Raw genomic sequence first — 72089 nt, 5'->3', positions numbered from 1 at the left:
ATTATTGGAACGTATGCCTTGTCCACACGTAGGGCACAATCTCAGGAGCTGACAAGCACATTTCTGCTGTGAACCTTGCGTCTTTAGATGTTGTTGGTAACAGGCAGGGCTGAAAAAATGCGCTGACAAGCTGGACAATGTACTCGTTCTTGTCCTTCGTCCAGACAGGGTTGAGAGGCCAAACATCATGAGCATTTCGATCCACAATGTTTGTGTTGCTCTCGATTGTTATAGCCATAATCACATTTCTCACAGTAATATTTGTATCCCAGGAATCCAATGATGGTGGTAATGGCATCGAAATGTTCATGGTGATGATAAACGTGAATGTATTGTCCATCCTTAAAATCTTGACCTCGAAACAACAGAGGCCCGCGCACTTGTTGAGTGTGCACTTTTAAGGTGTAGCGTGGAGGTAGGACATCTTGCAATTTTTGCATTTCTGGAATGAGTCTTTGGACAGGCCCGCTTGTTGTAACAGGAGTTCTGCTTCACTTCGTTGTTTGGCTCGGTCCGATTGTTGAATAGTTTTCCAGGCTCTTTTCCATTCTACCGTGTCGTTCTTGTTGGCATAGGTTCGTTCCACCACGAGCTAAACACATCTGGTCTTGAGGGTTATTATTTCGGACAAGGCTTGTTTTGGTGTGACTAAGGTCGTCTACCAATAAGACCTTTTTTGCGTCCAGTCCCTTGAGGAGGAGAAACGTGGGTCATGGACAGTGTGGTTTACCATCGGTGATGTGAAACTGGTCATTGGATTGTTGTACTTTTTTTTTATCTTGTCCATGACTTTGGAAGGTGTCAATTCTGCGGGGCTGCTAAACTCAATCCAAACAGGGGATTTCAAGCTGTCGTGATGTATGGAAAGTCGTGATGTATGGAAAGTCTCAAGCAATCGTCTTCTTTGGCTTGACATTGTCGCTTTAGTGTGGTTAACACAGAATCCCACACCTCGGTGATGAACCCTTCTGCTTTCTCCAATGGTACGTCGGACTTGAAATCTTTAAAATTTGCCCTGTAAGTGTAAGCCGTGGTTCTAAATTTTCTAGACGAATTGATGAAATCGTTTCATCTTGACTGCAAAAAGTCAAATGACCACATGTTAAACACCATGGGTCACTTTATGTCTATGGCATACCGGCGTATATAAAGGGTGTGTGTCTTACCCTTCCACTATTCATTTCACTCTCATTGGATCGGAATAGACCTAGCATAAAACGTAAGTGTCTCTTAGTTCTAGAATAAGAACATACACTCACGCACTCATACATTCACACATACCATAGGAGTAAAAAGGGTTTCTGAGTTTTAATTGATGTTGGCAATTGAAATACTATCTCTTTTCGAGAAAAATGGGTGGCCCTGAAAAGGGCCTTTGGGACTTTTTTGGTTTAAATCAACTTTAACTGTCTTAAGCCTTTGCCACGGCCAAGGCCTACTTCTGGTTTGCATCCTGTCGATGATGGTTGGGTAGAAATCACTAAGGGTGGTACGACAGGCGTAGTCACAGGGTTGGGTTGTTTAGCTCGCGAAGGTCTTATTCTCTTCGGTCGTAATACAGAAGTCTGATACATTTGTTTCAGACTTCTTAACTCTGCTAAAATGTCTAAAAGTACCGTGACTGATTGACTTTCACAGCCTTGTTTCTTCGCTGCTTCTTCTTCCTGTCGTTTTCTTCTTATTCTTCTTCTTGCTGTTGTTGAAGAAGAAAAGCTTGTTCTGCTTCCTTTTGCTGCTGTATAAATTTCTCCAATTCTTCTTTCTGTCTCTGTTTAAAATGATCAGCGAATGGTAAAGAAAGAGAAAGTACTGGCAAAGGTACTTGTACCTGAACAAATTCTTGCGAGGTAAGAAAATCCACAAAATCCCAATTAAAAGTAGCCTCTTCTGGAAGTAGGTCCGTGTTCACTTGGGTAGTGGCTGCTATTTCATCGCTTCTCGTCTCCACGACCGGTGTACCCCCAATTCATTGTCTTCTGAGTTTCCTTCATGATTGAAAACGGTGTCGCATGGACAGACTTCAAACAAACGCTAGAGAGTCTATATAGGGAATGTGACGTTACAGACTGCTCTCTTCGGATTGGACGTGGGGTGACTGAATTTTGTAACGCGTGTTTGGATTGGTCAACCAACTCAATCCGTTTCGATCCTCCCTTCCCCTATAAATAACCGCAGTTCGCTGCATTCCTTCACCTGTTCTCGTCACCAACATGTGGACCGACGTAGAATCCTCTATTCTCGTATTGTCAATGCTGTTCCGTACGGACTTACCCATGTATATGTATGTCAGATCATCGTGGGTCATTGTCAGGAGGACGGATACAAGCGTTTGGAAAAGAAGAATTTATGTGGAGAGACAAGATTGTTTAAAGATTGTTATGATCATTGGACCAGAAGTCAGACAAAGTTTAAGGAAGAGAAGAAGACCAATGCCATGCACTCTTTGTTAACGAAAGGATGTTAACATAAACCCAAAGGCCCTTTTCAGGGCCCCTCATTGGTTTCGAAAAGACATGACTTTCTTGCCTCATTTTTAAAAAAAATGTGGTATCAGTGTTTGTGTCTTGTCTGTGTTATATTCATCTTCCATGTTCAATTTCCCTTGACGCTATACAGGCCCACGATATCTTCCCATGTTCAATTCCCATTGTCCCTAGACAGTTCCATCCATGTTCAGTTCCCCTTGAGGCTAGACAGTCCCATCCATGTTCAATTCCCCTTGAGGCTAGATAGTCCCATCCATGTTAAAATTCCCATGTTAAATTCCCCTTGACGCCAGAGTGGATAGACCGTTTTTGCATGGTAAGTCCCTCGACGCTAGGGTGTCCCAGTACACTACTATGGATATTAATAGCGTTAGTTTGCTATTAATCAGACAAAAGCTATTTTTCCAACTTAGGAAGGAAGGAAGAAATCTGGCTTTTAAATAGTGTCAGACACATCTCCTGAAACAATACATCGTTGGCCTCTAATACGATTCTGGTAAACAGTAGAACATAAGCGGCATATTCAGAAATACCGAGGTATATCCCGGTACAAAATTGCTCGTATTACCCAGCTCCAATTGCAACCACGGATTCTTAAAATCGAAAAAGACTACACTATCTGTACGTGAAGCTAGGCTAATCATTGCAAAGCGCACTCTTTGGTCAATCAACCAATCAATTAATGGATTTAAGTCGCCTACGTAACTGGTGCTTTCGCGACCGGTTGTCTCAAAGGTCGAGATTTTCAATTGATCGGGACTGTATGAATGGAGCCACTACAGTCCCGCTTTTATGTGGGAATGTCGCACTTTTTAATTCGTGAACATGTCCGGCCGAGGAAAGGAAGCAAGGGGTCCGCGGGACGCGAAACGCCACAGGAAAGCTGTACGCCCAGAAACTACAAAGCGCGTAAGACCAAATCAAGTCCAGTTGTACTAGTGGACAGAAATCTATTCCAATGGTGTGTAAGTCACTCGTGTAATTTTCCTAATCCTTTGAGCTGTGTAATTTCATTACTATTTTTAATTAAAGCTGGAATTTGGTGTACATGGTGTACTTTTGATTTTCCGAAATGTTGTCAATCAGCTGGGTGTCAGGCACCCTTTACATGTTTGGGTCACGCTGTGTTTATTTTCGGTTTTCACTTTTGATGGTGGTATACAAAGGATCGAGTTAGGGTTGTGGGGATAGAGCTTTTATCGAAAGAGGTCTTCAATAGTCGAAGGAAGAACCTCATATAAATTGGCAATTTGAAAGTCGATGTCCGCTTTCTTCTTTACTCCTTCTTCATTCTGTGATACCCTCTTTCTTTCTTCGTGCTGTTGTAGTGTTTTGCTGCTTTGCTAGAGTTTGCTGTTCTGCTTCGACTCGACTTCCATTGCCTTAGATCATGATGTTTGCAACTGGCGTTTTATCGCCACGATTCTTTGTTTAATAGCTATATTGAATTTGGAAGGTATATTGTGCACCATTTTGTTGTATAAATTAGTATGTTTGGTCTGAGTATCAGTGTTGGATTTACATGTCGCGTTAATAATTGGGGATTGTGTTGTTGTTGTTTATTTAGTTCGCCTTGTGTGGGGGGCCTGATGACTGGGCTCAGGTCACCTTATAGTTTTAAGATGGTTGAGACCTAAGAATTTTGTGTGTTTATTTATATCATACCACTCTTGTTGTCGTGCGTATCTGGGCCTGATGGCGGGGTTTGCCACATTAATAGTATGTATACATAGTTATGAGAATATATGTGTTGTTTTTCTCAGACCATTATGATTAGTATTGTGTTAGCTGCATGCCTACATGCGGGAAAGAAAAACAAAATCACACACAACAACAACAACCATGGGCGTGCGCTTCAGCTAGCAGTCTTACCTTACTGCTTTAGCCCTTCTATTAATTGTTATTATAATTACTTGTGGTTCTATTTATATGTTACCGTGTTTGTTAATTTGTGTGAGGTATCTTATTATGTTCATGTATGTGGAATCCATGTTTTTGCTGCGTACCTTGTCCAAAAATTCATGGTATGTTTGTTGGTGGTGAAACTAACTTGAATCGCTCTATGTTATTGGATGTATATGTGTCGCAAGCAATGTCCATCTTAGTTATAAGAAAACTTTCTCAAGTGATGACATAATTAGAAACGTTTAGCAAGTTTGTGTGCTCTATGATCACGGTAATGGGCGTGTGATATTAAAATATGTCAGTGATAATTCGAAGAGTGTCTAATACGGAAGTTGTGTCTAGGAAACGTCGAAGGAAATATCCATAGTAGTTCCTGGTCTGTCTCCCTACAATTGACTGTTGTGGTAACTGTGCTTACGTTTCATCTTTGGCTCATTGTCTGGTATATTTGTCTGACCACTGTTGAGTGCACTCTCGTGGAATTTAATATCGCCAGGAAACGTTGGCATTCTGTTGCTCTCAATGTTTCCGTGAACGCTGAAAATTATAAAACTATATGTATGTATTTATATTTCACGATACAAACGTGTTCAATATAGACAAATAAGAGAGAACATCGAGCCAATTGTCAGAAATACCATAACAAAGATGAATTATGTACAGAACGCTTTTGCATATATTTTTTATCAGGCATGGGCTAGTATATACTTTGCTCGGGGACAATTTCCCAAATATGATTAACTATCATGTAGCTTTTGCCAGGTGTGAACTACTAGTGAATTAAAACCATCGTGTGTTATCTTTAACTTTACATTGTACAATAGTTTGCTGATTGTTTTGGGGGTAGAGAAGGAGGGAGTGGACGGAGTGGGTATAATATTGACATATATTGAAATTGTATATTGGTTTCGAGAGTAATCATTTATATATCTATGCGTTTTAAGTCTATTTAGACCGTTGGAGATTCAGAAATTTAAATACATTAATGATTTTGTTTTCTTTTCATATTACTACTCACTTTGTTTCGTATTTGAAGCAGCATTTGAGAATCACGATTGTAATAGCCACCAACATGGTTAAGCCTAATACCGCCGAAACAAGAGATGCTACGATTAGAATCCAGTTGTCAGGTGAACATGGTGGATTCTTTTTTCTGCTGATACATGCTGCAAAGAATATGAAACGTTTATAACTAGGACAGATATATCACCTTGCCTCGCTCAAGCATGAATACTTTTGTATGAAAGAACATCAGAGATTAATTGAAATTAACCTTGATAAAAACACCCACCCCCTAAAAATTAAATTAGTAACAGTCAGCGATTCCTTCTGATGTCTCCGATTTGGTTAGCTACTGCAACAGTTGAAATCAGTCTGTTTCTTGTTTGTTACCGTAACACTGAAAATCAGTTTTGTTGATAAAGCATATGCTACTCTAACAGTAAAAATCAGTCTTCTACTGAAATGTATTCTACTGCAGAGTACAGTTTGTTGATTGGACGTTTGCCTGCAAGAGGTAATTGATTTAGCCAAATATTTTACTTCTGTGACGAATGAAAGAAAGATAACATGGAAACGTAAATTCGCATGTCATGAAAAATAAATATCAACCGTTACTTTCTAAATGTGACTTTGTTGTTCTGCTTTTTATAATGAAGTTATCGTTGCAATATGAAAGAAACAAAATAAACTTTGCTATTTTTTATTTGTTAAATGTAAATATATTGTGGCATGATAGAAATGAAAAACTTTAAAATCATGAATAGATTTTGTCTTGAAACTTAAATAGGTGTTTCCATAATATGAAAGCACGAACATTGATTTTTGACTAGTAAATTGTTTCCACCATTAAAGACAAATAAAACTTGCTTTTGAGGTATGCATTTGCAGCACGATGAAATAAACACATAGTATTGTTAGAAACGTAAAGCTGTTACACGATGAGAAAATTAAAAACTTCTCTTTCCCAGATGCAAACGTTTTTCTTTCGTCATGAAAGACAAAATATGAAATTGATTTATTTTGAACGTAAACATGATGTGCTAGAAAAGAAATTGCTATTCTGAATGTTTCGGTGAACTGTGAATGTTGTTCGCAATGAAATTGAAACAAAATTTGCTGCACAATAAAAGAAAAGCGTAAATGTGATGACTTGTTTAAATTAGAAATCGCTTTAACATTTAGATAACAGGAATGTTGTATGTTTAATAAAAATACATTTTTGTCACAATGAAATAAATAATAAATGAAAGTTGTTTTCTGAAATATAAATGCTTTGTTGCACCATGAAAGAAAAATTATCTTATTTTCATTTATTGTGCTACACATAATGTACATTTACAAATATCAGAAACATAGGTCATGTGTTTTGTACATGTGGAAGAAATATTTGCATGAAGAAATAAAAAACATGTTTTCTTTGATGATCATCTAAATCACATTTAAAATAAATCAAGGTTTATATTTTTCTTTCGTGGAACACAAACTATGACTAAAGCAAAGTTCATAATACAATATATCCACATTTCAAAAAGCAAATTTCATAGCTTTTCTTACATGGTGAATCAAAAAGCATATTTATATTTTTAAAAATCCAAGTTTATCTGTTCGTGTTGATGCAACAAATTCACATTTCAAAATTAACAGTTCTTATTTTAGTGATGGTTAATCAAATTCAAATTCAAATTCATACAGTTCATGCTTATCTTTCATAGTTCAACAAATTTACATTTACGTAATGAAAGTTCATGATTTGTCTTTCATGGTGTAAAAGAATCACATTTACAAAACCAAAGTTAGTATGTTTTACTTTTTATCGCATAATAAAATTACATTTGTAAAACGATAATGAATGGCTTGCATTTCATTTTATAGCATAATTACATTCTAAAGATAAATGCTCTGTCTTTCCTAGTGAAGAAAACTTTACAATTCAGTGCATGTCTACTTCATGTTGTAACAATCCACCCTACGCCCAATAAAGTGCATATCTTTCATTTCATGGTGCCACAAAAGTTACGTTAACTCAATAAGGTTTATATTTTCTTCATGGTGCATTAAACTAAAAATTCAAATGACATTGTTTATGATTCTCTTTTCATGATGTAACAAATTGGCATTCCATATCACAAAGGTCATGTTTCTTTCATCACTAACGCGCATACAAATACACGTCCTTCACATCATGAGTCACGTCCTGTCGCTATGTCTTGAATCCAAGATTATAAATTTTAGCGAAGACTTTTGCTGATGCATTAGCGTATACTCTAAAGACGAAACTAAACTTCATGTTGCGGCTGAATACAAGTCTGTAAACAACTGACCTTTACTGTTGTACACGCGTTAGATAAGAAACTGGCTTTTTACGGTTCCAGATGGATACATTTAGGGGAGAAACTGACTTTTACTCTTCCTGTAACACACATGGCTTGCAAAGCTAAGTCAATTCCTATTATTAAGCGTGATATTGTTCTTTTCACCATCCCGTTTAAATTGTAATGATGACTATGCTTGTATATGCGTGTATGCACTACTCCTATATAATCTGCTTTCCCTCGTTTCTGACAGAATATAAGGAACATAAAGGACTCATGAACGTTGAATCTACGAAGATGGATCTGCCACAGCACATTACACGTCTCCTAAGAGATTTCCAGAAAGTCGTCCGAAAGAATACTTGCAGAATGACCTTTTCTTTCGAGATTGGACACGGGGCTCACTAATGGTTACGGCGTCAAAGAACAGAAACTTCCATGAAAGGAGAAAAGTGAGACAAACTTAAATGTATCTGCTATGATATTCAAGAAATTGAAAAGGTCTCAAGAAAGTTACAGCGATGAAGAAGGACATTTTGGAAGCAGTATCAGTAACAGAAAAACAATCGATTTCATCAAAGTAATTCATAGCAAGACAAGCGCAGGAAACATCACAAGAATAATTTCTAGTAAAGACACTCAGAAGAGAAAGAAAGTGAACAAGTAGAAAAGTGTACTATGTGGTGGTTTTGCAAGGTCATGGTCAGTTTGTTTCTGGTTTCTCCCAGGAGTTCTATGAACCGGCGGTAAGGGGAAACTTGACAAGTCGTAGTAGGAAACGGTTTATCCTGTGGTAACAATTTCAATCATGTGGTTAACAAACCATCAACCCTATTCAACGTCACAGAAATTCTTATAAGACCTAAATTTTGACATTAAAAATGTGTAATCACTGCTTTGGTTTCATGCATTATTACTGTCTATATAGGTTACCTATTTGTGTTTGGTATTGTAAAAGGTAAAATTGTTCCTTTTCCTTCAGTGCATATGTGTTTTTACTGTCTCCATTCTATTCAAGTTTTATGGACAGCTACTTGTTCTCTTTTTTCCAAACTCCTAGTGCTGATATTACTACAATTGTCGGGATTATGAATAAGGTAATCGCTGTGTTATTAAGAAAAGGTATGGATGAAAACGTATTGTCCGAAGAAGCGCCTTAATGTGTTCATAAATGGATAACACTATAGGCATTATCAGTGAACAGGAACAATCCCTTTAATAAGGGATTTTAAATTTATTTTATACCCCTTTATGTGTGGTCTTTAGCATAGTAGGACTTGGTTACTTCAACGGCTGTGATGATAGTGAAGTGTTCAGCATTAAAATATCACTAACTATTAATGGTAGATGTAGTTTTTACATTCCATTTCTAGTTAGACACCGAGCAGCCATTTCCTGGTCAAATTCCCGTCTGACTATAGACAGTCTCATAATGTTAACCCTGTTGACATTTGTATGCATATGCTTTCCCATTTTGTCCTAACACTTTTACAATCCAGTTAGACCTTAGTCGGGGCCCCGAGTGGCCGAGTGGTCTAAAGCGCTCTCCGTTAAGGATCACTGCCATCTCACCTCTGTCTGCCATGGTTCGAGTCTCGGATTCGGCCGATGTGGGTATGTGAGAAAGCTTGCCAGTAGATTCTCGTGAGTCGGTGGTTCTTTCCAGGGTTTTGCCGGGTTTTTCCTCCACCATTAATACTGGCCGCCATGTATAGCCTATCGGGCGCTGAAAAATGGCGTTATACGCTACAACAACAGCAACAACAAGACCTTAGTCAGGCACTACTATAACATAATACCGTTAGACCGCAGACAAGACCACAATGTTACCCTATGAACATTTTTAACATTACATTTGCCACAGGAGGCCAGAGAGGGCCATAATGTTACAATGTTATATTTGCCCTCAAACATACACATATAGAATGTTTTATTTCCCGCCAACAGCATCGCATCATGTTAAACATATTAACAAGTACTTAACATACCATTTGTCATTGTGACCTTATAAACCCACAACATTGCAACATGATTTTACAGTGGGTTTTCCGCTTATGTCCCCCACTATACTATTGGTGACTTTTGAAGATAATATATGTTGATGATGATGAAAAATGTACCATAAGCACAAGGACAAAAATGACAATAATAAGAAAACCAATGATAATATATAAGTATTATGTGTAGGAAAGCTAATTATATAATATGTATGTTCGTACCTAACGCATATTCAATTATGTACATTAAAATTCCTCATGCATGTGAATGCAGTCTAATATTGTTTTATATAGCCTCTTTAGTAGGTACATAGTGGAATCAACAGAACTTTAAATTATTATGCTTGCCTTTCGTTGCTAGATCTTTCAGTATATTCAATACGCTCGCCCAAGTAGTAACCACTGGATCAAATACAGGCTTCACATCAAACAGGGGAGATAACTCTTAAAGTACTAATCTGACAAAACTGTTTTGTAGATAGACCAAAAACCTTGTCATAATGCAAATGCTTATTATGTTTCTTAAGTATATCTCAAATGGCTCTGGAGAAGTTAATCGGATTAGAGTATGAAGGACGGGTCGATACAGTTTACAATAGAAATAAAGATAATGTTTAAAATACTCATAAGACAGAATATGTTCGTATACAGGACAGTGTACAGCTTGCTAATGCATATCCTATTTAATAAATAACAATAAATATAAAGCTAAACAAAGTGTGGCTGAGAAATCTACTATATTTGGTCAAGTGGTTTTTTTTGGGGGGGGGGGTGCGTTAAGGTGGTTTTGGTACGCTGAATGTTGGCTTGTCTCGCAGGCTGCTAACCAGTTTCGAATCACGGCAGCGACATTGTTTGTATTCTTTTGTATAATTTTTTATATTCCCGTTTGCGCCCAACTCTTAATTAGGTCGTTGGGCATAGGGCATGCGATTCGCCCGTTCTGCGCTGTGAATCTTTGGGACATTCAAGAGTAAATGTTATTGTTCATTGTTGTGTTTCATGTCTTTTATCAGCACAATATACAATATGCATGGCGGCCAGTATAATTGGTGGAGAAAGAACCCATGAAATCCCGATAGGAACCATCGACCAACCCGAAAAGCTTTCGCACGTACCCACATTATCCGTGCTCGAAGATCGAACCAACACAGACAGGGTTGAGATGGCGGTGATCTGGAACAGTGAATGGTTTTGACCACTCGGCGATTTGGAGTCCCCAGTTGTATACGAGAGAGAGAGAGAGAGAGAGAGAGCAGTTAGGCACATGATCTCCGTGACACTGCTATGTTCTTTAACACTTTTAAAGTGCACCGATGCCAAATGCTAGATTGTTTGAAACTTCGTTCATATAGCCTGCACCTTCATAGGTGTGGATAAGCTTTTTCAATCAAGTCTTTATTGTGTTCCAACAACAATATTTTGTATCCTTCCAACCGTAATTGTTTTAAATTAATTAGAACAAATAAAACATTTTAATAGTTGAACCATATCATATTTCAACCATGTGCGAAATATTTTAATTCTGATCAAATTGCACTTTCTATTTGTGATACATAAAATATTGGCCAGATGACCACCATTATTTTCAGTAACTGTTTCCTGGGACATTATCAAGGGCAAGCGTTAACCTCCAGATATTTAAGTATGAATATAGAGCTGTTTGGTCTCCCATCTTTCTTGGAAGAAGAGGTTTGTATCTGTTCCAATATGTGAACAATACTATGTTTGTCCAAAGTATCATTAGTCTGTGTTAGGATGAAGACAGGAATGTCTAAACAAATATATTTACCCTGAATATTACTGCCGATACACTGGAAATTTTTGCAGTGTCATCTTTTTCGCAATTCTTTGAATATGTTAGCCAATATTATGATATAGTACCATAGTTAAGTATGTTTTGCCTGCTTATAACTGCTTCCAAGTACAATGCATACTTATATATGACCAGAGGGAGGCGTGCCCGTGAGTGCGTGTGTGTGTGTCTGTGTGTGTGTGTGTGTGTGTGTGTGTGAGAGAGAGAGAGAGAGAGAGAGAAAGAGAGAGATGCGTTAGCTACATTCTCTATATAGCACATGTATCTTTGTAGGACTTTTAAGCTGCATTGATGACACATTTTGGATTGGTTAAAACTTCTCCCTTACTGGCTGTAACTGTGTAAGCTTTTTCCATCAAAGTCGTTATTTGGTCTAACAGTAATAGTTTGTATCCTTTAGTCCATAATTGCTTTAAATTAATGCCTACAAATATCACACAGAGCCACCATAGCAGACTTGATTATTTGATAACCATGTGCAAGATATTTGAAATCTGATCACGTTTTGAATATGTTTGTGACACCAAAAAAAATATTGTCCAAAGGACCACCATTGTTTTCACTAACTCTGTTTCTTGGCACCTTGCCATAGGCCGGCGTTAACTTCCAGATATGGAAATATAAAAATAGAGCTGTTGGTTTCTCATCTTTCTTGGAAGAACGGTCTTTCATCTGTTCTAGTGTGTAAACAATAATGTATTATATGAAGTACTATTATTCTACATTGGTGCAAAGAAGTGCAGATCTAAAGAACTATATTTACCCAACGTCTCATTGCCCATATACCCGAAATATTTGCGCTTATATCAGTGTTATCGTTTCCCCAATTCTTTGAATATTTTAGCCAATATTATGTCGTTGTCATTAGTTAAATACCTAATTTGACTGAAATAATACCGACAGAAATATCGGTCTACTCAAGCCTATGTAAAGTTTTGCAAAAGTGGAGACGATTAGTGGGTCAAATATGGAGGAAGGAGTGTGTATACATATTTTAACAACGAAAAGATCTCGGTACCATATACACTTGACCACAATATAATATTCTATTTTATGTATTATATAATTCTCAATTTTGAAATAGTATCGAATTTGAAGCACATTTCGCCTGCTTCTAAATGCAGCGAAAAATATGCATACTTATTTATGACCAGAAAGAGTGGTGTGTGTGTGTGTGTGTGTGTGTGTGTGTGTGTGTTTGTGTGTGTGTGTGATTTCTTTGTGAGTGATACTGCACAGCAACACATTGAAGTTTAGGACGTGCCAAGGCAAGCAGGCTTAATTACCTTGCCAAAGGGTACATTGCAAATGGGAATCCAACCCGGAACATTGCGGTCACGAGTACAATTCCTTACCCATTAACCACGGGGTTACAACGGCTCTGAGACAGAAAGATAACTTCTGCTGCATGAATTATTTGTGTTATTGTGTTTGGTTGTTTTCTTTTCTTTTTTTTTAATTTAAAAGATACATTCAACACATCAATGGATATATGACTCAAACGATACGGGAGCCTAATATCATTCCAAATGATACACTCTGACAGTCGTGTTGCATTATAGGAAATCTACCATGGTATACTTCATTGTTTATTACAATGAACGGAGTATTGTTAATTCTAATCACATTGACGTTCTCCATTTCAGGTACACATTATTAACGTCCACCAGTGGATCAACTAACCCTCGGCAAAAAGAGTCATTCAATTCCCGAAGGGGAAGAGCTAAATATATAGCTGTCGGCTATTCTTAGAATAGTATGCTTAACTCTCTTTTGTAATCAACGTACTTATTGAGGTATCCTAGTGTGTAATCAATAATATTATTTTTTCCGCAGGTAGCTTTATTATACGTTAGAATTAAAGAGGTCGTGTATTTAGCCTTATCCAGAATGACGAGGAAGATATAATTAGTAACCTATCTTAACACTACTACGCACGGTTCGTACACCCGATACGTGTACAGTTAGTTTATAGCGGTGTTGCCTTTTACGCCTTTCTTCGAATAGTGTAGTCTTAGTCAAATATCGGAGCTCCTGCATATAACACGTAACGAAATATTGATCTAATCAGTGACAACTAAATTAACCACGGGGGTGGGGATCCAATCACGGAGGAAGGAATTGTGCACATATCTCAAAACGCGACGAGATCTCGGTACCCTACATACTACGCAAGACACTAATTACCAATTTACCTTTATGGATCATTATCGATTATTATAGACAACTATTGCCTACAACTCGTACAAATTCGATTGAATATTTGTTGAGAGAGAAAGACGTTGAATGTTAGTACGTGCCTTTTTTTATCTCAATCTGTACGTCGTCCCTTTTACTAATTATATATCTTTAGTTCCTTTGACAGCTTACGACGGACTTGGCGATTTTATGAGTACTAATCATTTGTATAAGTTGTTGGAACTTATTAACATGAAAAATATAAAAACATTTCAGATTTCATATTTCATCGTAGGATTACAATAAATGTCATTTACACTGTGTTAGGCAGCATACACTCATAGATCACGTGTAATGTTAAAGTAATAGTAAATAACAGGAGCGTGCCAAGATATTAAGGATGTTTTAATCCGATTATTGTCAGAGATTTGTCGCAGGTATTTTGAGGTTTGTGTCAAGTTTGTTTATTTACTGCTTCTTTCTGTATACGAATCGTGCTCCCAGTATTGTACTCTATTAATCCCCACTCACTCCATTTCAGTGCTGCATTACACAAGATGGACATTTAAAAAAAAAAAAGACTTTGGTGTGATAATTTCTTAGCTGCAAAAGAAAGGATGAAACAAGTACCCAAGTTTATATTTAGGACCACTTCAGGGTTGAATAGAGGTACATACGCCAAAGGTCATTATCCACGTAATAATCAGATGAACTCTCTCTCTCTCTCTCTCTCTCTCACACACACACACACACACACACACACACACACACTCACACACACACACACACACACACACACCTACCCTCATCCAATGTACATTTGTGGTAACCGACAATTTACAGACTGGTATGGCAAAGTGACGTATTTTTTGCTGGCTAATATTGACTAACACAAGGTACTACAGGATGCGTGATCGGGGTTAGGTTGTATATAATTCAAACGCCTATCTCTCAGGTATTTGGCTCATGTTCCTTTTGAGATAGGCAGATATGGAGGTGGATGAGGCTTGATACGACGAAGCAGAACGAAGAGTTTGCTGATTGAGAATAAAGATTAAACGAGAGAAAACTACATTTTTAAAATATGTATAAATATCATATTTCTTAGGTCTCATGACTCCCAGCTTTACATTACTTAAGCTTGATTTTATTGCACTGATAGACAATGAAAGAAATCTAACAAAACCCCAACATTATTATGAAGACACAAACGCACGTGCATCTGTAATAATTCAGTAACTTATTAAATATAATTAAATGAAATAATTATCACAACATGTCCTGATAAATAAATACATTATAAATTAGAGACGGTTGTATGATCTTGAAACAATACAAATATAAAACATAATGAATAAACAAGATAAAAATTAATATAAATATTTAAATATTTATTAAATTAATGGCCACAACACAACGACTCAAAATCAAATCGTATACAGAAAAGAACAGACAAACACATTATTTCAATAACAAAAAACACAAAGTAAAAAACAGATTGAGAATAAAAGCCTCTGATACATTTAAACTAAGATCGATACGTCAGGATACGTTCAACCGACTAGAACAATCCTAATACACCGGTACAACATACTTTTCTTCATTTACCAGCAACCGTCCGGCCTTGTACCTCGGTCTTTAATAATTTCATATGTAAATACTCTTGATTAAAGTTGAGATTTGTGTCAAAATTAATCACATATGCAAAACAGAAAATATAATTTATATGAATAACATTGATGATGCAATCATACAAAAATATGATGTATGTGTAATATCTTTAGGCTGCGTAATTATGTCCGTAACAAATAAATAAGTCATAAACAGCGCATTGATAACAAGAGCATGTTTTGTTCAACTCGGTGGACTAGTTATATCTCCTATAAATGATGATGACTATATTTAATAGAGCTAACCACTGTAGCGAACACTATCTTTAATAATGTGTGCTTAATCCGAACATGAGAGGAGATTACATGTTTAAAAATGTTCCAAGATTTTCCATTTCACCAACAGCATTCACTTCAGGTAGGCATGAGATATGACAGGACCACTAGATTTCACAGATTGTCGAGTGCCTTCCATCTTTCAAGCAGAGTTCACATTACGTCTAATTACAAAAAGAAACACTAAGCAAATAATGATAATATAAGATATCAGAACGAAGGAACATGTCATAGTACTGAAGCAAGTATTTATTCATAAATGCATATTCCAATTAAGTTATACAAATATGTACTGACCAACATTGCTACAGCAGTCATAAGACATGTATTGTTGAATGCAGCAGCGTATAAATTGTAGTTTTGGTAGAACAAATTAAAGCTAGAAATGACATCTGCTTATTTGTGCAATTTGTAGATTTCTTTATAATATAGACATGCATTTTTCCTCCTTTGAACTACATACTGGGTGGAAAAAATGTTGCAGTCAGCATATAAAATGTGCAATTCATTTCAAAAGACCTTCAGTGGAATCAATGTTTCTATATATAATAATGAGAAGATAAAGAGAATATTAGAAGAAAAAGAAAAAACTATTAAAGCTAGATGTGCGAGGTATTACCGGTATTCCGTTTTACCGCGGTATTGTTTTATGATGAAACGTTCCACGGTACTTATTTACAGTGCAGATACTTCGGTAGTTTCCGTGAGTAAGGAATGTACAGAAATTCCCGAGTAATCTCGCCACGAATTTATTGATATTCGCAGAATAATTAGGCTTTAGATGACAAAATAATTCAATAATTACTATTTTGCTTTAACAAAACAAATGTAATTATCACAAATTAATTTTCAATATTACAAATATAATAACATGCATGATTATTTAATCACATATTTGTCTTGGAGTAGGCAGACGTGGTTTCCAAATTCCAATGGGATGTCGTGAAAGATCTTTGATTCAAATCCAAATTGGTGGAAAGATTTCGGACTAAAAAGCACAAATAAATGACATGTTTAATGATTTTCTTGAGTATGTTAATATCTTATAAAAATGAATTCATTTTGTAAAATTGGAAAACATTTTAAAATGTTTAGGAGAGAAGTTGTGTTTTGTTTTAATATTACCTAATATCCCAGTCCATCAAATATTTTCTCATTTAGCAAGTCAGTGTGTTTTATGTGTGCTGCACCACTCTGTTAAATATCTTGCCAGGGGCTTGTCATCAGACAAAGTTTCCCTGCCTATTATAATACTAGGATAGCTTGTAAAGTGTAAGCTTCAGTCGAACAGATCCTTATTTTTATCAGCAACCTGTCTAATGTCAACTCGGTATCTCTCACAGGGGGTCTGCTATAATGTAAACTTAATCATCTCACTTCAGTTAAAGTTGTTAGATTACAACCAATAAAACAATCATCATTAACCTAGTAAATTTATTTACAGTAATATACGGGCCATTTAACCTTTGTTTGAGGGAGGGCAACATTTTCTTTTGAGATCAGATATTCCATTTTAATTTGTCTCAAAGTAGTTTTGTTTTCTTCAAATGATAAAATGGATATTACCTGGTGTTAAAATGAATGTTATCTTGTGTTATACTGGATGTTACTTGGTGTTAGTTTGCTATAAATCAGAGCAAGCTATTATTACAGCTGATGTGTGAAGGAATGTGTCTTGACAATAGTGTCATGCTCCTGTCCTAGACCAGTACATTGTTGATCCCTAATATAATTGCGGAATAACGTAGCGGTATCTTCAGAAATACAGCGGTACATCGCAGTACTAAATTTAGGTATTACCGAACCCCAATTACAACCACAGCTTTACTTCTAAAATATTAAATGCAGACTACATTTTATCTGTACATGAAGCTTGACTTATCATTACAAAGTGAACTCATTGGCCAGCTTGTGTGCTCTCTAATCACGGTGAAGGGCATGTGATGTCAAAACATGCCAATGATCATTCAAGGAGTGTCTAGTATGGAAGTGGTGTCTAGGAAAGGTCGAAGGAAATTTCTTTAGCAGATCCTGGTCTATTTCCCCACAGCTGATTGTTGTGGAAACTGGACTCTCTTTCTATCTTTATCATATTGTCTGGTACATTTTTCTGACCAGAGTTTTGTTCATTCTCTTGAAATTTAGTATTGCCAGGAGACGTTGATATTATGTTGCTTTGAAAGTTTCCGGTAACTCTGAAAATTTTATATATATATATATATAATTATATATTGCACAATAACAACGTGTTCAATATATAAAATGAAGATACAACAAGGAGCATATTATCATAAATACGATAGAAAAGATGAATTATGCACTGAAAGCGTTTGCATATATTTTTCAATAGGCATGGACTAGTATATACAGGTGTTTGAGAACAATTCAACACTTTCCTAAATATAATTAAATGTCATGTAATTTGTGCCAAATATGAACTACTAGTGAAGTAAATCGATCGTATGTTTATCTTTAGATTTACATTGCACAATAGTTTGTTGATTCTTTAAGGGGTGGGGTTGGTGGAAGACGGTGTAGGTATAATGTTGACATATATTCAAATTGCGTATTGGTTTCAGGTGCAATCGTTTCTCAGTGTATGTTTTATGTCTTTTTAGACCGTTATCAATCACGAAATTTAAATACATGATTGCTTTTGTTTTTCTTTTCAGTCCCCACTCACCTTTTTTCTTTCTTAAAGCAGCATTTGATGATAACGATTGTAATAACGACCAAGATCGCTAAGCCTAATACCGCCGACACAACCGATGCTACAATTATAATAAGGTTGTCAGGTGAAGATGGCGGGTTCTTTTTGCTACTGGTACATCCTGCAAAGAATATCAAATGTTTATAACTAGGACAGTTATATCACCGTAACCTCGCTCAAGCATGAATACTTTTATATGATAATACGTGAACGATTAATTTAAATTAACCTTGAAAAACCCCTCCCTCCCAAAACATTAAATTAGCAGCAGTCGACGATTCTTTCTGAGGTCTCTGATTCGTTCCGCCTTGCAGACCATATCACGCCACCGGTCAGAAGTCAAGATTGCTAATATCGACTACACTGACAATGCTCTAAAACGGAACGCACGTCATCATCTAATGGTATAGCATTATAATGCCTGGGCCGAAATATTAGCCTCTTTGCACGATTTTAATGAAGATAAAAATGTTTTTGTCGCGTAAAATGTCGTGCAAATTAGTTCGAAGGAAATGTAAGTTTGAAGCATTTCTTTATCGGCTTCTAATGTAGCGTGACTGGGTCTTAATAATCATCAAGGAAAATTTAAATAATATATCATTCGTTATTGTTTGGTTGCTTGGGGTTCTATTTAATTTCTAACTGGGAGTTGCAACTGAACCCTAACTGTACGACTCTCATCCTAAAGCGTAAACTAAACCCTCTGCAACGATGCGCAAATTTAAGATATATAGAAGAGCAGGCATCATGCTTGAATGGATGAGACTACAATGACATTTCGGAGTATCAGGTTACCCTGTGCAATTTTGGTACACTCGAAACGGTTCACAGAAATATGAACACATAGCAAGTACAAATGCAAGAAAATTTAAACAGTCCAAAACACTGCCAGTAGTTTATATTTTGAATAGAAAACAATGACAGCCAAAAGTTCTGCCGATACTTCTTCGTTTATATACACAATTATATATAGTTAACAGCTCAGCCAATAGTTCATCGCTTGCATAGAAATATGTAGAGCCACAAGTTATTTCGATAGTTCATCGTTTAAATTGAAACGATAGACAGCCAATCGTTATACCGACAGCTTGTTGCTTACATATAATTTTACAATGAATTCAGATTGTATATATTCAAAGTGGCAACCTCTGTAATTCTGACTTTTCTCTTTCCATCGTTCTCTGTTATCTAATCTATTTTCAGCATTATGTGCTGTTGGGGCAACCAGAACGGTGGAAATCATACACGTTTTTGTCCTTCTAAGAAAATAGAAGAAACAAAACAATCGAATACCGAATACCTCTTAATCACTGATATCGACTGATTCTATTAGAGTTCCAATGCCCAAACATTGAAAGAGTATATTACTAATGCAAATATATATATATATATATATATATATATATATATATATATATATATATATATATATATATATTCCTTAGGCCGAACAACGGATAGGATTGTATGTCTTCATCACTGAAAAATCGAATTAAATGTTATATATATTAGTTTTTTGTATCACAAAATGACTCTAATTAATGTCATAACAATATCCTTATCAAATTCAGCGCAAATGAAAAATATAAAAGATTTATAGACTGTGTATCAATTGTGTTTTTACACTTGTAAATCTATGATCTCATTAAAGTGCAAAGTCAGCTCTCGGTTTTACCGGCCATAAAATAAAGCTATATGGAAGACCGACTAGGACATCCAAGAGTTGATTCACAAAAGATCGGTCTTTTTGAGACATGCGTTACTAAACATGCTTCTTTTGCTCAGTTGCTTCAGTTAGGGTAACACATTTAATATAGCTCTCTAACACGTAAGGTCATAAACTGCGTGAATGACCTAAACGAAGCAGACGCCAACTGAATACTAATTAAGTCACAAAATTTGTATGTGCTCAGCAAGGAGTAATACACAATAAACGGCACAGTTTCTATGGAGTCAAGGAGCCTTGTATATAATGATGTGCCAGCAATTATTCGAAGAACCGCGTATTGAAACACTAAAAAAGGTTTAATTTACCGTCCGTCCATGAGTAGGGATCAACAGAACTCTGACATGTTTTACAGCTGTCTGATGGATCTTGGTTGCCATCATTATAGCACACATCATCAATAAAGCAGGTTCCATTCTATAAAAAAACCAAAAGCAAAATAATATGCAAATCCTTAAGGAAAATGTTTATAGGCGTCTACTGGTTCTCAGGTCGTAATGGATTACACTGCACATATTATACTTCAAGACGTATTCGTATAAATCTTAGAATGCATTGAAAATTAAAGCAATAAAATAGTGCCGAGTGTTATATAATAATGTTTTGTAACTTTAAGGTAACATAATCATAAATAATAGTCATTACAACACCAGTCTTAAAATTCATTCGTTTAAAACGTTGAGATATTTTTAATCATTGTACCTACCATCATGCATGCTGGTGCCTGATATACTCAGGTACGAATTGTCCATGAAGCATACTTACCATAAGATAGAACGTGTATCCATTTGATGCACTGACAACACCCTGGCATCTGGAGTCATATATAAAGTAGGCCTTAGGGGAACCATAGTTCCTTCCATCATTCGTCAAGTATACTCGAACTCCTGAGACGAATGTTTGAATAATATTTCTAGAATCGGTTGAACGTCGTTTTCTTGAATAACATGGTACGTTCATTGTACCCTCGTATTTGTTCTTAACGGGAATGTTACTGCTGATCGTTTCTAGGACTGTCTCTGTCCCATCAGCATACCTCTGCAAAATAAAATATTAGATACAAATTGACTCTTTTGCTAAGGATTATTCTAACTAGATTGCATATATCACTCTCAGAACCACGACTGTGCCATGCAATTGTCGAACTCTCATCTATATATTCAAATGTACAAAAGTACCGAATGCATGAATATGCAACAGAAATACCTTTAATAAAGGCTTACTTCATTGTTTGCACTTTTGAAATAGGCAATAAAATAAGGCAGAACCGAAACCTTACAAAAAGAGAAAATGGATACCTACTGGGAAAAAAATCTATTTCCTAGATGTGTAATGAAATTCGTACGAGTCATACAGCTAAAGGAAAAGAAAAATGCATTCTGTACTGACTGATATCAAAGCAGTTTTTGTGAGCTTATAAATGCAATTAATGTACATAAAACCTTAGATGCAAAATTGAGATTTACCTTTATATGAGCATTAAGATATTTATAAGCCTGAAATATGAAGTTTCCAACATTTTCATCGCTGTCACCAAATAATTTTAGCCATTTTTGGCATGCACATTTGTCTAGTAATATTAAACTATAAGGCTTATGTTAGTGTAACGTTTACCTGGAAGCGTTCAGATTTTTGCTTGGTTATTCCTTCCACAAAATGTATTCCGTATATTGGTTTGTCGCCGCAGCAGTCCTCGTCGTCTCTCTTGCATAGTCCCCCACTGAAGGTGTCATCTACGTCTGGGTACACATTTAGAGACACAGAGCAATCCTCTTCAATGTAGGACTCATGACAAAAGCACGTTCCTGAAAGTTGCAATATAAATCTGCGATTTTTCATTTGCATTAGAAATAATGTCTCTTTAAAATAAGTCACAATGTTATCGACTTATATAGCACATTTGCGATCTATTAAAGGCATGCATAATTTATAAACTTAGGGTTGAAAATTATGAAAAGGTTGGATTTATAAACAAGAAAAAAATCCGGTATTAAATCCGTGTAGCCATGCTGTAAATACATACAAATCGACACACACAACTTGAGTAAGTTTAGAAGACACTCATAAAATTGTTTTCACCGCATTAAAGATAAATTAGTACTTACAGAAAATAAAATGAACCACGGTATAAAAGATATATCTAAGGTTACAAATAAGAATTGAATGTTAAACGTTCTTACCGTTGATGCAATCGCCGTGAAAGTTGCAATTACTAATGCATGCCGTAGATCGAAATGAGTTCACTACACCAGGATTAGCCTCTCTGTATGTACTGTTTCTGCTTATTTCTTCATCGACAGCTGATCGGTAGGATTCGCAGTGGACATTTGCAAGCGAAGAATCTCCAGTATACTGGAATATTCAATGTTGAAACAGATGAGCAAAAGCGAAACATTTGCAAATAAGGATTCTGCATTACTTTACAAGGTCACGTATATCAGCCAGTGTATCAACTCACCTTCTCAAGCAGCAAAACCTGTTACGTTATTGATCATTCAGAATGTAAATTTCAAATGTAGCGTCACTGTCTGCCTCCTGGCGCATACTATCTATAGGAAACATTATATATAGTGTGCTTCCGTGAGAAAATACAAAGTTTTGAATTTTTGTTCTGTAATTTATACAAGGCGGCTCCATCTATACATCCATTTGTATCTCTATCAATTGGCATTTGGTATAATAAAAATGGTTGTTGTTGTTGTAGTTGTTGTAGGGTTTAACGCCATTTTTCAGCACACGATAGGCTATACATGGCGGTCAGTATTAATGGTGCAGGAAGAACCCGGGAACACCCCGGAATACATATGGTACAAATACACATATGAGCGTAATCGTCATTTTTAAAAATCAGAATCTTTGCATATCGTACATATATACTCACCATAATATCCAGGGCACAGTTTGAAAGTGAGCCATTTTTGAACGTTTTACTATTTTCTGGAAGGCTTCCTTCAAAGGCAGTTGTCGTGCAATTTGCATCAAATATGCTTGTGCATAAGGCGAATGCTTCTTCAAAGGTATAATTTCTTGTTTGTCTCTGTTAAAGAAATATTAATATCAATGTCAATATGGTTTTAATTCAACAACAAGCTGTCTCTAACGCTGAGTGGAGACATACATTAAGTATTCGTGTAAATTGTTATCTTGTATTGTTTCTCAGATTTTGTTTAAATCTCATATTTGTCAAATATTTACAGAAAAAAAAAGTCTAAACTTTTCATTACGATAGTAATCGTCTTATAGCCTACAATAAAGTCGTTGTGGAATATAATATCACCTTTTGTAATCTATGAATATCAAAAACTGGATCAGCATCCGTGCTCTGTTTGATGAATATCCGTTCCAACTCTTTAGTTCTCGAGGTTTCTGACCGTTTCGTTCGCACCTGACAGGAATAAGGCTTGCCCTGATCTATGACTTTCTTTGTGCACGACAAATATAAACTAGCGGAGCATAGTGGAGTTGACCTGTCTCCAGAGGCAGTGGTAGGAGGTGTTGTTGTGTTCAAAGCAACCGGGCATACACAGAGGTAAGAACCTTCATCCCATAATGTAGGCTTGAAGTTGATTGGGCTGAAGAATGAGTTTGCGGAGGAGATTCTAGAACAACAGAAACAACATTAAGTTAATATTAATAGTACTACTAATATTACTTCTACTACTATTATTACTACTACTACTAATAATAATAATAATAATATTTATAAAAAAAATAATTCATTTAGGAATTATAGAAAATTATAACGATGGCAATGAAGAAGATGAAAAGGAAAGGCGAGGTGGAAACCATTTGTGTTACTTTCATTTTCAGATATAAGGAGCATATTCAAATTGAATAGGTGGACTAGTCCCAAAATCGCACAAATGTACTACTCCAATAAATCCCACACTTTCTTGTGTTTTTATGTATTGAAGGACATCCGTGTGTGCAATCTGCATGACAAAATAACAATTTTCATTATGTTCTTTGTACACTCTGTCATTGACTAATAAGCGAATTAAGTTGTACATGCTTGACCAGAACAAAATACAAATTTTGAATCAAAACCAGTGAGGGAAATTAATTTTTATATACAGATATTTAAAGTTGGCATTTATTAAAACAGTAGTGTATATTTTAACTTTTCATCCACCAATGCCTTATTAATGAAAAATCTTTTATTGCTACATAAGTACTGATAATATTTGAAATACCTTATACTACCAAATCTTGGATACAGAAGAAAATAAATCAACTGTATTCCAAATATCATGGATTGCATGCAGTTGAGATGACTTCAGATTGCAGTATGTTGTCTATCTGGATTTGTATGTTACGAGCAAGTTACTGCACAGTGACGAATTTCTTGAATAACACTATCTAAGATTACACGGTTGAATGACCAAAAGGAAGACTGACCACGTAATATAGGGGAAGCAAAATGTTCATTTGATCTCCTCTGTGGACTTAATTTTGTGTGGATGTGGACATTAAATCGATACGTCAGTATTTTATTTTCCTCCAATATATTTAGAAATCTAAACGGAAAGCACATACATTTCGACTTTGTGATTTATCCGGTTTCCATAATAGTATATCATTCATTTAAATAAGAAGAAAGATCTAAGATGATGTTTGTTTAAATAGCATACCTCCAAGATGTTGAGAATACATTATTGTTGGATTCTGGAAGTCCCGATGGCAATTTAAAATCGTCTCCTGGGTTGTTGTTTAGCAGGCCACATAGACCAAGTGTTTCATCTGCGTCTTTTACTGACGGGTAAATGTCTATATTTAGGTATACATCAGACAAAATGGTGATATCCACAATAGTTCCAAGCGGCATGAACACCTATTGGGAAGAAAAAAAATCAAGTTTGTTTGTGCCGCTTTCTTGCGATATTTAGGTACGGCATTGGTGCGATCTTGTTGACACATTTGTACTCAGCTATAATTCACATCAATTCAAACATTTTTACTGCGAACCGAAAATAATGCTAAAAATATAGCTTTCAAGACACGATGTCGCGAAAATGACGGCCAAATTCAACATACTCAACTGCACATAAAGGCAGGCGTTGTGTTGAAAGGTTATTACATTCCTATGAACATGAAATTGTCAAGCTTTGTGTTACTGTGAATTCACTGTTATTGCCAGATCACAATCAAATTAAATAATGCGGAAACACCCAGGAATGCGGAGATATTAAGTTTGAATGCAAGAAAATGAACATAACATCCTGCCATTAGCCAACTATTATATTACATGGTTTGGAGATCCGACAAATCAGCTTATAGTGCATGCACATACATCCACATTGGTTCGAGGCTCGTCTCGGTCAACGTGGATACATGGATAATTTCTTCTGAATATAATCCATAAAAGACGACACCTTGAATGTATGATCAGAACTTATCCATTTCACTAACCATTTTGCATAGCCTCATCGCTTGTGTGCTCTCTGAATATGTCTTACCTGACGCAGAGTTATAATTCAATAACAATCGAAATTATAAACCTCACGTTCCATAATAATCCATAATAATCCATAATAAAATAAGTATAGTATTTCCTTCACATGAAATACTCTTTTTTCATTATGTCCGTTTTATATTTCGATAAACTTTATATTTAGACGACTGAATCAAATATATCTCAATTTTTGCAATACTCTAGAAGAGGACGTTACCTTGTACCAATTAGGATTCATACGAGTCACTTGGAGGATTGATTCGGCGCAGGAAACAAAACTGATTAGTCTGGGTGTGCTGCATATATTAATCATGAACAAGTCACCCCCAGCACGAACAGCCACAGCACAAGCACATGTTGCCCTTCCGTCCCAGCACCTTGTTGTCCTCATCTGAACCTGTACATTATATATATATATATATATATATATATATATATATATATATATATATATATATATATATATATATATATATATATATGTAGGTGTGGGTGTGGGTATATATATATATATATATATATATATATATATATATATATATATATATATTTATGTGTGTGTGTGTGTGTGTGTGTGTGTGGTTGCGCGCTCGTATCTACGTAAATCTCTTCACTACAAAGTCACACTTAAATTTCCAGATATTTTGTATTTTCTTGAACGTAATAAATTATTATTTATGCAACTTTTTCAAACCATATTCAGTGGTTCCTTTTAGTGGGATTTAATAAAAGTATATCATGTTCAATACGTATGTACGCATGAAAAACTGCATTACGTTTTTGCAATGAATTCTGAACTTTCAGATACCTTATTAATCAGACAATTGTCGAGTTGTTTTCATCGTTATATTATTAAACTAAACATTATTTCAGATGGAAAATAAACGTATTCAATGTAAGCAATTTTAACATGCAAAATAAAGTAGCAGGCCTGTAACATTGAAGTGAATCTAGTTATCCTTTTATTGTACCGTTCTTCAGGCCACAAAACAATGAAATTTTATTTTATTTCCTTTACAATTGGAAGGCAGCCTCTAATTTTGCTTGTGTATTCTCTCTTAGTATAATACATCATTATTGAAATTTCGATGATACATCCTACGTTATGAGCCTGTAATCACCTGTCAAACAAGTTTTTTAACTGCTCATAGTTCGTAATCAAGGCATCGGCATATGCCACAAATAAATATGATTATCTAGAAATCCGACCAGAGTTCAATTTCTTTAAAAGCAAATTGGGAACTTTCTGAAAATATTGATGAACGAAGTAAAAGAATGTTTCAAAGCTGAGTTAACCGTTCAGAGGAATGACGTCGAAAATTAACAAGCATTTGATTTCCAAAAGGAAAACAAAGCTATTTTATTATTGATTCACACTATCAGGGTTGACTATGAACCTGAATAATAATATTCGTTGGGCTAATTGCACGTGGCAGAATATATGATGACATAAAAAGGTAAATGCTCACCTCTTGCTTGTTAGACCGATGGCGATACATGACAAAATCCCCATCGTTCTGATTTTCGTACTGCCTGAGAATTAAGAAAACGAATCGTTCTATTCCTAGTATCCGCATATTGTATTTCATGACCTAAATGTTAACATTTCATAATTATCAACCAATTTATACAAATAATCTTATTGGACCATCTTAGAATTCGTGTATATACATTTCATAACAGTAATTGATGTCAATTATAGTGCATTAGTAGATTTCATATATTATCATCTTAAAAGTTTCAGAAGGAACACTGAATAAAAATATATGCTATTATTTTCTTCTCTTTATTAGTTGCACACGATATTGTTGAAAACAATATTTGTTCTCGCAGCCAAACGTATAAGATCGCAAATCGTTAGATATTTACATTAAAAATGAATTGTCAAATTAGCACATACTCTATAAAAGCGATATATATTTACTGAATTAACTTTAGCACTTCATTAGAGCTAATACACCTTCGTGTTACATTACGCAAAAGGTGGGATATGGTTATAGAATGTAATGTTCTTGTCATATATATGAAGATAATGATACATTTATAAATTAGTGTATGCATAGCTTACACTGATGATGTGCATCTTTATTTTAGACACATGCTACTGACGTTCTAGATAGTCAAAGTTGTATACCATGTTATATATTAAAGTCCCAATGTTGTCGTTACGTACGAAAAGTCATATATGTCAGATCATCTGAATAATACTGCATCTAAGACGATATTAGTCCTAAACATCGTTAGATGCCATTAAACCAATATAAAATCGACGTTTTAACACGGTATGAGACATTTATCTTCTCATTCGAACTGAGAGACACTGCCAATTTGCACATGAGTGTGAAATAATCCGATGATTATCTGTGATTTCATCCGATTTAGTTGATTTTAGCTGGAACACAAGATTTGATGACGTTATCATTTTAAGTACAAGAAGCTAACACCACGCATTGTCGGAGAGAGTGGGGGGGTCCTTATGTGACACGTTGCTCCCATTTTGCGCTTGATATGATGCAGCATTCGGCCTCGCACTTAAGAGAATTTTTTTTCTTTAAAGGCGTTATTCACGTACATAGATTCTGGCAAGCCCGTTTCGTATGCTTACCTATCAATATGAAATTCCGCAAGAGCTTGAGTTGCCCTCAGCCCAAGTTCGCCCTTTATTACAGCGCCTCAGTCGATCAGCACTATTCGTCCAAGGCTTAAGTTTGCGTAATGCGTGCTTTTTTGTCTCAGATCCGCTTAAAAACGCGGTCCTGCAATTCTTCATTCCATCTCGAATGTGTGAATGCTTTTATTATTAAATAAGTCAGTGACGGAATGCGTTGAATGTATCACATTGCTACTTTTGGAGCACTTTCGAAAAATAACGGAATTACAAGCGACATTGGTGACTGAAGTAAACTGTGGCATCTCTTAATTTTAAATTGACCATTTGGACGTCGATTAAACTTAAGATCTGGATTATTTCAAAGAACAGTTTGTCAGTCAGCTTTTCACAAATCATTCCACATTTTAGTTCCATTTGAAGCATAGCGAAATTTATGAGAAACTGCAGCATTTATGCTTTAAAATGAAAATTTTAAGAAGTTGTATATTATGTGCGCTTTATCACTATTGTACCACATGCTCATATATATCACATGCCAATACAAGTAATTGTATTTCCAACGGAGTAATATTGACTCCAGGCAACAACATATTGAAGGAGCGAGTGAACTCTCCAATTCAGTACCCGCAGTGTCCTCTTATTTGATATGTTCGACAGTATTGGTATAAACAATTGCTTCATATTAACACTTGATCAGCAATTTTTAAAAGCAAAATATATTCAAAAAGGCAAATAAAGTTACTATGCCTGATTGTACTTACATTCCATCAAATGTCAGCATGTGGGGATCTATGTGGGAATAACATACTTTTCCTTGCCAGGACGTTGTTTCTTTAACCACCACCTGAAGTAATATAATTTATTATGCCTTAAGCCATTATAATATGAGAGTCTTAAAGGTATGCGCATATTAAAATTGCAGAACACAAATGAAAGGGAAGATATTCAATAAAATGAATTTTGTTAAAAGAAATATAAAATAACATAGTTTATAATATATATATATATATATATATATATATATATATATATATATATATATATATATATATATATATATAATACCAAACAATGTAGGTGATACAATTAAGATGAATTCATTCAAAGACCAAGCTTATTTGTGCTAACCAATATTGGCATTACAGCTACGTGTGAGCGTACTACGATTGACTCATGCTAAAAGTGTCCTGGTATTGGTGTATTTACTAGTACTTGAGTCCAGTTTTTAAATGTATTGTACTTTGCCAGATCAAAGCAGTATAGTCAAATACTTACATTAACATCGGTTAAGTAGTTTCCTCCAATTATATCGTTTACCAAAGTGCCTTCTGTACGAAGCTTTAGTACAAATCTGTTTCGTCTTGGATTGTAATCATTGGCATCTTTGGTAGTGATGGTCAGGTTTGTTATAACGTTCGTGTAATTTTTTCCATCTGATAGTTCGGTAAAAGTGAGGCCTGGAAGTCGCGCTCCACAAAGACTGCTGTCTTTCACTGACATGCTACTGCTTGTACAATCGTATGTATCATATGGGTCGTACATTTGGACGGACATAAAGCAAGCAGGATCTCTGATTCCGATAGCCGTGTAGCATCCGAAAGGAAATGTAGCTCGAAGCTGCACAATAGCCGTTTTTCCTTGCTGCACGTTCACATTAGGATTGATAACCTATAAATACAAGCCATGAGAGTGTGCTTAATGTGAATAACTGATTATTGTGGTATCCAGTCTCCCATCAACAATGTTGATGTTGTTGTTGCTATTACACTGGACAACAAATTTTTACAAAAGTCATGTTACTGAAATAAAATTAGTCAATTCTTATCAATTTTTATGTGCTGAACACGAATATGACAGTCAAATTGCAAAATTGGCTCTAGTTTTTTTGTAATCTGCAAGAAATTAATGTTTACATAACGAAATGCATTCCAATAGTAAAAGGTCAACTGTAATAGCCTACCTATAAAAAATCAAGTCATTGACTACATCTTAGATTTCTTCGCCTGTCTCTTGTACAGCTGTTCGGGAGCATCTCTGAGGAGTGTCCAGCAGTAGTCAGCCAGCATTGTAGTGGACCATTTTCCCTGGTATCTTTGTTCCATTGTTGCGATATCTTGATGAAAACGTTCGCCGTGTTCATCACTAACAATACCACAGTTGCTAGGAAAGAAATCCAAATGGGAATGAAGGAAGTGAATCTTTAGAGACATATTGCAGCCAAGTTTCTTATACTTCATCAACATGTCTTCTACTAGTTCCTTATAGTTTTCTGCCCTAACATTTCCGAGGAAGTTTGTAGAAACTAGGCGAAAAGCATTCCATGCTTGTTTCGCGTCACCTTCCAGCAAGTTGTTGAACCGGTCATCTTTGAAAAGCTCTCGAATCTGAGGACCCACAAAAACTCCCTCTTTAATCTTTGCTTCGCTGAGTCGAGGGAATTTTTCATGCAGGTATCGGAATGCTGGCAAAGTCCGGTCAATGGCTTTCACGAAGTTCTTCATCAAACCTAGTTTGATGTGAAGGGGTGGTAGCAAGATTTTCTGAGCCTCAACCAGAGCTGGGTGTTGGATATTCTTCTCTCCAATGGCTACATTCTGCCTGTGAGTCCATTCCTTCCTCATGTAGTGCATTTCCCTTGCTCGGCTATCCCACTCGCATAAGAAACACATGTATTTTGTATATCCTTGCTGCAGTCCCATTAAAAGGGCAACTACCTTCAAATCACCACAGAGGTGCCAGCTGTACTTATTATACTCAATGGAATTCAGTAGCTGCCTTAAGTTATCGTATGTCTCTTTCATGTGGACAGCATACGCTACTGGAATAGATGGAAGAATGTTTCCATTGTGCAAAAGCACAGCCTTGAGACTCAGTTTCGAAGAGTCCACAAATAGTCTCCATTCTTGTGGGTCATGAGTGATTTTTAAAGCATTCATGAGGCCCTCAATATCGGAACAGAATATCAGATTACTTTCCTTTCTGAAGAAAGGCTCCAATTGCTGGTGGCGCTTTCGATATGCAGTAATTGTGACATCTTCTTCTAGAAGATTCCATTGTTGGAGTCTTGATCCTAGCAATTCTGCCTTGTTCTTTGATAAGTCCAAATCACGAATCAGGTCATTTAGTTCTTCCTGTGTTATTCTGTGTGGGGTTGATGATGCACCACAGTGAAAATCTGGATCACTGCATGCTGATGGACCAGGAGAAGAACAGGTCGTCTCACCTTTGTCTTCGTCAGATGAATCAAGAGAATATTCTGCTGGAGGTTCTGGAATAGGAAGTCCCTCACCATGTGGAACTGGTCTCAATGCAGATGGAATGTTTGGGTAGACTATTCTCGACTTCTTTCGCTTCGTTATTCCGCCGGAAAGAGGAGGAACCAAGCAGAAGTAACAGTCATTTAGGTGGTTGCTTGGCTCTCTCCACACCATTGGGACTGCAAACGGCATTGATGACCTTTTGCAATTCAACCACTGTGAAAGCTGTGTTGTACATGTAGCACAGCATATATGCGGAGCCCAAGGCTTGTCTTGGTCACCAACCTTGCATCCGAAGTAAAGATGATATGCCTTCTTCACTTGAGAATTGATACTTTTCTTCTGGTTGGCAAATGTCACTTCCCCACAAATATAGCAAAAATTGTCCGCGGTATTAACACACTTTCGAGGCATTACTGTTCTTTATTGTACGTAAATGGATAAAATAATAAGTTTTATGTAACAGTAGCTTGAACTGTCTCTCACAACGTCTAAAATATTTTAAATTCTGATCCTATCTGATTGGGCTTTATATAGTACACTGCTTACGTCAGCTTCAGCAGCCGTCTGGCATTAGTATAATAGGCCTACACATGTATAGTACACTGCTGACGTCAACTTACTTCAGCAGCCGCATGGCATTAGTATTGCATTGCATCAGAAAATGATGCAATTAACTGTGGATGATGTGAGCATGATGGTATTATGCAATGTTACATCATTATTCCGGATGTTGCTGCAGTCCTACTGGAGAAATTTACACAGTGAAACATAGAAAATGAGGTATATGAATATCTTCAAAACGAGAGCCAATACAAATTTTTCACGGTTATATTCGTGTTCGGCACACCAAAATACTACAGATTAGGGCCTTTTCAAGTCAGTAATGATTTCACTGTTGACCAGTGTTATTATAGGATTTAACGCCATTTTCAGCAAAAGATTGGCTATACATGGCGGCCAGTATTAATGGTGGAGAAAGAACCCGGGAAAACCCCGGGAAGAACCACCGACCCATGAGAAGCTACCGGCAAGCTTTCTCAGATATCGACACTGGCCGAGCCCGAGACTCTAACCTACGCAGACAAAGGTGAGATGGCAGTGATCCGTGACGGAGAGCGCTTTAGACCACTCGGCCACTCCCCCCCCAACAATGTACACTGTTAAAAATACGATGTTATACATATATCAGATATCCATAAATGTAACTTTACTGCATATGTATACACTAGAAAAGCAGTGTATTTTTTATTTACCATGGAATCTGCACAGTTAAAGTTGGACATTAATAATTAAAAAAAAAACATTACAGACAGCATATGCATATTTCTCATTTTTTTTTCAAATATGCTAGAAGTGGCAAAAGGGGATCTCTTGCGGTTTGATGTTTGATTTCGCCTTCATATAGTGCTACTATATTAGTTTTAATGTTTATGTTTGTATGTTTATCAACGCGGCACTATAACCGCTTTAGAACTAGAGAATGCAAATTTACCTGTACACCCATCCAGTATCCTGGACTGGCTGTGCGATTTCCTAGAAAACCAGTCACGCTTGTACTTGCGCGCACAATACATTTGATCTAGAAATAAAACAAATGTAACATACAAGCAGCAGATTTCCTTACATCATTTTACGTGAAAAATATTCAACATCAATACAGTCACATCTGCAACTTGTAATAATTACAAATTCAAATATATATATTACTACATCAAAACTATGTGAAGCCAAATGTTTATTTGTATAAGGTGCAACAAATTGTACTTGAACTTAAACACAAGGTTTAAAACAACCTGATTCATAATCATAAACTAATTTTCAATTTTGACTTGGTCTATCGAAACAATTTATAAACCAACGGCAATCATAAGCCAGAGAAATGCAGAGCAAGATTTGCTTACAGTCTGAAAGATACTCAGACCTTAAAGGAAAATTATACTGAATAAACGGAATTAAAGTTTCAATATTTTGTTTTTGATTTACAGTATCGTTAAAAGACAGGTTTATTTTAAAACTGATGGATAATAAGTTGATAGTGTCGAAATTTCATTGCACTTTTTTTTCTTTCAAAGATTGTGCAGTACTGATTTAAGAACGTGAGTATACCTTGCGGGTTATCATTTAATTTCAATACTGTTCAATGAAATATCGTTAAAGCATCTTTAGGCATGCTTAGAACACAATAATAGTTGCTATATCTCTCCTAGTCATTTATATTTAGTACCACCTGTACTGGGGTTAAACTAAAGTTTTATATGTCATCATTTCATCTGTATCAAAAAGCCATATTTTCTCATACACTTGCCACTAATCGGACATGAGGGATTTTTTTTCTCCTTGCATGCCGTCTAATAGTTTGATCAAAATTTACAAGTTTAAGAAACAAGTTTATTGGTATTGTTCATTTTTCCTGTTGTTTGTCTTGAACATGGTAATTTACCAATGGTGTAATCAATCACAATGACCACCACTTAGTTTTGGTTAATATGAGGCGCAGTAATTCACAAACAATATTTATACATCGGCACATATTTGTATATCAAAACTTAAGATAGAATGGTTAAGAAGCACGATGTCATACTTTGATGCAAAGAAGCCAGTCTTGAGCTGTTTATAGTGTAGTAGAGCGTGAGAATTCAATTTATACATTTTTTGAAAGAATACTGTCAAACGTGGTATAAATTTTCCAAATATTGGCGCCTGCCAGCGAGCAAAGCTGTGCATAACAACAAATGTTAGCATTTTTATAATAAGGAAAAGAAATAAAGCTACTCATTACAAAGCATTGTCTAATCTTGAATTAACGGCAAATAAGTAAAATACACGTTTAAAGGTCGTCTTCGATATATATCTATATCTATATCTATCTATCTATCTATCTATCTGTATATATATATATATATATATATATATATATATATATATATATATATATATATATATATATATACGTGTGTGCGTGTTTGTGTGTGTGTGTGTGTGTGTGTGTGTGTTACTTACTGTGATGTCCAGTTTGTAATTACGTGCAATTAATTCGTCTTCGCGCAAATTTGTTTTATCTCTCGAGGTATAAAGTTCTGGCTCTTCTTGTTTCAAGAAAACGTCGTTGACGTACCTATTAAAATCCAGTTAAACTAGATTGTCATGGATAAAAATCAGTTATGTAATTATCAAAAGTCTCTAACTTTTCTCTATGGTACATTTATATATCTTGCTAAAAGACGAATACCTAGAGGTAACACAAAGTATCTTCCATAAAGGCGTTGATTTATTCATTTCATTGAAAGATAGAAAATTCAGTCAAATTGTACTCATGCTTTCGTCTCTGAATCCATCTTTTCATGCATACCTCCTCATGTACATATAATTCGCTAAATAGGAAGCTATTTTATTTATTACTATTAATATAATAAATATTATTATTTCTCTCTCTCTCTCTCTCTCTCTCTCTCTCTCTCTCTATATATATATATATATATATATATATATATGTGTGTGTGTGTGTGTGTGTGTGTGTGTGTGTGTGTGTGTAGCTAATAGCAATTTCATTGTTTTTTGTTTATGGGACTAAAGTCGTAAAAGTCTTAAAAGTCACAATTTTTCATTTTTACTGCCCACACATTCACTTTACACGCTATATGTTTAATATGTCCTTTTGCACTATATCTATTCGGTACAAAACAAGTGCTAGAGAGTGGAATCACTGCTATAGATCCAAACGTTGTCATGTATAGCTTTGTTTGCAATTTTTTGTTGTAATTTAGTTCACTAATAATTACCAGGATATCGAATAGAAGAGTTTATCCTTTTGACTTTCTTGAAAATCACACCAGAACCGTAAGCGAGGTTTCCGAAATTGCCTCCCAATTTGGTTTGTTTCAGTAGTAAAGTAGAGTTCTGTCCGAACGGTTGCAAAGTCAGGCTTGTAAGGTGGAGCTTTTCCAGGTGCTGAAAAACCACACACACACACACACACACACACACACACATATATATATATATATATATATATATATATATATATATATATATATATATATATATATATAAACTTACATGTAAGAGAATTTTAAATTTGTACTCTACGCACACTTGAAGTTGAAAACAGATCAATATGCCCATATCTATTTGCTTGTACGTACCAACCTGACTGACAATGTTATTTGGAATTATAATAATCTTTTAATATTATCAAGCGTTCTTTTGATGAGTTAAATGATGTCAGTTTCCGTCTGTTTTACGTGTCTTTCTTATATTTATTTATGAGAGCACTTATATAAGGCAATGATTTCCTTCTAACTCATGAATTTATTCTCTTGGAAAAAAAGCTCTATAGACTTTTCGATCTGTTGGAAACAAATATCCGATTTGATATACACATTTTATACGGTTGGCATTACAAACTATAAGAAATAACTCACCAGCATCTGTCACGAGTGAATCTGGAACATAAAGTAAAATATTTTATATTCGGCAGAGGAAGGGTTCTAGTTGTTTTCTTGTATCCATTGCCGTGTGTAAAAGGTATAGGTATGAATATAAATTATTTTTCATAACAGGTATTCGGACAATACATTAGGAATACTCTGTGCAAGACTTTTCAGTAAGCAAATGGCATGGTTACACGATGATCATTAAGGAGTCAACACAAAATGTTAAAAAGTACTTAACCTTGATTAGATTCTATATGTATCATTTCGTACATTGTAAAAGCGTTTTCATTTTCACAAGTGCAATTATTTGCACATGCTGTTTGCCATTGTTTTGAAGAAATTTTCCAAGATACTTGTGAGAAGATGCGTACAAAAGTCAGTGATCCTTACTTAACGGATGAAGATTGATGGGTTTGTTAGTATATTCTGCGTACCACGAACATCTGCATGTCACGTGGTATAAAGCGCTTGCTTTTACCCATCACTGCCATCTCAAATATGTCCGCATGGTTTCGAGTCCCGAGCTCAGCCAAAGTGAGTATGTGAGAATTCTTGCCAGAAGCTTCCCTTTGATTCCGAGGTTTTATCCAGGTTGTTTTTCTTCTCCATTTATACTGGCCACCATGTATAACTGGTTGTGTGTTGAAGATGGTGTCAAACCTAACACAACAACACAACAACTGAATTACAAAATTAAATATCGTATGAAATCATTAAATATCATAAAAACCAAAAAATGTAGGATCGAATAAATGTGCAAGAAAATTTGCAATTGCACCAACAACCATAAGTATGTAGAACAATTGATGAAATACTGCTTACGAAATAAGGCTATTTTTGAATAGACTATTGAGAATATTTTGTGCATTATCGTGAATGTTGCGTATTACAAACTGTAATATTAATTATATGAGCAATTAAAAATTAATGACGAGGCAAATATGTGACAATTGAAATGAATAATCCAAGTGATTGTACAAAGAGTACTAAGACAAATCCCTTACCAAAGCAGTATCCGCTTGATTGAACCGATGGTCCAAGCTTGTACATCATAAACGTGCTACAATTGACAACTTCTATGGTTTTTACGGGGTTGCACACATCGAAAAATGAAATTATGCAGGCATTGCGAGTAACTCTTCCATCACTTGAGCTTGGTATTGAACCTTGCAATAAAAGAAAATTATAATCGAACATAAATGCCCCACAGACATATTGCTATTAGTTTGCTTAAAACATTTGCTTTCATTGAAATATTTCATAAATGTAACTAAACAATGTTGGTAACAAATCCAAATGTATTTCATACTTTTACTAATCTTGCTTGCATTGCATCACATGATATCTGATTTCTGCATCTATGTTTCAATGTTTAGTGTCGCTATCTTTCAGTGATTGTTATTATGATAAGTTGTTTTTGGGTAGATCCTTCGCAAGCCGGGGAATTAGCCTATTACGAAGGAAGAACATCATTCTGCCTAGTATTCACGCCACTTTATAGTTTCATGGATTTATCATAAAATGGACACTTCCTAATTTTTTTGATATATGGAATTCTCGGGATGTCCTAATTTACAAATTTATTTTTATTCGGGATAGCATTAATTAAGTGAATTTGCTTTTTGTGTCTTGTTTTATTGCACGTGACAAACAATACCGATCCCATATTTAAAAGTACGGATAAATCATACAATCGTGAAGTGAGAAAAAAGATGCAGGTTTGAAATAAAGTCTACTGAATGCGTGGTTGTTAATTGATTCAACGAAATATGTGTAGTATTTGCTCGTTTAAGAGTCATCCAAGTGACAACGAGTGTTGTCTTGAGGTATGTGGGAGCAAGGAAAACATAGGCATCAAGCCAGCCCCGAGTTGTTGCTTGATTCGTTCGGTAGTTATACTGTCTGTAGGACACCGTTATTGCTATATGTTGTTGAACGAACAAGTTGATCTTGAATGGTCCTCATCGAAGTGCATTTTTACATTTCCTTTTTATTTTTGACTGACTTTGTCAGTTAGTCAAAGGTGTGTCTATATACGTAACATCTAAAAAGCAATAAAAACCAAACCAAACAAATATATAAATGAAAGACAGATAAAAGATATTAAATTATGTTGCAACACCTATCTTAAATTACTGTCTCAAAGTCTGCTAAAAGTTCTGTATTTAAAATGATTTTTACAAAATATCTAAGCATAATCACCATAAGGAGGTAAACTCCAACAAAATCTCTTTAACCAATGGAACTGAGCGGGTGAAGATATTAATATAAAGACATTTCCATACCTAAATATATATGTTGTCCATTTAATGTACATAAATTGACATGTATTAACATTTTGTTATGTAGAATGTTTTATTTAGCTCAGTGTTATATATATAATTAGGGATCCTGTTTAAATTATACGAATATAGTTTATAGTAAAGAACTTAAGAAATAACCTGAAACGTACTTTTTCATTTAAACGTTTTACTATATGTGTTATGGATAGGTGTGACTAAATATTTGAAACATATAAATAATTAACTTACGCCAGGATCTACCAAAAATTAGGTCAAGATCCAACACTATGCACAAACTATTTCAGTGACGCGTGCAATACGAAACGAATAGACCTGCAAACCAAAAGTACCTTTGCTACTATAAACCCAGAGCAGGAATAGTGTATTTTTTTACCAAACTTCAACAACAATGGAATCCTGGTAGACCTATAATTGCCGTCATTAGGAGGCCCAGAAGACATTATCAAAATGAAAACAAAAATTAGGATCATAACGTAAGGACATAACATACTATTTTATTAAACGCAAAGCAAGTAAAGTATTACTGCCAGAGACTGTATACAGGTTTTGTTTCCTTACTGAGACATCCGTGTACACACATTTACATCGAATAGTGAGGGTATACAGAAGTGTACAACAGCATTTGAAGCAATAACTGTACAATATTCGCTAATTCGCGTACAACATCCATTGTTAGTCTTCAAACTTAATTAAATTTTAATCAGTTATAAAGAGTAAATCTAGATCTGTCCAACCATCTCGTATGCTAATATTTTGTGCAAAGATAGCAATGTCAATTTGTGGCTTCGGCGAAGCTTACACCATACCGGTGGGTGCGCTTCAACAATGGTAAATACATGAATTGGCAACATAGAAGACACATTTGGGACTTCTTCATATCAAAAGCAAACAATATCCATCCTTCAGAGAAGTTTCGGTAGATGTTTCCAATTCAAGCCAAAGCTTTTCAGGACACAGCAATAGACTGGTACAGAACGAACTCCACAGGGACATCTCCATATAACCAAATGATAAACTGCATTATCTTATCTCATCATACTGTCATTCAAAATACATCATTCGGAACATCACATTGAACTTTTCATCGAGGATACGTAGAAATTGATCTGACCATGAAACATTTCAAATAAAGGTCTGAAGAGTTGTCTGAATATTGTTGAGACAACACAATCGGCAACGAAAATACACATACATGATTCACTATAGCATAGATAAATGTATACTGTTGATTTAATACCATTTGTCCTCACCAATCATCCAGGCAACCCCATCATAGGTCGAATCATCGAGAAACAAAGGTTCAGCATGAAAGGGTGTAAGACACTCATGAAAATCATCCGAACAAACCAGTCTTAGTCTACCACAGATGTAAATGATCCCATGAAATATTACAGCAAGTTTACGCCAATCACACGCCATCACTATACTGGCACACCTTAACATGTGGTGATTAAAGGTGCTAAACTTGTCAATGTATGCCAAACACATTTACCAGCACTTTTTATACCACAGCGACGAAAGACTATTTGAACATTCGTGGCCCAAGCAGAACATGAAAGCACAAACAATGCAATTTATCTCATCACATGAAAGTTATGCGGCTTTAATTTTGACGTAGAGACCGAACAGCTGTAAAAACCTGCATAGATGACAAAGAAGATGGATACAAGTCTACTTGCTAAACACTTCTGTTTACCCGGCCTTACTTTAAGTGAAAGAGCACTATTATAAATTACTCAAAACCGGTACTGGAGTTCTGAAACCAGGGAAGTAATTAAAACATAATGGTTGGGACACCTTAAAACACTGAAAACAAGCGGAACAAATCTAAACGCTTCCACAACAACACCCACAGGCAGATAAAATCACGTTCTGTTTAAAACCAACATTTTCATTTTATTCATTGTGCTCATACGGACATATAGTTACTACTTCTGTTTTAAATAAATTCATGCTGACTTCATTATCGTTATAGTTATTGGTGACATTGTAGAAACAATGCCTTATTGAGATTAATATAATCTATGTTGGGGTTTGGACCGAGACAAGGAAGTCCTAGTCAAGGCTCTCCCGAGGGGTTGAGACAATACAATGTAGCCCCATGAATGGAATTTGCTTGTCTCGTTACAAACACAGACATATTTTTTCTCATCCAATCTTTCCATTTAAATTAATACAACCCTGCACTTTTGCAATATAGTTAGCAGATTCAAAACGCAGTATTCGTCAGTACTATTATTGCCTCTCACTCTGTACAATGGACATCCGGTTTTTCATTATTTAATGAATATCTGAATAATTATCTAAGTAGAATCTAACTATATAGACTGATCTTAGAAAAGAAACAAATAATTTAAAAATACAACTTACAATCGTTATATAAAAGCGCATTAATTTCTACTTAGGAGAACACAGAAACATAAATTCATTTGATATTATTATTGTATTATCACATTTAATTGATATTTTATGAAACTAACACGAACAATTACTATTTCGTTTTACAATTATACCTTTCAACATTCATCGGTTCAAAATTTGGAAAAGGTTCTATGGCAGGCAACATTACGGAAAAGTACACATCTCAGTCTAACAAAGTGTGAAATGACCGTGAGGAGAATTAAAATGTGATATTCTTGGACATTTTCTGTCTTAAACATATTCAAGTGTTGCTATCACTTGTACAGTGATACGCTACATTGAAATATTGTGGAATAGAGATTGGACTAATGAAACAACCATTCTGATTGATAAGTGCAATAATATTTGCTTACAATGTTTGATTTAACTGGGGCTGGTTGGATGTGTTCGAAAAAGATTGCAGAATTAGATACTTTTAGTTACATTTAATGACGCTGACCTGAAAGTTTACTAAGATACATATGAAATAAAATTTGCCATTTTGTGTATAGTTTCTAGCATAATACCAGTTACCTAAACTTCGTGTGCATAGGTGTGTCTGTCTCTTTTAAAATGGTTTGTATGGTGTGTTATCAAAGTTGCAGAGGTCTTTTTGTTATATATCTTTGTTATTGTTGTTGTTGTTTGATTTTATTACAACTCCGTCAGGCACAGCAGAAATTAATAGGTTTGTTTCTGCTTAAAAGTAGTTTCTAGCGCGTGGATACCATAACTGAGACGACCTGTCTAAAACAACCAGACTAAGATAATACAAGTAAGGTTTGCAAAACAGCTAGCATCATCCTTCGCATGTTTGAGAAATAGTATTATTAATGTATTGCGATATTGATTGCAAGATCACGCCTATTTGTCAGCATCAGAAAATCGGTATATACACGAGACGCGAATTACCGGGTCATGATCTGAAAAACTAAACTTTATTACTTGATAATTATATTCTTGCTATATACCTATCAACTTTGAGATAATCATAATATTTACAGTTTCAAATTCATTATAAGGGAACCTCATGAACTTTACCAATATTGAACATCTGTATGTGAGTTGTACTGTACGGTGATGTGTTGGTACGAGAACCTTTCAACTATAAAACATCCAACGATGTCAAATGTTTTCGTAGTCAGCGTGACATGTAACCATTATGATTGGCGTATGAGCTAGGCTTTTAGTAAATTTCTACCTCGGAGAGACGGGGTATGATCTGTTTGGGGCGTGATTGGTTTTTAATTGGACCCGTTTTGTAAACGGTCCGACAGATTTGTCTGTTGTTATGTATATTTAATTTGCATTGCTTTTAGTTATTTATTTTTGATAATGTGACATTGTATGTTGGACTTGACCTTGTCCAACATCAGTTTCATTTTCTACCTAAGTTATTGATTTCGTTTTTGTAGTAGACACGTTGATCTCAGTCTGAGTCTAGAATTGTACAAGTTCCCTATGAATATCCGGGTGTAATTGTTGTTAACTACACATTTTATATTGTAATTTTAGTAATGTATTTCTAATCGTAAAAAAAAATATTTTATTTTGCAAACATTAAGAGCCTTCTAGAGGAGGTTATTTTCAATTGGGTATCGATTATTTTTAGAAAAGGCTAATTGTGACCTGAGGTCAGATAGAGGACTATATAACTGTGTTGCTGGAACAAAATTAATTGTTCCTGCTTTGGGATGTTGTCAGAATCAGTTGTATTATTCTTGTGTCCAGAAATTCATTTGCGATGAAATTTGATGTATTCAAATTATTTAATTGAAATGATCCTTTTCTGTAAAATTTCAGAGAAGGATTTTATTTTTGCATCGTACTTTTGCGATCCAACAAAAGACTGTAGGCATATCAACATTATAGAGGCCACCAAAGGCACATCAACACCTTCAGCGTTGGATTTAATTTGGATTTCCACTGAAGTTTATTCAGAACTTTAACTATTAGGACCTGTGTCTACAATTCTAGGATTATTTGGAATTTAATACGTAATACCTTCAGTTCCTTTGTTTTCATGTTCACTTTGTAATTCTAGGGAAATAAATTATTTTTTGAATTTCGCAATGCTTTTCTTTCTCACTCTATTGTCTTACTTATTTTAAGATCATATGATCGTAATACAATATAGGGTGAAGGGTTGGAACTGACAAGGTTGAGACAAGCCAGGGACAAATTTGGGGGAAATCTTGGGCCTTATGAAATATGCGTCATAAAATGATATTTTCCAGTTTTGACCGCTGGAGAATGTAGATCCTGACTGCGTAACCTAAACGAGGGTGTGTGTGTTCCCAGATGAAATCCAAAGGATTAAGTAATCCTACTCGAGAAATTAGTCAGTCCAGGTTTACTGCAGAGGGAAAGTCTAAGGGACTCCGTAAAAAATAAGTTATTTATCTCGTTAAATAAATTTAACATGTATAGTAAGAACTGATTTATCCATGTCTATATCGATTAATTGCTCATTAATTCATTTGTGGAATAAAGTTTTGAATTCTTTCTATCGAGAAAATCGGTGCGTGTCAACTGACATCGTTCGGGTGGTAATTCAAGGCCCACAGTATCGCGTAACAGTAATCAAATAGGTATGGTTATGTCATAGTTCCAGTTTAGATTGCAAGTAGCCACTAGAAAAGACATAAATCCACAGAAATAGGAATGTGTATCAGATCAGGTTGCAAGCTGACCATAGCTTAGTTCTGTTGAATAACGATAAGACGATACCTGACGTAAAAAGAGTGGGAACCTTGTTTGATTACAGGAGAAGAAAAACCTGAGAAATATTGATTTTGTATGTTGTATTGTTTTAAATAGTTCCATACTTGCAACACCATGTAGTGGGAACACAGACCACAGACATTCAAGTTACGCTTGATGACCAGAAGGGGATGGAAGAGAGAGAGAGAGAGAGAGAGAGAGAGAGAGAGAGATAAATAAAATTATGAGTACAATCAATCACTCGATACTTGATGAAATTGGTTTATTTGTTTTATCGGTATGCAGAATGAATAATTGCATTTCCCATAAATTCTGCAAATCTATTTCTGAGAAAAAGTGTACGATTTAAATATCATGTTTAATTTTATTTTATTTATGTAATTTATTAAATCTTTATATTTTCCATGCGGGAGCTTGTGGTGTTCAAGTCCATGTCTTTACTCAGATATCTGTTACTCCATCCATTAATTTAATATTTTACCTTATTAATTACTCGATCCGGGCAATAAGGCCGTGGTCGATCATCTCCTGCATGACGATAACACAAGCACTAGGCCAGGTGGGGGAAACTCCTCAACAACTAACAATATGAATGTTAAAAAATGAATGGCTGTTTTTCATTGTTGCATTAACAAAACCATTGTTGCAACCTTTCATATAATTTATTTGCGGCTCTTGTTGACATTCCATTGCAACGGGCACTGCTATTATATCCAGACAAATTCAAGGATCGAGTAGATCCAGCCTTGCTTAAGAGCATTATAATACTATATCAGAAAAAGATGGTATCAATTTCCCACTTGAAGGAAATGATAGTAAAATTCTGGTTCTCTATGCGGGTAGAGAATTGTTAGGTATATGATAAAGAATAGTATATATTGTAATACCACTTTACTTTAAGAAAACCGATGGTGCTATTGTCTGTTCTTGTGTAGGAGCGTTATGGGATATGAAACTACATACAAAAACTATTTTGTAAATATTATATTAGAAAGTCGTAAACAAGCAACAAAGAGGCACCTCATCAAATTCCAACCAAGGTCAACGAAATTTTAGCCACGGCTGAGGCGTTCTTGTAGTTTAGATCTTTATCAAGAGAAAGCTATGCATCTGTATCCTAAACATGATTAATACACGTTTTTTATTTAGGATTATCTTTAGCAGTGTTGTAGGAGAAAATGTTCAAACTTCATCGTTGATTGGATAAAGTATACGGAGTACCTCCTCCTTTAGTAAGAATGTCAAAAGGGTTAGCGATAGAAGACATGGACCAGATGCGCGATTTTGGTTTGATGAACTGACACAATAGTTGATTAACACGCCGAAAAAAATTGTTGGAAGTTTCATAACTGTTAATACATGCATCAGATACTTCAAAACTATGTAAATTATTACATTAAATGCAGCTACAAGTAGGCCAATGCCTGATGTAAGGGCTAACGCCCTATTTATACTGCGCTACAAACTTACTGATAACAATTTGCGATTAACGGATTTGATAATATAAATTGAAATAGTATGACGCAGCGTGGACAAGCCTTTACAATGAACAAGTATCGGTTCGTATAGGTCAGAAATAAATCTCACAAATGGAGTAATCATATTGCCGGTGTAACCCAATAAGCCAATGAACAGTACAGAATTTGTCCACCAACCTAACTCGGAGTTGGTATTAATATAATTCTAGGAAAGATTTAAAACAAAAACGAAAGTTTCATGATATTTTTTTTTACTGATGATACGCATATAAATCATATAAAATAAACAATAACTGCTTTATATAAGTTTCAATTGTAATCATAATTAAACGTACCATTCATCCATATTGGGAAGTAGGTCCCACACATACCGACATCTAAGTTTGAGTAATTGGTTGGCATGTTGTACTGATTGACTTTATACCATTTAGATTCCAGGAGGGCATCAGACACATAACCTTCATTATCCGCTAGGACGTAATTTCTAGCGCGACGGTCTAAATCCGGAAGTGTGCCATACGTTCCGGTACAGTCTTGTCCTGTAAACGGAAACATAAAAAAGAGGATATTTAACGAATACTAAGTATGATGCCGGTCATGATCACCAAGAACTATATCATGTCAACTCACAGCATCGAGATCGGCAAAGAATAATAGGTTACTTTATTGTCATTCTTCTCACGCACTGCACATCTAGTTCTAGCTACATTTTCCTATCTGCTTTTGATTAAGATTTCTTTCTGACGTACTATTTGAGCAGAAGGAGCGAGTAGACATTGAATGGTCGACCCCCTACTGAATTCGAAATTGAATTGAGGGCTGCGTAGGTAAAACATTAAAGTGGCCATAACCCCACGTACGCCCTCGACAAATGTTTAAATAAATCACAAACCATATGAGTCCTGACATGTAATTGAATTTCGTCTTAAGTCTAACACAGTCGCTCCAATCAAAAAATGAAACTGTACATCTGGCAGTTTGTGATTTAGAAACGACATAAATTTAGTTGTGTCCTTATGTTTGTACAAATGACAATGCATATTGCAATGTTATGTGCGAAGTATGTAATTCGTATTCGTAGTGTTTCTTTAAACTTGTAATAAATTCAAAATTGCTCATTTGTCTTCATTTCACTTTAATTTTAAATGCTACATAGACTCGATCCCTATTCAACCCTATTCACTTTCAGTCTTTAATGCCAGAGTAGACTTAATATAGCATAATATACTAAAGTATTAAAGATGCAATTTGTTCCATTATACAATGTTCATGTTACTGTGAATATTGGCTTGGAAATATTGTATTGCTATAAATGTTAACAAATTGGGTCGGACTTATGGTTACTTAATTTACCCAATAAACATGATCCTGTGTAGGTACGATGCTTATAACATCTTAAACGTATTGTTCCATATATATATAAAGAGAGAAAGATGTATATATATATATATATATATATATATATATATATATATATATATATATATATATATATATATATATATATATATATATATATATATATATATATATATATTAGTTAGCTTGTGATTAGTTTTCAAGTGCGCGTTCAGAATACTGACACTAGAGTCATCCATCTTGACTGTAACAGGCAAATCGAAATAAGACATTGTGTTTTTTCAACACCGGAAAAATGTTACATGTAACGAAATATTCGCATCAATGCACCTAAGTGAGGTTAACTTCTTTTCGTGCAAAAAGGATGCACACATTTAAAATAATATTTCGGGCTTCCTCCAATAGAATAAATTTGTGCCAAGCTATGAATAAGTTTTCCTTTTCTTATTTTACTGGTTATTGAATTTATTAAGTATTTCTTGCTATTTTTCCCGACGATTCGGATTACTACTAGTAATTAAAATTATATACTATCAGCACAAACCTCTAATTTAGTTGTTCAGTCTATACATGTTATATAATTGATTTATTTTGGTTCAAATTCTGCTTCATTAGAAAACCTCCTTTCTTTATTTGATAATATGCTCATGATTCTTATTGCAGCGAGGCAATGAAATAGGAGGAGCCGTGATCTCTAACATTTGCCATTTTATTTTTCATTGTATAAAGTTCTTGCGACCGAGAACATTGCAGTCTTGTGCGGTTATTCGGTAAACACTGTAAAACTAATAGTCAGGTTAATCTAACTGCTACTGAATATCAATGTGAATGCCACAGTACATAATACGTCACATTGTGTACTAACACCAGTATGCGTGATCCAGGAATATTCTCTTGTGTTAATACGAAAATAAAAACTGCAAACTTGTTATTCACCTATTTTGTTACATCCGATAAAAATGTCTGTTAAATTTGTATCAGAAGACAGCTCTTTGAAGAATAAACCCATGTCCAATTTGGTATGATCTGGTTTCGAAATTTCTTTTCCCAATACAAATATGAACCTTTTTGAGATTTCTAAAGCATTATACAGATCACCCCTCTCTCTCAACACGTACATACCCCTGGCCAACAAGTCAGCCTTAAGCAAAATAAACGACATCAGAATGATCTTCATCTTTCTGGCAACTGCAAGGAGAGGAAATAATTTCGCAAAGTCAAATACTATATTATCAATAAAAATGAAACCCAGTGAACAGACAATGACAGTTAACCTCGTGATGTATCTGTATATTTAGTTGTTGTTGTTGTTATGGGGTTTAACGCCATTTTTCAGCGCACGATAGGCTATATATGGCGACCAGTATTAATGATGGAGGAATAACCCGGGAAAACCCCGGAAAGAACCACCGACCCACGAGAAGCTACTGGCATGCTTTCTCACATATCTACATTGGCTGAATCTGAGACTCGAACCGGCGCAGACAGAGGTGAGATGGTAGTGATCCGTAACGGCGAACGCTTTAGACCACTCGGCCACTCGGGGCCCCTCTTTACATTTAGAGTTTTCGTATGATATTTGTATAGCATAAAACATGCTATATTAAACACTACAATAATCACTGGCATTAATATTGCATAGACTGCTCCGGTGGCCTAAGTGGTTTGATGCGGGAAGTCGAGGGTTCGATCCCCGGCCGAATCATATCACATTCTTATTAAAATGATTCTAACAGCTGCCTCGCTCGGCACTCAGAATTAAGAGCTTAGTGTTAGGACTGGTCGGCCTGGTGTCAGGATAATGTGACTGGGTGGGACATGATGTTACATATCTGCAGCATGATGCCCCAGTGCTAGACATCACTATAAACTACCACACTGCAGACAACTTTCAAAATAGCTTAATTTGGAGTCTGCTGCCGACATATTTTAATAACTACTTACGTATATCAAGGATGAACAACAGGTAAAAAATTAATTATATCACTTATAGATGTGGCTTTTTAAATGCGCTTCTGTGTTGGTGAGAAAAAATCATCCTAAGGCATGCTCTTTCGAATCTAACTATGCAATTGGAAAGCAGAAACTCATTTTAGATTAAAATGATGGTAGCCTTATCATAAGCAGCATGTGCATGTCATAAAATGCACGTGCTAAAATTATAATATATTTAGACACGACTGACATATTTTTAATTCAACAAGGCCAACACAACATCATTCACCCTACAGCTGGCAGTGGCGCTACTGTCACTAAAACAATATTAACTTTTCTCCAATTATTCTCACTTCTAACTAGTAATAAGTGTATGCTACAACTATGCATATGTCTATTCATTCTATACTTACTATAATGTCAGTTAATGACGCGGTTGGTTTGGTAAATTGTTAAGAACGGAGACAATATTGAAGGCAAGTAATAGTTATTGTTTGCTTTCGTTGGTTCTAATACCACTTTCAACACATTATTGAATATCAGGCCCGTAGGCCCAACGACACATCCAATTACCCAACTCTGGTTATCTTGGGCTGGTATTGAACCCGAGACACTTATGTTATGAGTTTGTCTTTATACCAACAAAGAGGACCTCGGGCTTCCAAAGCGAAGAAGAAGAAGAAGAAGAAGAAGAAAGAAAGAAAGAAAGAAAGAAAGAAAGAAACAATTTAGGAATATTAACCCGTTGAACATTTGATTATGACAAATTACAATGAACTTAATAAATATATTATTATTCAAATTATGATTGATGTAATTCATTCATTCGTTCGTTCGTTCGTTCATTCATTCCTTCATCCATTTATTCACTCACTCATTCATTAAAGAGTGTAATCTGACCTCATATATTCCTTTGAAATGGTCTGCTTATCTTATTAATTCGTCCCGACGCACAAGCAACGTCTGTGAGCGTTTTTGGAGTGAATGAATAATGAGGTGGTGTTTTTATACCATCGATGACAAAGTTTAGTAATATTCCTTCCTGGATTTTAAAAATGGGATTTTGACAAAATATTCCCCATGCTAATATTAAATGAATTCTTAGTATATATGTCCTTATACTGAGCTGCAACTGTCTTTTGAGTACCTTAATTGTGTTCTAAAATTAGCCTTCTTGGAAGTCCATGAAAACGTGTTTATACAAATATGTATGCATGCCGTAATCAATATTTGCGTTTAAAGCTACTAAGGGATCTATCGTTGTAACAGTTGTACATACACCTTGCAAACAATGTGTGAGCAAAATTTATTTTATTTTATTTTATTTATGAGAGAGAGAGAGAGAGAGAGAGAGAAAGGGCAGTTACACAAAACAGCTCTACGGCTCATGTTCACTTTTATTGTTTTCTTTTTTACATCGCGATAGCGTGAACAACAAATTTTTACAAAAGTCATGTTACTGAAATAAAATTAGTCAATTCTTATCAATTTTTATGTGCTGAACACGAATATGACAGTCAAATTGCAAAATTGGCTCTAGTTTTTTTGTTATCTGCAAGAAATTAATGTTTACATAACAAAATGCATTTCAATAGTAAAAGGTCAACTGTAATAGCCTACCTATAAAAAATCAAGTCATTGACTACATCTTAGATTTCTTCGCCTGTCTCTTGTACAGCTGTTCGGGAGCATCTCTGAGGAGTGTCCAGCAGTAGTCAGCCAGCATTGTAGTGGACCATTTTCCCTGGTATCTTTGTTCCATTGTTGCGATATCTTGATGAAAACGTTCGCCGTGTTCATCACTAACAATACCACAGTTGCTAGGAAAGAAATCCAAATGGGAATGAAGGAAGTGAATCTTTAGAGACATATTGCAGCCAAGTTTCTTATACTTCATCAACATGTCTTCTACTAGTTCCTTATAGTTTTCTGCCCTAACATTTCCGAGGAAGTTTGTAGAAACTAGGCGAAAAGCATTCCATGCTTGTTTCGCGTCACCTTCCAGCAAGTTGTTGAACCGGTCATCTTTGAAAAGCTCTCGAATCTGAGGACCCACAAAAACTCCCTCTTTAATCTTTGCTTCGCTGAGTCGAGGGAATTTTTCATGCAGGTATCGGAATGCTGGCAAAGTCCGGTCAATGGCTTTCACGAAGTTCTTCATCAAACCTAGTTTGATGTGAAGGGGTGGTAGCAAGATTTTCTGAGCCTCAACCAGAGATGGGTGTTGGATATTCTTCTCTCCAATGGCTACATTCTGCCTGTGAGTCCATTCCTTCCTCATGTAGTGCATTTCCCTTGCTCGGCTATCCCACTCGCATAAGAAACACATGTATTTTGTATATCCTTGCTGCAGTCCCATTAAAAGGGCAACTACCTTCAAATCACCACAGAGGTGCCAGCTGTACTTGTTATACTCAATGGAATTCAGTAGCTGCCTTAAGTTATCGTATGTCTCTTTCATGTGGACAGCATACGCTACTGGAATAGATGGAAGAATGTTTCCATTGTGCAAAAGCACAGCCTTGAGACTCAGTTTCGAAGAGTCCACAAATAGTCTCCATTCTTGTGGGTCATGAGTGATTTTTAAAGCATTCATGAGGCCCTCAATATCGGAACAGAATATCAGATTACTTTCCTTTCTGAAGAAAGGCTCCAATTGCTGGTGGCGCTTTCGATATGCAGTAATTGTGACATCTTCTTCTAGAAGATTCCATTGTTGGAGTCTTGATCCTAGCAATTCTGCCTTGTTCTTTGATAAGTCCAAATCACGAATCAGGTCATTTAGTTCTTCCTGTGTTATTCTGTGTGGGGTTGATGATGCACCACAGTGAAAATCTGGATCACTGCATGCTGATGGACCAGGAGAAGAACAGGTCGACTCACCTTTGTCTTCGTCAGATGAATCAAGAGAATATTCTGCTGGAGGTTCTGGAATAGGAAGTCCCTCACCATGTGGAACTGGTCTCAATGCAGACGGAATGTTTGGGTAGACTATTCTCGACTTCTTTCGCTTCGTTATTCCGCCGGAAAGAGGAGGAACCAAGCAGAAGTAACAGTCATTTAGGTGGTTGCTTGGCTCTCTCCACACCATTGGGACTGCAAACGGCATTGATGACCTTTTGCAATTCAACCACCGTGAAAGCTGTGTTGTACATGTAGCACAGCATATATGCGGAGCCCAAGGCTTGTCTTGGTCACCAACCTTGCATCCGAAGTAAAGATGATATGCCTTCTTCACTTGAGAATTGATACTTTTCTTCTGGTTGGCAAATGTCACTTCCCCACAAATATAGCAAAAATTGTCCGCGGTATTAACACACTTTCGAGGCATTACTGTTCTTTATTGTACGTAAATGGATAAAATAATAAGTTTTATGTAACAGTAGCTTGAACTGTCTCGCACAACGTCTAAAATATTTTAAATGCTGAACCTATCTGATTGGGCTTTATATAGTACACTGCTTACGTCAGCTTCAGCAGCCGCCTGGCATTAGTATAATAGGCCTACACATGTATAGTACACTGCTGACGTCAACTTACTTCAGCAGCCGCATGGCATTAGTATTGCATTGCATCAGAAAATGATGCAATCAACTGTGGATGATGTGAGCATGATGGTATTATGCAATGTTACATCATTATTCCGGATGTTGCTGCAGTCCTACTGGAGAAATTTACACAGTGAAACATAGAAAATGAGGTATATGAATATCTTCAAAACGAGAGCCAATACAAATTTTTCACGGTTATATTCGTGTTCGGCACACCAAAATACTACAGATTAGGGCCTTTTCAAGTCAGTAATGATTTCACTGTTGACCAGTGTTATTTACACTGGCATGATTAATTGCATATCTTTCAAAAGAAGAGCAAGTATCCGTTAGATTCAGAACCACGAAAATGAGTTATTCAAAACATTCCCAAACATTTACCTGATGACGAAGTTAAACTCACTCTTCCAAGAAGTTATTGTAAATGAGACAATATCGGTACTAAATATAGCATAAAGATCCGTCTAGTGTACTTGTTTATTCGCGCTTGGAATAGTAGTAAATAGGCAATGTTTCTGAAAGGTACTGTAAATAAGTCCAGATCAGCCCGTTTTCATTTATGGACTGGAGTTCATGCAACGTAGATGAATAATGCTACTAATGTGAGGATAACATTTGTAAAGTAAAATCAGATAAATAAAGGCCTGTCATCCGTCCATTAAAACTCTTCTGACTCTGCTGAAAGATACACCATGCAACGGACATTATGTTCTGAGTAGCAAGCATGTATAATTGCATTTAGCATAATATAAAAAATTCAATTCTATGAAATCGACGGCCATGCTATTTTTTCTGATGACATTTCAAATTTTAGTCCATAAAGCACCATAATCTTCAGCACCTTAATATCACTTTAATATACTTTACTGGGTATTTCGGCCCGGCCGAGTCATACCAGAGACTTAAAAAAATGGTACTAACAGCTGCCTCTCTTGGCGTTCAGCATTATGAGGTTAGTGTTAGGACTGGTCAGCCTGGTGTCAGGATAATGTGACTGGGTGGGACATCATGCTACATGTCTACGGCATGATGCCTCAGTGCTAGACATCACTATAAACTGCCACAGTGCAGACATCGTAGCGATATGACTGAAAAATTGTTAAAGCTACGTTAAAAATCAAAATCACGTCACACATCACTGGGTATTTCGGGGCTCTGTCTGACTTCTAGTATTTGAAAGTATAACAAAGTACAAAGTAATGTATTTATGTGTTATAAAGCAACAGAAGAAGAAACAAATAGGCCCGGGCTACTTGAGCCTTCACTTTGACATCCTGATACACTTGTAGAAATGTAAACATTATGAATCGAGCCAAAAACACGTTATTTGCATGTAATAAATAGTATGTAGCACACGTACTTATAATGACGACGGAGTGAGAGAGAGAGAGGGAGAGGGTATGAGATATAATAACTGTGACAGCTAGTGAGCTAGTGGAATCAGATTTCAGTATTCTGTGTCCAACATAACCCTAATAATGAATTCAAGACGATTATGTACATACATACATACATACATACATACATACCTACCTGCCTGCCTGCCTGCCTGCCTGCCTACCTACCTACCTACATACATACATACATGCCTACCTACCTACCTACCTACATACGTACGTACGCCTTTTGTAAAGGCCTTTATAACTTCTTCCACGGTATTTCTAAAATTTGACTTGGATAGTAAACTTCAGAATATTTATTGCTGCACTTGATCGTACTTTTCATATTGGACTGAACACCATAACGGTCGGTAAATCGAAAATTTCAAATCAATTTAATAAATAGATACAATAATGGAATCGAGATTTCGAAGAAAAGTTTTAAAAAATTTGCCCGTTTGTATATCATGAAGAAAGCATAGAAAATCAATTTTTAAATTATGGATGCAAACATTTGAAACATAACCCACAAAATATACCGAACACTTTGAAACATTTTTTGATACATGAAAAATCCTTTCTATCGCCCACATCCCGAGCACCTCACTCCAAACTCTCCGACGTTTAAGGATTTCCATTGTGCACGGTAAAGTTCACCAAAATATTCTTGATAACGATCGTTTACGTCCAATTTTGTTTATTATTTTATAACTCACTATAAATTATTTCCTTTATCACGAAAATGAGCTGTTTGATTTTCCGTTTCCATATTTTCTCTTAAATTATTCCACGTTCAGCATTTATATTTTTGTGATATCAGTTAATCTAATTGTTATGTTTAGTCCAAAGTTTTCTTAAACACTTTTACCAAAGCGCATAATTAAGGGTACCCCCAGCTTAGTCCGATAAATCAACCCCGCAAATCTGTGTTGATACTGATGTACGATGTTGTGGGTGTGACGTCACCTGTTCATTAAATTGTGCAATTTTGCTACATGCAAATAATTCCGGAACAAACTAGCTTACACTTTAGACACATACCGGTAATTGGTAACAGCCATATCAAGCGCGAAATTCAAAATGGCCACATAACAGATGGTTGTGTAATTCCAGGTAGATTTACAAGTCACCAAACATATGATTGGCTCACGACATATAAGCTACATGTCACCAAAGGAATCTTCAGCCGACGGTAGCTGGACAGCCACAAGAAATACCGGTAAGTGTATAACATGTACACCGATGTTTGCAGCCAAATTTGGATGCAGATAACCACAGCTTATAATGAATAGGTCATATCACCCCCTCACCCGAAAATCAATATCAACACGGCTGAAGGGCTGATTTATCGGCCTACCCCCAGCTCACACCAGGGTCACGATATTTTTTTCTTCAGAATTCACTCGGCTTAGGCGTGTAATTGTTTCTATAATTGCAGTTAGAAACGGGTAAATGTGCCTACACACGCGTGTTTCCAACTCGCTAGACGAGTACGCCACCGACTACAAACAAACACTCTCGGCTGCAACCCCTACCTTGTGGGGTTGGAGGGCACCCGACCCCCATTATTGTTCTGGGGTTATATTTTGGAAGGGGGTTGCAGCACGGTGGTTTTATTTTCAGCCAGAAATGGCCACTTGCGCACGTAGATGTTCCTGCAAACAGCTGTTTGAAGTCTCTACAGGCGAGTTTGTCAGGCACGTCTGCGACTTCACATAACAATGCGCTATTGCAACCCTGCCGCCAGGGTAGAAAGGTTTGGCCACCCTCCCTGCTACTCCATTTAATATTTATTCCCAATATGTTCCGAGATGACTTGTGAGAGGTTCCGCGATTTTAAAATTTGAGAATGTAAGGAAATGGCTAACCGGAGCGAAAATAAGTTTTTAACACAGTAGAAAGATGGGCGTTCCCGTGTCTTAAACTTGGAACATAAGTGCACATGCGACAGTGAAAATATACTTAGGAAGACATGCCTATTGTTGATTCACTAGGTTTAGTTGGTTTGATTTTGTGAGTTTAGATCCATTTATCTGCACATGATAGATTGCTAGTATATTTGCGGACCCCGATGTAAAATCCCCCATCCACGGGAAGCTACTGGCATGCTTTTGCACATATCCACCTCAGCCGATCCAAGACTAGAACCAATACGAAGAGGTGAGATGCTAGGGATTTGGAAAAGCAAGCATTCTAGACCCTCGATAATGCTAATTTAATTCATGCTACAGCTAATGTTACTAAAACAATTTTAACGTTTCTTCAATTGTTTATGTGATGACAGCCACTTATGCGATTGCATTGCAGTCATTTAGTATGAACGAAGAAAAGATTTAAGAAAATGATGATATCTTGTTTGTTTTTTTCTTCTTATTTTTAACCAACTTTCAGCACCTTCCCCAATGACAGATCCAGACACTTGGGTTCCGAGCCAAACGCTTTACCAACAGAGCCACTACGGTTCCCTAGCTGAGAAGATGAAGAAGAGAACATCTGAGGAAAACATACTTGAGAAATAGCTGAATAAGAATAAAATGAATACAATTATTATTATTATTGTTATTATTATTATTATTATTATTATTATTATTATTATTATTATTATTATTATTAGTTTTAGAAGTAGAATAAATTGAAGAATATAATCAGACCTGAGTTGATCGATGAAAATGTCCTGGTCACATAAGAAGTTACACCAGTAGTACAAGCAAGGTGTGTTGGGTTATGTTAAGAGCGAGAGAGGTAGTCAATGGCTTTTAAACCATGGATTACGAAATTCAGAAATATTCCGTATCAGTGTTTTATAAAATTAAAAAAAAAAACATTTTGCCTTTCTGATACTAATATTACATGTGTCCTTGACATTTAAGACTTAAGTACGCCGATCTGTCTTTTAAATTCGTGTATACCTTCCCTTGGGTTATTTAGGTCTAAAATTAGCCTTCTCGGAATGCTATTAAAATATCGGGTTTCACGGTATTTCTCAGTTCACGATAGGCTATATACGGCGGCCAATATAAATCATTGAGGAAGAAGCCGGGACCATTGACTCACGAGAAACTACTGGCAAGCTTTCTTACATACATTGGCCCAGCGCGAGGCTCGAACGCTCGCAGACAGAGGTGAGGGCAGTGATCGCTAAAAGCAGTCACTTCAAACCGCCCCGCACCCCGGGTCACCTAAAATATATTCAAGTATATATTTTTGTATGCTTCATATTGTTTTGGTTTCCCTTATCGCTCTATCCTAAATGGTTCGCACAGCTAAAATTAGTTTCACATCTTTCTTTCCGAGCAAATCTGAAGTTTCCGCTTGACTCAGAAGTTCAGATACAAGTGTTATTCAGAACAGTCCAGAATAATTACATGAAGAAAACGTTATATGCATTCTTAGGAGAAGTGGCTTTGAACAAGATTATGCCGATACTAGAAAGAACCCGAAGCTGCATGGCGCTTAACACAGAAGAAAGTGAATATATTGTGTGATTTAGATTTTTAATTTATCTTTAACAATTTCTCAGTCATTTCGCTACGATGTCTGCAGTGTGTCAGTTTATTATGATGCCTCGCACTGGGCTATCATAATGCAGGCATTTAACATCATGTTCCACCCAGTCCTAACACTAACCTCTTAATGCTGAGCGCCTAGCGAGGCAGCTGTTAGTACCACTTTTAGAAGTCTTTGGTATGATCTGGCCGGGGTTTCGAAACCGCGACCTCCGCACCTGAGGCGGGCGCTCTAACTACTAGGAGGTCGAAGAATGTGGATAGACAAATCTGATCAATGTACTGTAAATAAATGAACATATGCGCATTTAGCTATAAAGACCACAGGTCATACAGCGCAAACGAATATTACTAACAATATGCGGATAAATAAGCAAGTAAATAAACAAAGAAAAATCTTACTAGCATGAGATATTTCATTTTAAATCTGCTAATCCTGATGAGAGATAATCTTGCGATATATATAATGATTTTTGTTGTCTTGCACATTTATTTCAATTTGGTCCAAGTTCAAAGCTGTCAATAAAATCGACAGCCACACGTATCTGTATGATGACAGTTAGAATTTTAACCTGAATAACACCATAATCTCTGGCATACACGAGTCAATATTCCTTGACAATACATTAGTGTGTTATTTCAGTGCACTTTCTGATTTATGGCTGTTTCGAAGTATAACAAAACTGGTTATGTGCTATAAATACACAGAAAGAAAACAAATTAGGGCTGCTTAAGCCCAATCTTTTCATCGCGATAAAATAATAGAAACGTAAAATTATTGAGTCGGAGAAACAAGTTATTTACATGCATGTAGTATAATCATGTGCCTGGTACTTGGGTAACTTGAACCGATAATGTAATGGTAATAGGAGAGAAGCGAGAGGGATAATAAAATTGCAACAGCTGATTCATAAATAATGTATTCTTTGATCATTAAAAGCCTCGACACTTTAAATATTTCGCTCACGCTGATTATTTACAACGTTTTATGGGAAATGACATGTACATGCATATTTTATTTTACAACCGGGGCTACTAAGACTATTAAGGTCATGGACGTTTGCCTAACGTACAGTCAAAATAGTAAAATGATGAACTACAGTCAAAATAGTAAAATGATGGCCTACATTCAGAATAGTAAATTGATGGCCTGTCACGGAATGGTGTAAATGTTGTTAATTAAATACATGTACTCGGGTTTCGTTTCTTTTCTCTGTACAATGATACCCGAGGGTGATTATAATATGGTCTATGTATTTCGAAATCGTGAGTACGATTCGTCCTATGCCACACGTGCAAGGTGCCTTCGATAAGGAATAACGAAAATTCTAAAGGTATAAATACGTTACTACATGTAAAGGACCTTTACAATACTAATGGTTTTGTCAGCAAGCGGCCTGCTAAAAGGATTCGCACAACTCCAGCTGTAGGGCTGAGTTTTTGATGGTAGGAATATCCGGGGTGTCCGGTGTTGTCAGAGGGTAGAAACGTCCGTGTGTCCGGAGCGTTTAAGGTGCCGGAGCGTCTAATGTCTAGCGTCCGGAATGTCAAGAGTGACTAAGGTGACCCAACTGTAGAGCCGTCAAAGGACCAGGGGGTCCGGAGGGTCTAATATTTCAAGTGTCCGGAGGGTCTAATGTTTCAAGTGATCATAGTATTCCGAGGGTCCGGAGTCTATATTGGTTGTGAAATTGATTCGGAGGAGCGGTGGAGCGGATATGGTGCACGGGTGACGGAGTGCATCTCCACACATGTATTTTTAGCTGTATGCTAATTTTGGGTTAGTAAGACTCAGTGTATTATTCAGGACTGGAAGGATAGATTGTATATCCGTTCTTGTTTAGTGACATAATTTCGCTACCTGAGCGAATACATTTTTTACTATGTGTAAAGACTTACATCGTTTACTATTTGAGTGAACTATATTCATCTTTCCATTATTGAATCATTTGTGAAATCATTTATCCTGTGTTTTAGGGTTACTGAACTAAATTTATTTGTATATTTTTTCCATCTTTGAAACTGTGCGTTTTTTTGTTAAATAGATCCAATATTTGGATTATAAATACGCACACATCTTCATAATCCACTACTCATATAAATCGCCACATTAAACCATATATCTGTGTCGTCAAAACGTGTTCTGTTGTTAATCCGAAATATCCCACCCGGTTATCTTGTTACATGGCCTACAGTCAGAATAGTAAATTGATGGCCTACAGTCAGAATTGTAAAATGATGGCCTACAGTCAGATTAGCAAAATGATGGCCTACATGATGGCGTCTAAATATTAAACGTTCCAAATAAGTTATGAGTTCAAAATGAAACAAGTAGACAAAGAAAATATACAGTGCCATTCATGAGCAATTATAATCTGTCACAATGACTGCGTCTTTCAATTTCAAGAAACTAATCACATTTTGGAAATATCGTAATAATCGTACCCACACTATTTTCAAAATTAGCTTAAAATGTAGGATTTAGAATACCTACAGATGCGTGTAATAGTTCTTTATTATCTGACTGCAGTCCATTTTGGTCAGTAAATTGAGAATACCAGTTAGATACAAGGAAATAAGAGATCTGATAATGGAATCAATATTTCAACAAAATTTCAAAAGGTATATTAGGACAGAATTTTTAGTACAAGTAACAAGACTGAAAATTCCTCTAAAATTGTATTAAGAGTAAGTTTTGATTAAATTGTATTAGAAGTAAATTGATAAATTATATTGGAAGCAATTTTCTACTAAAATATATAGAGATTGAATCCATTTATTTGTTTTACAATTATATACTACTATTCAACAAAGATTACGCTATTATGATCAAGTACGAACCGTCTTATACGAAACATTACTTGAATCTCAGACTCAGCACAAAAAGGAGTACATTCATTAGGTTACGTAAATAGTGAACTAGACAGATTCCAAAGATTCCTATGGAGGGCAAATGTGCTGATCTTGCAGAAGTACTTACGTAATAATGTACATAGACCTAGACAATAATCTGTAAAAGACTACGAAGCCTCACTTTGAGATTCTGGCCTTCGCAAGGAGCTAGGAGCGCGCCATATTTGGCGTTGTCTTAAGAAACGGGTATAAAAAGCCCCAGCCACGGGCTGACATCAGTTTTACTGGCCAGAAGCTCAAACAGGCTTTGTCTTTGCAGGTAAGATAACCGTCTATGTACAATTTTTCATAGTATAAGACTTTTTAGTGTTATAACAATTTTTAGTGTTAAGATGCTAACCTAACATCAGCATGTTTAAACATTAGATTATTTTAATATTTCTTTGCTATTCTTTAATATAATGTAACGGAAAGTTTAATTGTTTGAATAATTTATATTTACTTATAACTATATTATTGATTATAGAAAAAGCAACGTTCGTTACCAACTCATACTTAGAGTTTATTATATTGACCTTTTAGAATAAATTCAGTAAAATATATTTCAATTACGGTATTAGTCTGAAATATTGAATTTTAGATTCTTTTGCTATCGTGAATTTATTCGATATTTAGTTATCTGTATTACACTCTAAACGGCAGTTATTATACAAGTATGATGTTGGTAAGTGAAAGAATATCGTAGTTTTATATGTATTTCTTATATCCGAAAATTGAGCTTGTTGTAGTTTGATATTGAAATGTAAGTTTATATGTTGAGTATTTCAATAAAGTTTTGCTGGCCAGAAGCTCAAACAGGCTTTGTCATTGCAGCTCGATCCCGAGTACCTTCAATTCCCCAAGAATGTAGTCACGTCTTCATCATCGAGTGACACTTACATCAAATGACTTGAACTTCCTTTCTTCTCTCTCTCTCTCTCTCTCTCTCTCTCTCTCTCTCTCTCTCTCTCTCTCTCGGAATTGAGAACGGATTGACTTAGAGTTTACGAAGCAAAACACTTCGTAAAAGGTACAGTATATAGAATGCACTACAGTCTATACGCAATAGTGATACACAAAGTCAAATTTAATACACACAATATCAATCTAGAAGAAAAGTTAATTATTGAATGGTTTGCGGCGTACCTTGTTCATCGACATATGTATGACTGAAATAGTGAACAAAACAAATTACCCGGTAATGTGCCGTCTTAGGAAAGGGCTCCTGAAGGTCTTAAGCCTTATATACCGTCTTTAATTATATATTTAACTACATGTGCAACGTGGGTAAGGGTAGGTGTGGGGAAAGCTTATATACCATTTTTGTATCACTTCATCCCAATCACTAGAGAAGGGAAACACCCGTGGATCTATTTATCAATATATTGAACTGCTGCTTGCTTCGAGTTTTACTTATTCTTGACGTATATCTCTATATTTTTTGGTCATGTTTGTATGTAATATACGGACCGAACAGATATAATCTTCGTCCACAGTGGAGCTAAGCTAGTTGTGTATAGTCATTGCTTTTGAAATTATTATTATTCCCCGAATGCGTCGGTACAACCAATTGTGATTCACTTTCTTCAAAGGGTCTTCCATCTGTATACTACATGCTTCTTGTTTTCTTTAGATACGAATCATTCGAAAAGACATCATGTTTGGACTTTCTATTAATCTACGTTAAACTGCACACGTACAGCTTAAGCTAGGTTCGGTATAATTCCGAGTAGATTCGATATCTGAAATCAACCATACAAATGTCGTCGTTACGTCCGAACTACTGCAGTTACATTCCACCAATTCTCGCACATTGCTCCGTGAGAAGATTTGACCAAGACGTATATTTCGAAGAAGAAACACACAAACAAATGAAAAAAAATAAAAAAAAAATAAAACACCTACTGTAACTCTCAACGATCGACTTAAAAAACTCTGATAACGTCGCTGATTCGTTGTTATTTAGTCACGATTAATTAGATAACAGAACTATACTATACATGTTTCGTAAGTACAGTCATTATATAAAATACTACCTTGTTTAGTGAGTAGGTCGTAAACTCTAAAATGCAGTTAAAAAGTTAGAGAACCTTAATATCTAAATAGATCTTTGTTTATCAAAACAGAAATAGCTGACAGATGAAGCTTTCGTTCCAAGCATCCCTCATAAATATCTGCAATGAACTAGCAAATATGAAAGAGGAAAGAACACTGTGCATACAATTTGGGTTAAGTTTTCCTTAAAAGTGACATCACGCCTAACTTTCCTCGAGTTTTTAACTACAGAAATATGTGCACAATGTCAATCTTTAATCTTTCCCTGCATTATCAGAAAATGACTAATGAGTCCAATACTTGAGAAGACCAGATCCATTATATTGCATTACTGACATGAAGGTTTACTTTGTCAGTGGGACAGCACTTCAAAGAAAGTACAATTTATATATACTCTTTCATATTTTTTGCCTGATTTGAAACAAAACGTGCGTAATGAACACAAATTACACCCATCCACCCAACATCTAGCACGGTTTATAAAGTTCTGGGAACCTGTAACCATTTGATCACATTTATGTAGTGTAACCTGCAACTCGGGTATATGCTTCCGTCGGTGGATTGTGATTATGAACATAGGAAACACATAAATTTGTACGAACATTAACATAACACCTCTCTTTTAAAGAAAAGCTCTGTCAATGACAAAATTTGCGTAAACTATCTACAAAACTGATAGTCACACATTTCTTAAAGCCATATAAATGCATGAGAGATCTGCTCCAAAACACAATTCACCGTGATGCATTACATTTCAGTAGATTATATAAAACACAATTCACTGTGATGCATTACATTTCAGTAGGATATAAAACACATAATTAGCCGTGATGCATTACATTTCAGTAGATTATACGAAACACAATTCAGTGATGCTTTACATTTCAGTAGATCATATAAAACGCTTAATTCGCCGTGATGCATTACATTTCAGTTGATTATACGAAACACATAATTCACCGTGATGCATTACATTTCAGTATATTATATAAAACACATCATTCACCGTGATGCATTACATTTCATCATATTATATGAAACACGTAATTCACCGTGATGCATTACATTTCAGCATATTATATGAAACACGTAATTCACCGTGATGCGTTACATTTCAGTATATTATATAAAACACATAATTCACCGTGATGCGTTACATTTCAGCATATTATATAAAACGCTTAATTCGCCGTGATGCATTACATTTCAGTTGATTATACGAAACACATAATTCACCGTGATGCATTACATTTCAGTATATTATATAAAACACATCATTCACCGTGATGCATTACATTTCATCATATTATATGAAACACGTAATTCACCGTGATGCGTTACATTTCAGTATATTATATAAAACACATAATTCACCGTGATGCGTTACATTTCAGCATATTATATAAAACACATAATTCACCGTGATGCATTACATTTCAGTGGATTATATGAAACACGTAATTCACCGTGATGCATTACATTTCAGTATATTATATAAAACACATCATTCACCGTGATGCATTACATTTCAGTGGATTATATGAACCACGTAATTCACCGTGATGCATTACATTTCAGTGGATTATATGAAACACGTAATTCACCGTGATGCATTACATTTCAGCATATTATATGAAACACGTAATTCACCGTGATGCATTACATTTCAGCAGACTATATGCAAGACGTAATTCACCGTGATGCATTGCATTTCAGTACATTATATAAAAAAAATAATTCACCGTGATACATAACATGTATGTGTTTGATATGTGAATATTTATGGAATACAAGCTAGAGATGATGAGCATTAATAACATTAGGCGCGTGGAGCGGTATATGTAAAAGCATTTTCAAATAACACGATATACGTTTGTATGAGATTGTACTTCCTTATACACTAATCGGTCACTCTATCGGTAAGTCATCATGACGTACAAGAATGGTGAGATCTAAGTAAGCAAAGAGTGTAACTATCAATCTTCTAACGTCCTTGAAATAACCAGTAAATATTGGAATTTGTTGCAACTAAATTTAAACCTAAGACCCCCATATCACATTCCGTTAAATTATTCAGTACGATGATCCATGCAATGTGTTACAATTTAGCAAAATATTTTAACTAAAACGTACATGTCAAAATACACACACACACACTCTGGTGATATAGATCATCAGCAGTTTCCGTGACTCGGGTCCGTGTAACCTCGATAGAGGAACCTGGAGTTGCGAATCGTCATTGTTCTATCGCTGGCGGGTGATAAATTTTGACTCTGTCGTTTTGTTTTTAACGTAGCTTTAACAATTTTTCAGTCATATCGCTACGATGTCTGCAATGTGACAGTTTTAGTGATGTCAAAATGTACCACGATATCCCTACCCAGTCACTTTATCCTGACACAAGGCCTCCAGTCCTAACTCTAACCTCTTAATACTGGGCGCCATGCGAGGCAGCTGTTAGTACCATTTTTGTAAGTCTTTGGTATGACTCGGCCTGGGATCGACCATACGAACTCTCGCAACCGAGTGGAAGCTCTAACCATTAGGCCACCGGAGCGGTACACATGTATACAGAGAAAAATCATCAGCTAGCTATTATTTGTCTGTGTTAAAGTCAAATATATATATATATATATATATATATATATATACTTACGTCTGCCTAATACAGTTATATTGAAACAAAAGTCCTTTTCTAGGCAAATATGTTCCTAGCTGCACTTATGTTTATACATTATACCGACATTGAAGAATATAAATAGAGCAATCTCTAGATTAAAGTCACAAAATGGAGGGGAGAAGACAGCATGTCGAAAACAGTGACTAAAAGTTTGGTTATAACAATAACTGGGAATAAATATTCAAAACTAAACCTCTAGAATGGCATATGTATGTATGTATGTATGTATGTATGTATGTATGTATGTATGTATGTATGTATGTATGCATGTATGTATGTGTGTGTATGTGTGTGTGTGTGCGTGCATGCGTGTATGTATGTACATACGTATGTATGTATGTATACCTGCCTGTATGCTCGTATTCACGCAGGCACGCATAAAACTACCTATGCATACGTGTGTGTATGTATGTATGTATGCATGCATGCATGCATGTAGGTAAGTATGTATGTATGTTTGTGTTCACGCACGAACGCACAAAACTACCTACGTATGATTGCATGCGTGTATGTATGTGTGTATGTATGTATGTATGTATGCATGAGTGTGTGTGTGTGTATGTATGTATGTATGTATGTATGTATGTATGCATTCATGTATTCACGCACACACGTACAAAACTACGTATGTACGTATGTATGCCTGCATGTATGTATGTATGTATGTATGTATGTATGTATGTATGTATGTGTCTATGTATGTATGTGCGTAGGTAGGTAGGTAGGCAGGTAGTTGTGTAGGTATGTGTGTATGTAGGTATGTACGTATGCAGGTATTTATGTTTCCATGATTTTCACGCACGCACGCATAGATGTATGTATGTATGTATGTATGTATGTATGTATGTATGTATGTATGAATGTATTGAGATTAATTATACCTATTTCTGTACTACATCTTTATACTATTTTAATAAACAAGCAAATTCCTACATCCCTAATGGGTGGGTAAGCTAGAAGATTAACGACAGCCTTGTTCTAATTCGAATTGTACGACGTAAGTACTGCGTATAAATTAAGTGCAAGCTTGAGCAAATTCAATTCGTTCATCGAGAATCAGAGAGTTCTGTCTTACCTTACTGGTAAGAATCGCCTGTGTTCGTACACTTCTTTAAAGTATAAAGACTTTTTATGTTGAGATTTTCAGGGTATATTTCAATCCAGACTTTATTTTTTTTTTTGCAACATGTTTGTGAGTTCTTTCTATTTTATATTATAATGAAATGGAATGTTTTATTGTTTCAAAGAATTTATATTCATTTGTATTATGGTATGTATTATTGGAAAAGAATTCGCTACCAACTTCAAGTTTAAATATAATATGGAAAAAAAAAGATTTTTTAAGTAATAAAGAATAACGTTTTAGTAACCTATTCCAAATTAGTATTCTAGTTTCAGTTATAGTAAAACACATTTCTTCTAAACGATTGTTGCATTATATCACAATTACTGAATTTTATACTCTTTGGCTATCATGAATTTAGTCGAGGTCTAATTATCTGTATTATATTCTAAAAGGCAGACATTATACGAATGTATAAAGATGGTAAGCTTGAAGGAAAAGTAAAATTTTATACGTATTTCGTGTATTTTAAAATATAAAGTTTTATAGATGTATCTCTAAATATATGAATTATTTAAATAAAATTCTTTCACCGAGAATCAGAAGGTTCTGCCTTTCCTTAAAGCGATTCCGTACCTCTCATCGTCATTTCCCCCATGTTGTGGCCGTATATGCACCGTTACGAGAGCCATATTTGTTAAGAGAGCCTGAACACATTCCTTCTGTATGTCTGTCTGTCTCTCTGTCTGTCTGTATGTCTGTCTCTCTGTCTCTCTCTCTCCATGGACAAAGACATTTCTTAACTTATGGGTAATTCCTTTATAATAGCAAGAAATGGGAAGAAGGTTATGATAAAAAAAATACTTTCATAACACATATTCACAGTTTTTCTATTCTCATATCTTGATTGGGACCACCTATTCGATGTTGATGCAGATGAATATTGTATTCTATTAACAGTGAAACAAGCAGCATTTAATTATTTGCGACAATAATGATCATGTGAAATAAACACTAAGGGGAATTAAAACATTTCGTGCACAATCGTGTCTTGTCATACGACATAATGACATAAAGGAACATTTTAATTCATATATATGTATCAATCAAAGCTAAACACTGTTGTATATTCTTCACAGATAGATTGTATGCATATTTTTCTTTACATGGGTTCTTTAAATAGATCATTCAACACGGCAAGAACGAATGGCATTTTGGCTCTAAATGCCCGGAGTAATATTGTACTTCCTTCTCAGTTGACCTAAAATATGCATTACATTAGTTTGGATTTCCATGCGGTAATCACATGCTATCTCTCTGTCAAAGTATTACGACTATTCTATTTGCGTACACTTGTGTATTATACCTTGTCCAAATGGTATTATTCTGCGTAAAGACCGACTCGATACAGGTAAGATATTATCAAACAGGTCGATTCATCGACAAGTAAAAAAAACTCCTACCGAGAAACTTGCTCAATGTATGAGTGTAAATACTAAGAATTCTTTTTAGAGAGGTATCACACTTTATATAATAGCGTTTGTACTGAAACCAACCTTGTGTTAAAATTACACCATGATGGTACTGTGCCGCATATTGTATTCGGACAAAGCACAAACAAACACTTAGTAACATGAAGTATTTCACGATATATATGCAAATATAAAGTTGCTCTTATTTTACAATGAAATGTTTTATATAGTCATATATTATATATGATTGTGTACAGTAATAATTTTGTACATTTTATTTCATTATGATCCTCATTCTCATTTGTATTGCTTTCAAATCTACGTTGAGTAAAACTCTTGCATGTACACATTTAGGTATATATATATATATATATATATATATATATATATATATATATATATATATATATATATATATAGATATTTGCGTGTGTGTCCCAAATGAACGTGTTGAAACCAATAATAGTCATTTAGATCTATTATGTTTCCTTTAATTTTTGCAATTAAAATGTGTATCATTTTAATGGTGGCTGTTATCATGAGGGACATCAGCTTTTGTATTACTGTTTCTCTCAATACATTCAGACAATTATACTTCCCGACCACGTGTATGGCCTGATACATGGTTTTCGGTAGGACAATAACACGGACAAGATCACTGTTCTTCGCCATTATACCGATTCGACCTGTCCGACAGCGGGCTCCTGGGTATTTTTGAAACTGATATCACTGCGTGTGACATTTCACAGAGGTAAAAAGTACAAGCGAACTATAAGCGAGGTTGGAAATGTAAGAACATATATATTCCAAATATCATCACATTTAAGAAAAAGAGTGGTGATGAAGTTAAATCAGTTCGAATTTATGATAAGTTATATCTACCTATCATTAACTCATCGATCTTCGGTATGCATGTATGTATGTATGTGTGTGTGTGTGAGTGTGCGTGTGTGTGCGTCCGTGCATGCGTGCGTGCGTGCGTGCATGCATCCATCCATCCATGCATACATACCTACATACATACATAGAGCACATGTGAATGTACTTAACGTAGACGGATCTTTGCAGGACATCACGTATTAGGTATTCCAGTTAGACCAGCATTATAATTACCCAGGATGTTAAACTGACATACAGTAAGATTCTCTGAACAACTATTGTCAGATATTTACCACAGTGGTATTTTGTTCGAAGCCCGGCCGAGTCATACCAAACACTTACAAAAATGGTACTAACAGCTGCCTCGCTAGGCGCTCAGCATTAAGAGGTTAGTGTTAGAACTGGTCGGCCTGGTGTCAAGATAATGTGACTGGGTGGGACATCAGGCTACGTGTCTGCGGCATGATGCCCCAGTGCTAGACATCACTGTAAACTGCCACACTGTAGACATCGTAGTGATATGACTGAAATATGGTTAAAGCTACGTTACAAATCCTAATCACACACACACACACACACACACACACACACACACACACACGTAGTATTTTGTTGTAACGCAAGTCGATATGACCTCGTGAATTCAAACCGCTGATAACAACGGTTATGCATGGATGAATCGAAATTTTGGCCACTCATTTACACCCTACCTGGAAGTGGTATCGTTGTAAATGGAGACGATTAACACACCATACTGTATTACATGATACAATTTTAGGCTAAAAGTTTGCGTTTGTCCTTCCCACAGGTATTTCGGACATTTAATGTTGACTGCTTGATTGACCATTGTGACTGGTAGCTAAGTGTTCTGGCGTCGGAGTGTTTTGTGTAACCCCACACATGTATTCTTTTAGCCGTGGCTAAATATGCGGTTTGTTATACCCAGTGTTTTATGACTGTAAACATATTTTGCATGATATCTGTCCCATCATCATTTTAATATTTGAATAAAGTACACCAATTTTTACTATTTGAGTTAATACACCATTTTACTATACTAGTAATTTACATCACTTTTACTATTTGAGTAAAACACGTCATTCTTTTCGTCGTGCGAAATTACTGTGGATCATTACCCATGTCTTTGTGATGTGTAAGGTCATTTACTTCTATTCACATTTATGTTACATTATGTTTGAGCGGATTGTGTTGTTTTTGTCCAATATTTTGATCTTACACACGCACGTATAAATCAATTATTTTTCCATTCAAGTCATTCATCAATAAACATTGTATATGTATCACCATCACAATTGTTCTGTTATAAATTCGAAATCCAACCCGGTTATCTTGTCACACCAGATGATTATAATTTTTATGCCCAAACATACCAATTCTGATATGTGATCAAAAAAGCAGACCACCCGTGTCATAATTGTTTTCTTTTCCTCCGTCATAAACTTCAAATGTAATTTCAAAACAATTCAACCGAATTCATTTGCGCCAAAGCGTTAGCTCCGCCAATTTCATATATATCTTCCATTGGTGCAATATTATTGGCCGCCAAGGAGTAAACTGTTCTCGAGCAGATGTCAATCAGTACCACATACAGTAATTTGTTTACGGACATCCTAGTCTTTGGGAGAATCATAGCCGGAGGCAAATAAAATGCTCCGGCCCAAATCTACATGCGTCAAAAATGGGTCATATTTAAATTTCACGTGTCAAACCCAGTATTTGTTTTAAAGTCTATGCTTATTATTTTGTTCGCTTTTGTGAAGATTTTTGGTTCAAATGCTTTTCTATTTTTTAAATTAATATTTGACTTGTCGCTTCATTCTACTTTCCAGAGTTTCTCAAGAGGTTTGTAATGATTCAATACATTTGGTCGCTCATTTTTATAATACCACGTATTCATTTGTATTGTCATAACAACACAAACTAAACTTGTCATGGGGGAGACTTGTTGTCTCGATGGTTAGAGACCCGATTTACGATCCTAAGGGCGTGGGTTCGAAGGGTAAAATTGTGATCTGCCTGGGTCAGTTCCGTCGGTCTGTTTTTTGCAAGGCACTTTACTAAAATTGCCTGGCACTAAGTGACCTACTTGTGTTGCTAGGTAGTAAAGCACAAAACCAAACCAAAATCAAATGCGTATGTCGGTCCAGAAACAATAACGGATAATATCCCATTGTGAAATTCACCAGTATCAATGATTCGCCTTTTTCTTAAAACCAAAGATCATCGAAAATTAATTACACAAGTTGAATAATGATTTTTTTAAAAATATCTTTTTTACTTTTTGTTTCCGTTAAATTTAGCGTCCGAATTATGCAGTATTTTTCTATAATGCGCGGCTTCATAACGCAGGACACGTGTCTGAAAGTAGTATCGTGAATAATGGTAACTTTGATTGTATATTGCAGACCTTTATCTTTCGGTTTTTGTTAGAGTCTTTTGTGGATGATCTATGCAAGCTGTTGCGCCTATTTGAAAGTAGACATGTTAAAGTTAACAAGTTGACATAGTCACAAAAGAAACTTTCAACCAACCAAATAAATGGATGTTGTATTCGCAATGTCCACAAGAAACGCGAGACACGCAATATTGAAAATACTATACTGATCATGTTATTTAGGAGAAATGTTTGTAATCTATTGCAAATGGAATGGTTCAGAATATGAACTTTACTTTCTCGGTACAAAAAATATTATAAATGTATATTGAGGCCAAGGACAATTGCATATCTATAAAATATATACCATTTTACAAGTCAGCCAAACAACAAATTCGAGGGGGAAAAAAAAAAGACTGCAATTGTAGGTTTTGGCAGAAAATTAAGAGCACCAGAGTGAATAAGAACATCATGTCTTCTTTAAGTGGCAGTAAGAATGACAATTAATACACTTACATTTTTGTATTTTGATTTTCCTCAAAATGTACATTCTTAGTTATGCAAATCAGAATTACACGATCCATGTCGTGGATACCAAAACTCGATGCACACCGATGCACACCGCGAATTTGTAATTTCTACTACATTTCCAACATTAATCATATTCTCCTTACTGCACTCAAAACGAAATGAATGTGTTATTCCATAGTGTCGTTTCGATAATTTCGTCTAAAAAGTTCATATTTTCCCGACATCATGCTTCCAAACAATGCATGACAGAACATAAACATGGTTCCAGTAGATTTAGCCAATCAACGCAGATCAGATCCCCCCCAGTACTCAGAACACACACAGACACACATATATACGTCGGGGGGGGGGGGAGGTATGTGTGTGAAAGCAGAATTGAATTGGATCGAAAGAGAGGGCAATTCCCATCCATTCCAGACCAACTGGAAAAGTTGTTGAAATGTGCATTCATTCACATTATGACTAAATTTCAATTTTAAGTAGACCAATGCGACAATGTTTTTAAACTAATGTCACGCGCGACGAAATTCAAAGATCTCTGGGCGGTGCTATGTGCTCACTAATATTGCTACTGTGTATTGATTACTTTAGGGTTGTGTATTTATATTGGAATATATAATAAATTCAATTCCTATGTTACTTCTAATGCATTCTGTTTATTATTAGTCCTTAAGTAGAAAAAAGAAAATGAGTATAAAATAAAAGTTTACTGCATTTGCATGGGAACATATTGGCTCTTTTTCTTGGAATAACAATGTACTCCCAATGTCGTTCAGTATTACTCAGAAACATGAGTTAATATTATGCCATACAAGTGCAGTAACCTATAAATATGTACCGATTTGGTTCATGTTATTTGTTCTTCAATGTTTGCAGATCAACGTGAAACAAGTGAAATCTAAAAAGGAATCAAATATTGTATGACCTTTCAACATCTTCACAAAGTAATAACCCCCACCTCGGTCTTTGCGTTGAATATATTTCATGTGTTATTACTGTTTCTCTACGCGAAATGTACCACTTGAAACTGACTTTTGAGTACCCATGTCACTGATCATTAAACCTCCGTCTTACTGCATAAGCATCCCTTGTGACAACGGGTACAAAAACTTATATAAAACAAAGTTACACAGATTATCCACACACCTTCTTGAGTAGTGCCATTGATACTTATCCATGCACCATTGGGTATCCTGTACACATTTGATTTAGCTCAAATATAGGTGGGTATTGATATTGTACACATTTGATTTAGCTCAGATATAGGTGGGTATTGATGTTGTACACATTCGATTTAGCTCAAATATAGGTGGGTATTGATCCTGTACACATTTGATTTAGCTCAGATATAGGTGGGTATTGATCCTGTACACATTTAATTCAAGCGAAATATCGAGGCATGCAATAAAATATAATACCTTTAATGCTAGTAAATTCAGATGCTGCATTTCTTGAAGTAAGCAAGTACTTTCTTATATGACTGTATTTTTCAGCTTCATACAAATATGTTGACTATAATATGAAAATGATGACGCTAGCACGACGGAAACAGAACATTGTTCATAAAAATGTGAACTTTCTCAGAATCCAAACTAGATAGGGCGGCAATAATAGGTGAGTGAAGTAAAGCGCATTAACACTGTAAAATTGAAC

General features: G+C 35.6%; 1 protein-coding gene across 1 annotated transcript; it reads right to left on the bottom strand.

The window, feature by feature from the left end:
* Positions 1-15072: 15072 nt before the first annotated feature.
* LOC149799347 (von Willebrand factor D and EGF domain-containing protein-like) lies at positions 15073-55370 on the bottom strand. Its single transcript, XM_089958669.1, has 21 exons — positions 55349-55370; positions 47221-47286; positions 45075-45278; positions 36839-37000; positions 35823-35843; positions 35181-35349; positions 34402-34516; positions 32894-32980; positions 29417-29809; positions 28903-28985; positions 27000-27063; positions 25748-25927; positions 24710-24909; positions 23356-23677; positions 22960-23115; positions 22259-22430; positions 21693-21883; positions 20844-21116; positions 20387-20495; positions 18326-18473; positions 15073-17837 (listed from the first exon to the last, which is right to left on the bottom strand). The coding sequence occupies exons 2-21, from the start codon at positions 47273-47275 to the stop codon at positions 17639-17641; spliced, it is 3303 nt and encodes a 1100-aa protein (XP_089814795.1). The 5' UTR covers positions 47276-47286; positions 55349-55370; the 3' UTR covers positions 15073-17638.
* Between the last annotated feature and the right edge of the window lie 16719 nt (positions 55371-72089).

Source organism: Sinohyriopsis cumingii, chromosome 5 (genome assembly GCF_028554795.1).
Source record: "Sinohyriopsis cumingii isolate HCF-2022 chromosome 5, ASM2855479v2, whole genome shotgun sequence".
NCBI lineage: Eukaryota > Metazoa > Mollusca > Bivalvia > Unionida > Unionidae > Sinohyriopsis > Sinohyriopsis cumingii.
The sequence above is the reverse complement of the archived record's forward strand: the minus strand, read 5'-3'. Positions and strand labels throughout refer to the sequence as shown.

Coding starts and splice junctions, on each gene's coding strand:
- LOC149799347 (XM_089958669.1), bottom strand. CDS start 47,275: ATGAAGATCATTCTGATGTCGTTTATTTTGCTTAAGGCTGACTTGTTG. Junction 25,928..26,999: donor ATCGGTCTAACAAGCAAGAG/GTGAGCATTTAC, acceptor TATAATGTACAG/GTTCAGATGAGGACAACAAG. Junction 22,431..22,959: donor ACTGTGCCCTGGATATTATG/GTGAGTATATAT, acceptor TGAATATTCCAG/TATACTGGAGATTCTTCGCT.